This window comes from Equus asinus, chromosome 13 (assembly GCF_041296235.1).
Source record: "Equus asinus isolate D_3611 breed Donkey chromosome 13, EquAss-T2T_v2, whole genome shotgun sequence".
NCBI lineage: Eukaryota > Metazoa > Chordata > Mammalia > Perissodactyla > Equidae > Equus > Equus asinus.
Genome location: NC_091802.1, coordinates 40651187 through 40720993, shown reverse-complemented (window position 1 = coordinate 40720993; position 69807 = coordinate 40651187). Strand labels below are relative to the sequence as shown.

The window sequence follows — 69807 nt, the reverse complement described above, 5'->3', positions numbered from 1 at the left end:
CACAGATCCCCCATCATGCACAAGTAACCCCAATGGTGAGTCTTTCCCCCTGTTTCCTTCTCAGCGCTCCACCGGACAGCAGCAGGCATTTTTCTCCTTTGACATATAAAGAGATTTGGCCTTGTGATAACCACCCTCAAAATATTATCTAGAATCATGCAAAGAAAAGGAAAAGGTGACACATGTAAAATCTCTGTAATAGAATATCGTATGATATTCCCAACTTGGAAGACACATAGGCAGAGGAAGAAACATGAAAGTGGTGTCACCTGGCTTAACACGATCAATGAATCGCTGCAGAAGAAGGAAATGATGCTTTTCTTAGAAATTCTGGCATGTTTAACCTAATAAGCACAATTATTAACTCAGTAATATTAATTAACTCCCCAGCAGGAAAAACAACAAGGAAAGCCTGCTACTCATGGTAACATCAGCTACTCAGCGGAGTATAAAAGGGGAGCGGGATGGGAGACTCTCAAACTCAGGAAACCACTCTTGTGAAACCCACTCCTACCCACTTGTGGAACCCCAAGCCTTCCACTGACACCATGGTCAGCTCCTGTTGTGGCTCCGTCTGCTCTGACCAGGGCTGTGGCCAGGAGACCTGCTGCCGCCCCAGCTGTTGTCAGATCACGTGCTGCAGAACCACCTGCCTCCGCCCCAGCTGCAGTGTGTCCAGCTTCTGCAGGCCCCAGTGCTGCATCTCCAGCTGCTGCCAGCCCTCTTGCTCCAGTTCTAGCTGCTGCCGCCCCAGCTGCAGTGTGTCCAGCTGCTGCCGCCCCAGCTGTGATGTGTCCAGCTGCTGCCGGCCCCAGTGCTGCATCTCCAGCTGCTGCCGCCCCAGCTGTGATGTGTCCAGCTGCTGCCAGCCCCAGTGCTGCATCTCCAGCTGCTGCCAGCCCTCTTGCTCCAGTTCTAGCTGCTGCCGCCCCAGCTGCAGTGTGTCCAGCTGCTGCCGCCCCAGCTGTGATGTGTCCAGCTGCTGCCAGCCCCAGTGCTGCATCTCCAGCTGCTGCCAGCCCTCTTGCTCCAGTTCTAGCTGCTGCGGCTCCAGCTGCTGCCGCCCCTCCTGCTGTCTGCGCCCAGTCTGTGGCCGGGTCTCCTGCCACACCACTTGCTACCGCCCCACCTGTGTCATCTCCACCTGCCCCCGCCCTGTGTGCTGCCCCTCCTCTTGCTGCTGAATCTCTGCCCTGTGACCACCATCTGTCTACCTCTGTTCTCACAGATATAGACCCTACTGTTATGCTGACCTTTAGGAAACAGGGAGTGTGGTTGAGGTCACTTGACTGAACTGGGCCTCAGGATTCCATTGGGGAACCGGGTCACGCTGTTGCAGGAGACAGATGTGGTCCCGAGCACTTACGCTTAACAGAGTTTACCCTTCAACCTGACCAGTGGTGAAATCATTCTCCTGACTTCTTTTTTCTAGGGCTTTTCTGTACCCTGATATATTTCTGTAACAAAATAAAGTTACTTCTCCCTGCATTAAAAATTCAGCGTGATTGTGGCTCCCTTGAGATTTTGTCTTCACTTTCTAGAGAAGTGTACCTGTCCTGCTCCTGCAGGACACACCACATGGTCTTATCACTTCTCCGCAAATGGTTCATTATTCACTGCCTGATTTATTCCTAGATGCCTCCTTAGTTCATGAGCAAATCACCTAAGACTATGAATGTCTCCAAGGAAAAGAACAAAGAAGTGAAGCCGGGAGTTTGGCAGACTCCACGTAAATAAAAGTAAAAAGAACACAATACGTGCTTCGTGGTCACATCCGCTGTCGTAGCTGCAATGTGCTATTTGGCACAGTCTGCACGTTTGTCTTCAGACTCGCGCTCCATGATACGGGTGTCATCCACGCAGCAAAACAAGTGTGTGCTGATTCTGCCCCTATTTACAATAGGACCTTAGTCCTCACGCATTTTTTCTTTTGATAGGAGATTTCAAATCCATATACACTGCAAGGGCAGACAGGCAACCTAGAGGAGTGCAGCAGGTCCTTCATAAGACAAGGTGCTTGGTGGAAACCGTGGCATGACCACAGCAGAGAGCAGTATTGACCTCCTGTCAGGTGTTTCTATGTGGAAACGGGGGTCAAGCGCTTTTCCTGAAAAGTGAGTCTCCTTTCATTGATCCTTCCAAATGCCAAAATCTTCACTCATTCATTTAAAAAGTATTTATTCAGCATTTATTACGTGGCGACACTGTTAAAGGTGGTGGGGTAACAGCGGAGAGCAACACACACAAAACTCTCTGCACTAAGGGAGCCGCCACCCTAGTGGAGGTTCTCAACAAAATCACTGATGTGTTTACTTTTTAATATTTTTCTAGACATTTGTCCACTGGTTTGTACACTATATTTCTCCCTGTGCTTTATTTATAGGAACGAGACTGAGCTTTGGAGCTTTTCTTTAGGTGCAGGTATCTGTGATTCAAATGGGGACACGGTCCCCTAAAAGACAGTTCCTTACTCCACAATCTGAGAGCCCCACCAAAGCTGCCTAGTTTGGAGAGGGAGCTAGGGGGCTGGCTCACTGAAGAAAGAGAGCATGAAAATAAATCATCAGTTACTCACTTGAGGTGACAACTAGACAGAAATTTGGGCTCCTACACTCAAAACAACTCAAGAAACTAACAAGTGAATTTAACAGGGACGTGACATACAAGGTCAGTGTACTCAAATTAACTGTATTTGGTATACTAGCAACAAACTACGACATAATTAAGTTTAAATGAGAGCAATTCTATTTACAAAGGCATCAAGAACGCAAGATGCTCAGGGAAAAAATACAAAACTGTGGCAGAACTCTGCCTGCAAAGCTGCACCGTTGCAGAAGGACAAATCAGGGAAGATCTAAAGGAATGGAGACACACCCCTTCGTGGACCGGCGCGCTCAGTATCGCTAAGATGCCCATTCTCCGTCAATCAGTCTAAAGATTCAATGCAATCGCAATCAAAATCCCAGTACGCTGATTAGTGGATGCTTAGAAGCTGATTTTAACATTTGTATGGAATTTCCAAACCCATCTTGAAGACTGAAATGAAGAAAGATACAGAGGGATTTTGAAGGAAAAAGTGACAGAGAAAATACACAGAGAATATCTATAATAGATCTCCAAAGAAGAAAAACAAAGCTATGAAACACAATGAATACTAAGAATTGAAATTCAAATAAAAGCTCACTTGTACACACCTGGAAAAAGCAGCCCACAGCGCTCAAAATTGAGACACAATGTTATAAAACTATTGGATTTTTTAAAAAAGAGAAACTCAATGAAGATCTAGACAAAAAATCCATGTCAGTTATAAGGAAAGGGGAAGTGGATTGTGTTCACACTTTTTGATGGCAATACTTTATGCTAGAAGGTAATGGACTAACTTTTAAAGACACTTAAGAAAGGAAATATGAGCCAAGGATTTTCTATCTAGCCCAACTGAACTCCAGCTATAAAGGCCACAAAAAACTCCTGTGAACACGAAGGACCTCAGTGAATGTTCTCCCCGTGGGCCTGTCCTGAGGAATTTACTCGTGAACGAGCTCCAACCAACCAAAATGACTGAAGATACTGGAGGGACATCTACACGAGGACTAGCAGAGGGCGTTCTATATACACACATGCACATGTATGGATGCACATCTAATATGCATCCATATTATTCATAGAACTAACATTGAGTGTGGAACATGAGAGAGGCAATGTGATGTGTAATGGCCATGTACTGACCATGCAGATGTAGGACAATTACCAAAAAATGGAGGGAAAGGAGAGAGAGTACATAAAGTAGAAAATATTGCTGATTGCCTACGGGTATTAAATAGGAACTCAAATCTGATGCGGCAGGACAGGGAGGACTAAGAAGTAAGTAGGTAATTCTAATGTTTCTGAAAGAAGAGAATCAACTGACGATAGCCAAAAAATCAGACTCCTCGGGTATTATATAAAGACATTTCTACGAAGGTAGCTGTTAGTACAAGATACAAATCTTCCTGAGTACCAAAATACACATTGAGAGAGAGAGAGAGAAACAGAGAGGGAATAAAACAAATAGTGAAAGATTAGTTACAGAGATACGGAGATAGAGACATAACTGTTTAACATACATATTATATATAAAACATAATTCACTACATGTTATATATCACTATTATTATATATGACTATTTATTATATTACATAGGTATATCACTATATTTATAATAAAACGACACAACTGAAGCCAAACATATTGATCAATGGTTACACCAACACATGTAAGAGTCTCAACTCACAGGTAAAAAGAAAGAGATTTGCAGATTGACTGAAAAGTAAACACCCACTACTATGCCGTAGACACAAGATACAGCTAAAACAACCAGCCTCAGAGCGCTAAAAGTAAGGGAATAGAGGAGGTTATATCACAGAATATGCAAATAAAAGAAAGCAGGGGTCCCGATTTTGTTATCAAACAAGTTGGAGTCACACAAAAAGCGTCACAGGAGACAACGTGGGACGCTTTCTCATGGTAAAGGCTCAGTGAAAATATAACTACACAGCTGAACTTCAGAAACAGAGACCACAGGTGATGCGAGAATAGAAGAGAAAGAGACCAGCAACTGAAGACTTTAACACACTTTGCATTTAAGGTGAGAAGATGAGGAGAAAAATTAATAAGAATATGAAAGAACTAAACAAAATCAACAAGGTAGATCTTGTAGATACACATTGAACTCTCAATCCTCAGAATAACAAAAATACTTCTTGTTTTCAAGGCACAATATTATTTTAATAGTGAACGCCTGGAAACAACCCAAATGTCCATCTACAGGAGGCTGGCTAAATAAGCTGTATGATGTCCGCAGAATGGACTCCATTGTGGCTGAGAATGGAATGAAGGATATCTGAACATACCACTGTGAGCTGAGCTCTGGGATCAATTGTTAAGTGGAGAAAAGCCAGTTGGAACAAAGTGCGCAGTATACAACCATTTATCTAAGAAACAAAGGTGATACAAGTATGAAACCCAAATATATTTATATTTAAAATAGCAATGGGAAGGAAAATGTTAAATTATAAATATGGCCGTCTATGGGGGAGGGAGGGCCTACAAGGAAGGAACAGGAATAGGAGAATTCCTTAAACGTGGTCCCCTTCAGAGAATTTACTTTGGAAACAAAGATATTTGGCACAATTCCGAAATATAATTTAAAAAGAGATTTCTAGGAATAAAAAGGAAACACTGATGGCGTCCTCCGCTCCACGCATGATGATAACAACATGTGGTTCAAGTGTCCACTCAGGTGTTGACCATCCAGCTGGAGACGGACAGGCAAGCGGGTTTAGGTTAGAACCGGACGTGTGAAGTCTGAGACTTCCACAATGTGATAGCAAGCATAAAGGGGGAGGAGCGGAGGTTTAGCAAAATGTGTGTCGAGGAAAACATGGGAGAAGGAGACATCCGGGCTGGAACTTAAAGGAATGGTAAGAAACTGCTGAGAAGAAGTAGGAGAAGAAGCATTCTAACAGGATAAAACAGCGCAACCGAAGGTGTGGAACTGGTACTGCTTACCCTTCACAGACTGACAGGATCTAACAACTTAACGCACTTCTGTGTGACTCTAAGAGAATAATGAGCAACTCACTGTTCTTTGAGAGGAAAGACCAAGGCAATAACTACAGAGCATTCAGCAGAATGTCTGGCACGTGGCAGCACTCCCAAACAGTAGCTGTTTATATTATCTCACTTTTCACCGCAAGTACATACGACTCATACACATAACGCTCATTGTGGACCCTAATACTTTGACGCTTTGAATATTTGCCAAAATCGTGCCTCTTAATATATCTTATTTACGTGCCTACAGGACAAAGAGTGAGGCTTATCTGTTTATATCCTCTTTATCTAAGCAGAGTGACTTGAATTCAAATTACTGAAAGGGTAAAGAGAAAGGCTTTAAATGAAACCTTCCACATAATGCAGAAGGCATTGCATCTGTTGGCCCACCAGCAGGTACGTCAACGCACTCGCCTTTAGCCTACTGTGTGTGAAGATTCCTGGGGAGGAAGTTTGTCTTTGTAAGGAAAAGTCTGCCCATTGGAAGGAGTGATTAAAAACTAACTCTTGAGGAGCATCATTACAGTGAGATTGGGACGACTCTGTAACCTCCTGACCCCCCAGTCACCCAGGAAACACATCCGAGTCTCCCCTCATTGTACGAGAGTATAAAGGCCACCAGGCCCCCAGACCACAGATCCCCCATCATGCACAAGTAACCCCAATGGTGAGTCTTTCCCCCTGTTTCCTTCTCAGCGCTCCACCGGACAGCAGCAGGCATTTTTCTCCTTTGACATATAAAGAGATTTGGCCTTGTGATAACCACCCTCAAAATATTATCTAGAATCATGCAAAGAAAAGGAAAAGGTGACACATGTAAAATCTCTGTAATAGAATATCGTATGATATTCCCAACTTGGAAGACACATAGGCAGAGGAAGAAACATGAAAGTGGTGTCACCTGGCTTAACACGATCAATGAATCGCTGCAGAAGAAGGAAATGATGCTTTTCTTAGAAATTCTGGCATGTTTAACCTAATAAGCACAATTATTAACTCAGTAATATTAATTAACTCCCCAGCAGGAAAAACAACAAGGAAAGCCTGCTACTCATGGTAACATCAGCTACTCAGCGGAGTATAAAAGGGGAGCGGGATGGGAGACTCTCAAACTCAGGAAACCACTCTTGTGAAACCCACTCCTACCCACTTGTGGAACCCCAAGCCTTCCACTGACACCATGGTCAGCTCCTGTTGTGGCTCCGTCTGCTCTGACCAGGGCTGTGGCCAGGAGACCTGCTGCCGCCCCAGCTGTTGTCAGATCACGTGCTGCAGAACCACCTGCCTCCGCCCCAGCTGCAGTGTGTCCAGCTTCTGCAGGCCCCAGTGCTGCATCTCCAGCTGCTGCCAGCCCTCTTGCTCCAGTTCTAGCTGCTGCCGCCCCAGCTGCAGTGTGTCCAGCTGCTGCCGCCCCAGCTGTGATGTGTCCAGCTGCTGCCGGCCCCAGTGCTGCATCTCCAGCTGCTGCCGCCCCAGCTGTGATGTGTCCAGCTGCTGCCAGCCCCAGTGCTGCATCTCCAGCTGCTGCCAGCCCTCTTGCTCCAGTTCTAGCTGCTGCCGCCCCAGCTGCAGTGTGTCCAGCTGCTGCCGCCCCAGCTGTGATGTGTCCAGCTGCTGCCAGCCCCAGTGCTGCATCTCCAGCTGCTGCCAGCCCTCTTGCTCCAGTTCTAGCTGCTGCGGCTCCAGCTGCTGCCGCCCCTCCTGCTGTCTGCGCCCAGTCTGTGGCCGGGTCTCCTGCCACACCACTTGCTACCGCCCCACCTGTGTCATCTCCACCTGCCCCCGCCCTGTGTGCTGCCCCTCCTCTTGCTGCTGAATCTCTGCCCTGTGACCACCATCTGTCTACCTCTGTTCTCACAGATATAGACCCTACTGTTATGCTGACCTTTAGGAAACAGGGAGTGTGGTTGAGGTCACTTGACTGAACTGGGCCTCAGGATTCCATTGGGGAACCGGGTCACGCTGTTGCAGGAGACAGATGTGGTCCCGAGCACTTACGCTTAACAGAGTTTACCCTTCAACCTGACCAGTGGTGAAATCATTCTCCTGACTTCTTTTTTCTAGGGCTTTTCTGTACCCTGATATATTTCTGTAACAAAATAAAGTTACTTCTCCCTGCATTAAAAATTCAGCGTGATTGTGGCTCCCTTGAGATTTTGTCTTCACTTTCTAGAGAAGTGTACCTGTCCTGCTCCTGCAGGACACACCACATGGTCTTATCACTTCTCCGCAAATGGTTCATTATTCACTGCCTGATTTATTCCTAGATGCCTCCTTAGTTCATGAGCAAATCACCTAAGACTATGAATGTCTCCAAGGAAAAGAACAAAGAAGTGAAGCCGGGAGTTTGGCAGACTCCACGTAAATAAAAGTAAAAAGAACACAATACGTGCTTCGTGGTCACATCCGCTGTCGTAGCTGCAATGTGCTATTTGGCACAGTCTGCACGTTTGTCTTCAGACTCGCGCTCCATGATACGGGTGTCATCCACGCAGCAAAACAAGTGTGTGCTGATTCTGCCCCTATTTACAATAGGACCTTAGTCCTCACGCATTTTTTCTTTTGATAGGAGATTTCAAATCCATATACACTGCAAGGGCAGACAGGCAACCTAGAGGAGTGCAGCAGGTCCTTCATAAGACAAGGTGCTTGGTGGAAACCGTGGCATGACCACAGCAGAGAGCAGTATTGACCTCCTGTCAGGTGTTTCTATGTGGAAACGGGGGTCAAGCGCTTTTCCTGAAAAGTGAGTCTCCTTTCATTGATCCTTCCAAATGCCAAAATCTTCACTCATTCATTTAAAAAGTATTTATTCAGCATTTATTACGTGGCGACACTGTTAAAGGTGGTGGGGTAACAGCGGAGAGCAACACACACAAAACTCTCTGCACTAAGGGAGCCGCCACCCTAGTGGAGGTTCTCAACAAAATCACTGATGTGTTTACTTTTTAATATTTTTCTAGACATTTGTCCACTGGTTTGTACACTATATTTCTCCCTGTGCTTTATTTATAGGAACGAGACTGAGCTTTGGAGCTTTTCTTTAGGTGCAGGTATCTGTGATTCAAATGGGGACACGGTCCCCTAAAAGACAGTTCCTTACTCCACAATCTGAGAGCCCCACCAAAGCTGCCTAGTTTGGAGAGGGAGCTAGGGGGCTGGCTCACTGAAGAAAGAGAGCATGAAAATAAATCATCAGTTACTCACTTGAGGTGACAACTAGACAGAAATTTGGGCTCCTACACTCAAAACAACTCAAGAAACTAACAAGTGAATTTAACAGGGACGTGACATATAAGGTCAGTGTACTCAAATTAACTGTATTTGGTATACTAGCAACAAACTACGACATAATTAAGTTTAAATGAGAGCAATTCTATTTACAAAGGCATCAAGAACGCAAGATGCTCAGGGAAAAAATACAAAACTGTGGCAGAACTCTGCCTGCAAAGCTGCACCGTTGCAGAAGGACAAATCAGGGAAGATCTAAAGGAATGGAGACACACCCCTTCGTGGACCGGCGCGCTCAGTATCGCTAAGATGCCCATTCTCCGTCAATCAGTCTAAAGATTCAATGCAATCGCAATCAAAATCCCAGTACGCTGATTAGTGGATGCTTAGAAGCTGATTTTAACATTTGTATGGAATTTCCAAACCCATCTTGAAGACTGAAATGAAGAAAGATACAGAGGGATTTTGAAGGAAAAAGTGACAGAGAAAATACACAGAGAATATCTATAATAGATCTCCAAAGAAGAAAAACAAAGCTATGAAACACAATGAATACTAAGAATTGAAATTCAAATAAAAGCTCACTTGTACACACCTGGAAAAAGCAGCCCACAGCGCTCAAAATTGAGACACAATGTTATAAAACTATTGGATTTTTTAAAAAAGAGAAACTCAATGAAGATCTAGACAAAAAATCCATGTCAGTTATAAGGAAAGGGGAAGTGGATTGTGTTCACACTTTTTGATGGCAATACTTTATGCTAGAAGGTAATGGACTAACTTTTAAAGACACTTAAGAAAGGAAATATGAGCCAAGGATTTTCTATCTAGCCCAACTGAACTCCAGCTATAAAGGCCACAAAAAACTCCTGTGAACACGAAGGACCTCAGTGAATGTTCTCCCCGTGGGCCTGTCCTGAGGAATTTACTCGTGAACGAGCTCCAACCAACCAAAATGACTGAAGATACTGGAGGGACATCTACACGAGGACTAGCAGAGGGCGTTCTATATACACACATGCACATGTATGGATGCACATCTAATATGCATCCATATTATTCATAGAACTAACATTGAGTGTGGAACATGAGAGAGGCAATGTGATGTGTAATGGCCATGTACTGACCATGCAGATGTAGGACAATTACCAAAAAATGGAGGGAAAGGAGAGAGAATACATAATATAGAAAATATTGCTGATTGCCTACGGGTATTAAATAGGAACTCAAATCTGATGCGGCAGGACAGGGAGGACTAAGAAGTAAGTAGGTAATTCTAATGTTTCTGAAAGAAGAGAATCAACTGACGATAGCCAAAAAATCAGACTCCTCGGGTATTATATAAAGACATTTATACGAAGGTAGCTGTTAGTACAAGATACAAATCTTCCTGAGTACCAAAATACACATTGAGAGAGAGAGAGAGAAACAGAGAGGGAATAAAACAAATAGTGAAAGATTAGTTACAGAGATACGGAGATAGAGACATAACTGTTTAACATACATATTATATATAAAACATAATTCACTACATGTTATATATCACTATTATTATATATGACTATTTATTATATTACATAGGTATATCACTATATTTATAATAAAACGACACAACTGAAGCCAAACATATTGATCAATGGTTACACCAACACATGTAAGAGTCTCAACTCACAGGTAAAAAGAAAGAGATTTGCAGATTGACTGAAAAGTAAACACCCACTACTATGCCGTAGACACAAGATACAGCTAAAACAACCAGCCTCAGAGCGCTAAAAGTAAGGGAATAGAGGAGGTTATATCACAGAATATGCAAATAAAAGAAAGCAGGGGTCCCGATTTTGTTATCAAACAAGTTGGAGTCACACAAAAAGCGTCACAGGAGACAACGTGGGACGCTTTCTCATGGTAAAGGCTCAGTGAAAATATAACTACACAGCTGAACTTCAGAAACAGAGACCACAGGTGATGCGAGAATAGAAGAGAAAGAGACCAGCAACTGAAGACTTTAACACACTTTGCATTTAAGGTGAGAAGATGAGGAGAAAAATTAATAAGAATATGAAAGAACTAAACAAAATCAACAAGGTAGATCTTGTAGATACACATTGAACTCTCAATCCTCAGAATAACAAAAATACTTCTTGTTTTCAAGGCACAATATTATTTTAATAGTGAACGCCTGGAAACAACCCAAATGTCCATCTACAGGAGGCTGGCTAAATAAGCTGTATGATGTCCGCAGAATGGACTCCATTGTGGCTGAGAATGGAATGAAGGATATCTGAACATACCACTGTGAGCTGAGCTCTGGGATCAATTGTTAAGTGGAGAAAAGCCAGTTGGAACAAAGTGCGCAGTATACAACCATTTATCTAAGAAACAAAGGTGATACAAGTATGAAACCCAAATATATTTATATTTAAAATAGCAATGGGAAGGAAAATGTTAAATTATAAATATGGCCGTCTATGGGGGAGGGAGGGCCTACAAGGAAGGAACAGGAATAGGAGAATTCCTTAAACGTGGTCCCCTTCAGAGAATTTACTTTGGAAACAAAGATATTTGGCACAATTCCGAAATATAATTTAAAAAGAGATTTCTAGGAATAAAAAGGAAACACTGATGGCGTCCTCCGCTCCACGCATGATGATAACAACATGTGGTTCAAGTGTCCACTCAGGTGTTGACCATCCAGCTGGAGACGGACAGGCAAGCGGGTTTAGGTTAGAACCGGACGTGTGAAGTCTGAGACTTCCACAATGTGATAGCAAGCATAAAGGGGGAGGAGCGGAGGTTTAGCAAAATGTGTGTCGAGGAAAACATGGGAGAAGGAGACATCCGGGCTGGAACTTAAAGGAATGGTAAGAAACTGCTGAGAAGAAGTAGGAGAAGAAGCATTCTAACAGGATAAAACAGCGCAACCGAAGGTGTGGAACTGGTACTGCTTACCCTTCACAGACTGACAGGATCTAACAACTTAACGCACTTCTGTGTGACTCTAAGAGAATAATGAGCAACTCACTGTTCTTTGAGAGGAAAGACCAAGGCAATAACTACAGAGCATTCAGCAGAATGTCTGGCACGTGGCAGCACTCCCAAACAGTAGCTGTTTATATTATCTCACTTTTCACCGCAAGTACATACGACTCATACACATAACGCTCATTGTGGACCCTAATACTTTGACGCTTTGAATATTTGCCAAAATCGTGCCTCTTAATATATCTTATTTACGTGCCTACAGGACAAAGAGTGAGGCTTATCTGTTTATATCCTCTTTATCTAAGCAGAGTGACTTGAATTCAAATTACTGAAAGGGTAAAGAGAAAGGCTTTAAATGAAACCTTCCACATAATGCAGAAGGCATTGCATCTGTTGGCCCACCAGCAGGTACGTCAACGCACTCGCCTTTAGCCTACTGTGTGTGAAGATTCCTGGGGAGGAAGTTTGTCTTTGTAAGGAAAAGTCTGCCCATTGGAAGGAGTGATTAAAAACTAACTCTTGAGGAGCATCATTACAGTGAGATTGGGACGACTCTGTAACCTCCTGACCCCCCAGTCACCCAGGAAACACATCCGAGTCTCCCCTCATTGTACGAGAGTATAAAGGCCACCAGGCCCCCAGACCACAGATCCCCCATCATGCACAAGTAACCCCAATGGTGAGTCTTTCCCCCTGTTTCCTTCTCAGCGCTCCACCGGACAGCAGCAGGCATTTTTCTCCTTTGACATATAAAGAGATTTGGCCTTGTGATAACCACCCTCAAAATATTATCTAGAATCATGCAAAGAAAAGGAAAAGGTGACACATGTAAAATCTCTGTAATAGAATATCGTATGATATTCCCAACTTGGAAGACACATAGGCAGAGGAAGAAACATGAAAGTGGTGTCACCTGGCTTAACACGATCAATGAATCGCTGCAGAAGAAGGAAATGATGCTTTTCTTAGAAATTCTGGCATGTTTAACCTAATAAGCACAATTATTAACTCAGTAATATTAATTAACTCCCCAGCAGGAAAAACAACAAGGAAAGCCTGCTACTCATGGTAACATCAGCTACTCAGCGGAGTATAAAAGGGGAGCGGGATGGGAGACTCTCAAACTCAGGAAACCACTCTTGTGAAACCCACTCCTACCCACTTGTGGAACCCCAAGCCTTCCACTGACACCATGGTCAGCTCCTGTTGTGGCTCCGTCTGCTCTGACCAGGGCTGTGGCCAGGAGACCTGCTGCCGCCCCAGCTGTTGTCAGATCACGTGCTGCAGAACCACCTGCCTCCGCCCCAGCTGCAGTGTGTCCAGCTTCTGCAGGCCCCAGTGCTGCATCTCCAGCTGCTGCCAGCCCTCTTGCTCCAGTTCTAGCTGCTGCCGCCCCAGCTGCAGTGTGTCCAGCTGCTGCCGCCCCAGCTGTGATGTGTCCAGCTGCTGCCGGCCCCAGTGCTGCATCTCCAGCTGCTGCCGCCCCAGCTGTGATGTGTCCAGCTGCTGCCAGCCCCAGTGCTGCATCTCCAGCTGCTGCCAGCCCTCTTGCTCCAGTTCTAGCTGCTGCCGCCCCAGCTGCAGTGTGTCCAGCTGCTGCCGCCCCAGCTGTGATGTGTCCAGCTGCTGCCAGCCCCAGTGCTGCATCTCCAGCTGCTGCCAGCCCTCTTGCTCCAGTTCTAGCTGCTGCGGCTCCAGCTGCTGCCGCCCCTCCTGCTGTCTGCGCCCAGTCTGTGGCCGGGTCTCCTGCCACACCACTTGCTACCGCCCCACCTGTGTCATCTCCACCTGCCCCCGCCCTGTGTGCTGCCCCTCCTCTTGCTGCTGAATCTCTGCCCTGTGACCACCATCTGTCTACCTCTGTTCTCACAGATATAGACCCTACTGTTATGCTGACCTTTAGGAAACAGGGAGTGTGGTTGAGGTCACTTGACTGAACTGGGCCTCAGGATTCCATTGGGGAACCGGGTCACGCTGTTGCAGGAGACAGATGTGGTCCCGAGCACTTACGCTTAACAGAGTTTACCCTTCAACCTGACCAGTGGTGAAATCATTCTCCTGACTTCTTTTTTCTAGGGCTTTTCTGTACCCTGATATATTTCTGTAACAAAATAAAGTTACTTCTCCCTGCATTAAAAATTCAGCGTGATTGTGGCTCCCTTGAGATTTTGTCTTCACTTTCTAGAGAAGTGTACCTGTCCTGCTCCTGCAGGACACACCACATGGTCTTATCACTTCTCCGCAAATGGTTCATTATTCACTGCCTGATTTATTCCTAGATGCCTCCTTAGTTCATGAGCAAATCACCTAAGACTATGAATGTCTCCAAGGAAAAGAACAAAGAAGTGAAGCCGGGAGTTTGGCAGACTCCACGTAAATAAAAGTAAAAAGAACACAATACGTGCTTCGTGGTCACATCCGCTGTCGTAGCTGCAATGTGCTATTTGGCACAGTCTGCACGTTTGTCTTCAGACTCGCGCTCCATGATACGGGTGTCATCCACGCAGCAAAACAAGTGTGTGCTGATTCTGCCCCTATTTACAATAGGACCTTAGTCCTCACGCATTTTTTCTTTTGATAGGAGATTTCAAATCCATATACACTGCAAGGGCAGACAGGCAACCTAGAGGAGTGCAGCAGGTCCTTCATAAGACAAGGTGCTTGGTGGAAACCGTGGCATGACCACAGCAGAGAGCAGTATTGACCTCCTGTCAGGTGTTTCTATGTGGAAACGGGGGTCAAGCGTTTTTCCTGAAAAGTGAGTCTCCTTTCATTGATCCTTCCAAATGCCAAAATCTTCACTCATTCATTTAAAAAGTATTTATTCAGCATTTATTACGTGGCGACACTGTTAAAGGTGGTGGGGTAACAGCGGAGAGCAACACACACAAAACTCTCTGCACTAAGGGAGCCGCCACCCTAGTGGAGGTTCTCAACAAAATCACTGATGTGTTTACTTTTTAATATTTTTCTAGACATTTGTCCACTGGTTTGTACACTATATTTCTCCCTGTGCTTTATTTATAGGAACGAGACTGAGCTTTGGAGCTTTTCTTTAGGTGCAGGTATCTGTGATTCAAATGGGGACACGGTCCCCTAAAAGACAGTTCCTTACTCCACAATCTGAGAGCCCCACCAAAGCTGCCTAGTTTGGAGAGGGAGCTAGGGGGCTGGCTCACTGAAGAAAGAGAGCATGAAAATAAATCATCAGTTACTCACTTGAGGTGACAACTAGACAGAAATTTGGGCTCCTACACTCAAAACAACTCAAGAAACTAACAAGTGAATTTAACAGGGACGTGACATACAAGGTCAGTGTACTCAAATTAACTGTATTTGGTATACTAGCAACAAACTACGACATAATTAAGTTTAAATGAGAGCAATTCTATTTACAAAGGCATCAAGAACGCAAGATGCTCAGGGAAAAAATACAAAACTGTGGCAGAACTCTGCCTGCAAAGCTGCACCGTTGCAGAAGGACAAATCAGGGAAGATCTAAAGGAATGGAGACACACCCCTTCGTGGACCGGCGCGCTCAGTATCGCTAAGATGCCCATTCTCCGTCAATCAGTCTAAAGATTCAATGCAATCGCAATCAAAATCCCAGTACGCTGATTAGTGGATGCTTAGAAGCTGATTTTAACATTTGTATGGAATTTCCAAACCCATCTTGAAGACTGAAATGAAGAAAGATACAGAGGGATTTTGAAGGAAAAAGTGACAGAGAAAATACACAGAGAATATCTATAATAGATCTCCAAAGAAGAAAAACAAAGCTATGAAACACAATGAATACTAAGAATTGAAATTCAAATAAAAGCTCACTTGTACACACCTGGAAAAAGCAGCCCACAGCGCTCAAAATTGAGACACAATGTTATAAAACTATTGGATTTTTTAAAAAAGAGAAACTCAATGAAGATCTAGACAAAAAATCCATGTCAGTTATAAGGAAAGGGGAAGTGGATTGTGTTCACACTTTTTGATGGCAATACTTTATGCTAGAAGGTAATGGACTAACTTTTAAAGACACTTAAGAAAGGAAATATGAGCCAAGGATTTTCTATCTAGCCCAACTGAACTCCAGCTATAAAGGCCACAAAAAACTCCTGTGAACACGAAGGACCTCAGTGAATGTTCTCCCCGTGGGCCTGTCCTGAGGAATTTACTCGTGAACGAGCTCCAACCAACCAAAATGACTGAAGATACTGGAGGGACATCTACACGAGGACTAGCAGAGGGCGTTCTATATACACACATGCACATGTATGGATGCACATCTAATATGCATCCATATTATTCATAGAACTAACATTGAGTGTGGAACATGAGAGAGGCAATGTGATGTGTAATGGCCATGTACTGACCATGCAGATGTAGGACAATTACCAAAAAATGGAGGGAAAGGAGAGAGAGTACATAAAGTAGAAAATATTGCTGATTGCCTACGGGTATTAAATAGGAACTCAAATCTGATGCGGCAGGACAGGGAGGACTAAGAAGTAAGTAGGTAATTCTAATGTTTCTGAAAGAAGAGAATCAACTGACGATAGCCAAAAAATCAGACTCCTCGGGTATTATATAAAGACATTTCTACGAAGGTAGCTGTTAGTACAAGATACAAATCTTCCTGAGTACCAAAATACACATTGAGAGAGAGAGAGAGAAACAGAGAGGGAATAAAACAAATAGTGAAAGATTAGTTACAGAGATACGGAGATAGAGACATAACTGTTTAACATACATATTATATATAAAACATAATTCACTACATGTTATATATCACTATTATTATATATGACTATTTATTATATTACATAGGTATATCACTATATTTATAATAAAACGACACAACTGAAGCCAAACATATTGATCAATGGTTACACCAACACATGTAAGAGTCTCAACTCACAGGTAAAAAGAAAGAGATTTGCAGATTGACTGAAAAGTAAACACCCACTACTATGCCGTAGACACAAGATACAGCTAAAACAACCAGCCTCAGAGCGCTAAAAGTAAGGGAATAGAGGAGGTTATATCACAGAATATGCAAATAAAAGAAAGCAGGGGTCCCGATTTTGTTATCAAACAAGTTGGAGTCACACAAAAAGCGTCACAGGAGACAACGTGGGACGCTTTCTCATGGTAAAGGCTCAGTGAAAATATAACTACACAGCTGAACTTCAGAAACAGAGACCACAGGTGATGCGAGAATAGAAGAGAAAGAGACCAGCAACTGAAGACTTTAACACACTTTGCATTTAAGGTGAGAAGATGAGGAGAAAAATTAATAAGAATATGAAAGAACTAAACAAAATCAACAAGGTAGATCTTGTAGATACACATTGAACTCTCAATCCTCAGAATAACAAAAATACTTCTTGTTTTCAAGGCACAATATTATTTTAATAGTGAACGCCTGGAAACAACCCAAATGTCCATCTACAGGAGGCTGGCTAAATAAGCTGTATGATGTCCGCAGAATGGACTCCATTGTGGCTGAGAATGGAATGAAGGATATCTGAACATACCACTGTGAGCTGAGCTCTGGGATCAATTGTTAAGTGGAGAAAAGCCAGTTGGAACAAAGTGCGCAGTATACAACCATTTATCTAAGAAACAAAGGTGATACAAGTATGAAACCCAAATATATTTATATTTAAAATAGCAATGGGAAGGAAAATGTTAAATTATAAATATGGCCGTCTATGGGGGAGGGAGGGCCTACAAGGAAGGAACAGGAATAGGAGAATTCCTTAAACGTGGTCCCCTTCAGAGAATTTACTTTGGAAACAAAGATATTTGGCACAATTCCGAAATATAATTTAAAAAGAGATTTCTAGGAATAAAAAGGAAACACTGATGGCGTCCTCCGCTCCACGCATGATGATAACAACATGTGGTTCAAGTGTCCACTCAGGTGTTGACCATCCAGCTGGAGACGGACAGGCAAGCGGGTTTAGGTTAGAACCGGACGTGTGAAGTCTGAGACTTCCACAATGTGATAGCAAGCATAAAGGGGGAGGAGCGGAGGTTTAGCAAAATGTGTGTCGAGGAAAACATGGGAGAAGGAGACATCCGGGCTGGAACTTAAAGGAATGGTAAGAAACTGCTGAGAAGAAGTAGGAGAAGAAGCATTCTAACAGGATAAAACAGCGCAACCGAAGGTGTGGAACTGGTACTGCTTACCCTTCACAGACTGACAGGATCTAACAACTTAACGCACTTCTGTGTGACTCTAAGAGAATAATGAGCAACTCACTGTTCTTTGAGAGGAAAGACCAAGGCAATAACTACAGAGCATTCAGCAGAATGTCTGGCACGTGGCAGCACTCCCAAACAGTAGCTGTTTATATTATCTCACTTTTCACCGCAAGTACATACGACTCATACACATAACGCTCATTGTGGACCCTAATACTTTGACGCTTTGAATATTTGCCAAAATCGTGCCTCTTAATATATCTTATTTACGTGCCTACAGGACAAAGAGTGAGGCTTATCTGTTTATATCCTCTTTATCTAAGCAGAGTGACTTGAATTCAAATTACTGAAAGGGTAAAGAGAAAGGCTTTAAATGAAACCTTCCACATAATGCAGAAGGCATTGCATCTGTTGGCCCACCAGCAGGTACGTCAACGCACTCGCCTTTAGCCTACTGTGTGTGAAGATTCCTGGGGAGGAAGTTTGTCTTTGTAAGGAAAAGTCTGCCCATTGGAAGGAGTGATTAAAAACTAACTCTTGAGGAGCATCATTACAGTGAGATTGGGACGACTCTGTAACCTCCTGACCCCCCAGTCACCCAGGAAACACATCCGAGTCTCCCCTCATTGTACGAGAGTATAAAGGCCACCAGGCCCCCAGACCACAGATCCCCCATCATGCACAAGTAACCCCAATGGTGAGTCTTTCCCCCTGTTTCCTTCTCAGCGCTCCACCGGACAGCAGCAGGCATTTTTCTCCTTTGACATATAAAGAGATTTGGCCTTGTGATAACCACCCTCAAAATATTATCTAGAATCATGCAAAGAAAAGGAAAAGGTGACACATGTAAAATCTCTGTAATAGAATATCGTATGATATTCCCAACTTGGAAGACACATAGGCAGAGGAAGAAACATGAAAGTGGTGTCACCTGGCTTAACACGATCAATGAATCGCTGCAGAAGAAGGAAATGATGCTTTTCTTAGAAATTCTGGCATGTTTAACCTAATAAGCACAATTATTAACTCAGTAATATTAATTAACTCCCCAGCAGGAAAAACAACAAGGAAAGCCTGCTACTCATGGTAACATCAGCTACTCAGCGGAGTATAAAAGGGGAGCGGGATGGGAGACTCTCAAACTCAGGAAACCACTCTTGTGAAACCCACTCCTACCCACTTGTGGAACCCCAAGCCTTCCACTGACACCATGGTCAGCTCCTGTTGTGGCTCCGTCTGCTCTGACCAGGGCTGTGGCCAGGAGACCTGCTGCCGCCCCAGCTGTTGTCAGATCACGTGCTGCAGAACCACCTGCCTCCGCCCCAGCTGCAGTGTGTCCAGCTTCTGCAGGCCCCAGTGCTGCATCTCCAGCTGCTGCCAGCCCTCTTGCTCCAGTTCTAGCTGCTGCCGCCCCAGCTGCAGTGTGTCCAGCTGCTGCCGCCCCAGCTGTGATGTGTCCAGCTGCTGCCGGCCCCAGTGCTGCATCTCCAGCTGCTGCCGCCCCAGCTGTGATGTGTCCAGCTGCTGCCAGCCCCAGTGCTGCATCTCCAGCTGCTGCCAGCCCTCTTGCTCCAGTTCTAGCTGCTGCCGCCCCAGCTGCAGTGTGTCCAGCTGCTGCCGCCCCAGCTGTGATGTGTCCAGCTGCTGCAGGCCCCAGTGCTGCATCTCCAGCTGCTGCCGCCCCAGCTGTGATGTGTCCAGCTGCTGCCAGCCCCAGTGCTGCATCTCCAGCTGCTGCCAGCCCTCTTGCTCCAGTTCTAGCTGCTGCGGCTCCAGCTGCTGCCGCCCCTCCTGCTGTCTGCGCCCAGTCTGTGGCCGGGTCTCCTGCCACACCACTTGCTACCGCCCCACCTGTGTCATCTCCACCTGCCCCCGCCCTGTGTGCTGCCCCTCCTCTTGCTGCTGAATCTCTGCCCTGTGACCACCATCTGTCTACCTCTGTTCTCACAGATATAGACCCTACTGTTATGCTGACCTTTAGGAAACAGGGAGTGTGGTTGAGGTCACTTGACTGAACTGGGCCTCAGGATTCCATTGGGGAACCGGGTCACGCTGTTGCAGGAGACAGATGTGGTCCCGAGCACTTACGCTTAACAGAGTTTACCCTTCAACCTGACCAGTGGTGAAATCATTCTCCTGACTTCTTTTTTCTAGGGCTTTTCTGTACCCTGATATATTTCTGTAACAAAATAAAGTTACTTCTCCCTGCATTAAAAATTCAGCGTGATTGTGGCTCCCTTGAGATTTTGTCTTCACTTTCTAGAGAAGTGTACCTGTCCTGCTCCTGCAGGACACACCACATGGTCTTATCACTTCTCCGCAAATGGTTCATTATTCACTGCCTGATTTATTCCTAGATGCCTCCTTAGTTCATGAGCAAATCACCTAAGACTATGAATGTCTCCAAGGAAAAGAACAAAGAAGTGAAGCCGGGAGTTTGGCGGACTCCACGTAAATAAAAGTAAAAAGAACACAATACGTGCTTCGTGGTCACATCCGCTGTCGTAGCTGCAATGTGCTATTTGGCACAGTCTGCACGTTTGTCTTCAGACTCGCGCTCCATGATACGGGTGTCATCCACGCAGCAAAACAAGTGTGTGCTGATTCTGCCCCTATTTACAATAGGACCTTAGTCCTCACGCATTTTTTCTTTTGATAGGAGATTTCAAATCCATATACACTGCAAGGGCAGACAGGCAACCTAGAGGAGTGCAGCAGGTCCTTCATAAGACAAGGTGCTTGGTGGAAACCGTGGCATGACCACAGCAGAGAGCAGTATTGACCTCCTGTCAGGTGTTTCTATGTGGAAACGGGGGTCAAGCGCTTTTCCTGAAAAGTGAGTCTCCTTTCATTGATCCTTCCAAATGCCAAAATCTTCACTCATTCATTTAAAAAGTATTTATTCAGCATTTATTACGTGGCGACACTGTTAAAGGTGGTGGGGTAACAGCGGAGAGCAACACACACAAAACTCTCTGCACTAAGGGAGCCGCCACCCTAGTGGAGGTTCTCAACAAAATCACTGATGTGTTTACTTTTTAATATTTTTCTAGACATTTGTCCACTGGTTTGTACACTATATTTCTCCCTGTGCTTTATTTATAGGAACGAGACTGAGCTTTGGAGCTTTTCTTTAGGTGCAGGTATCTGTGATTCAAATGGGGACACGGTCCCCTAAAAGACAGTTCCTTACTCCACAATCTGAGAGCCCCACCAAAGCTGCCTAGTTTGGAGAGGGAGCTAGGGGGCTGGCTCACTGAAGAAAGAGAGCATGAAAATAAATCATCAGTTACTCACTTGAGGTGACAACTAGACAGAAATTTGGGCTCCTACACTCAAAACAACTCAAGAAACTAACAAGTGAATTTAACAGGGACGTGACATATAAGGTCAGTGTACTCAAATTAACTGTATTTGGTATACTAGCAACAAACTACGACATAATTAAGTTTAAATGAGAGCAATTCTATTTACAAAGGCATCAAGAACGCAAGATGCTCAGGGAAAAAATACAAAACTGTGGCAGAACTCTGCCTGCAAAGCTGCACCGTTGCAGAAGGACAAATCAGGGAAGATCTAAAGGAATGGAGACACACCCCTTCGTGGACCGGCGCGCTCAGTATCGCTAAGATGCCCATTCTCCGTCAATCAGTCTAAAGATTCAATGCAATCGCAATCAAAATCCCAGTACGCTGATTAGTGGATGCTTAGAAGCTGATTTTAACATTTGTATGGAATTTCCAAACCCATCTTGAAGACTGAAATGAAGAAAGATACAGAGGGATTTTGAAGGAAAAAGTGACAGAGAAAATACACAGAGAATATCTATAATAGATCTCCAAAGAAGAAAAACAAAGCTATGAAACACAATGAATACTAAGAATTGAAATTCAAATAAAAGCTCACTTGTACACACCTGGAAAAAGCAGCCCACAGCGCTCAAAATTGAGACACAATGTTATAAAACTATTGGATTTTTTAAAAAAGAGAAACTCAATGAAGATCTAGACAAAAAATCCATGTCAGTTATAAGGAAAGGGGAAGTGGATTGTGTTCACACTTTTTGATGGCAATACTTTATGCTAGAAGGTAATGGACTAACTTTTAAAGACACTTAAGAAAGGAAATATGAGCCAAGGATTTTCTATCTAGCCCAACTGAACTCCAGCTATAAAGGCCACAAAAAACTCCTGTGAACACGAAGGACCTCAGTGAATGTTCTCCCCGTGGGCCTGTCCTGAGGAATTTACTCGTGAACGAGCTCCAACCAACCAAAATGACTGAAGATACTGGAGGGACATCTACACGAGGACTAGCAGAGGGCGTTCTATATACACACATGCACATGTATGGATGCACATCTAATATGCATCCATATTATTCATAGAACTAACATTGAGTGTGGAACATGAGAGAGGCAATGTGATGTGTAATGGCCATGTACTGACCATGCAGATGTAGGACAATTACCAAAAAATGGAGGGAAAGGAGAGAGAGTACATAAAGTAGAAAATATTGCTGATTGCCTACGGGTATTAAATAGGAACTCAAATCTGATGCGGCAGGACAGGGAGGACTAAGAAGTAAGTAGGTAATTCTAATGTTTCTGAAAGAAGAGAATCAACTGACGATAGCCAAAAAATCAGACTCCTCGGGTATTATATAAAGACATTTATACGAAGGTAGCTGTTAGTACAAGATACAAATCTTCCTGAGTACCAAAATACACATTGAGAGAGAGAGAGAGAAACAGAGAGGGAATAAAACAAATAGTGAAAGATTAGTTACAGAGATACGGAGATAGAGACATAACTGTTTAACATACATATTATATATAAAACATAATTCACTACATGTTATATATCACTATTATTATATATGACTATTTATTATATTACATAGGTATATCACTATATTTATAATAAAACGACACAACTGAAGCCAAACATATTGATCAATGGTTACACCAACACATGTAAGAGTCTCAACTCACAGGTAAAAAGAAAGAGATTTGCAGATTGACTGAAAAGTAAACACCCACTACTATGCCGTAGACACAAGATACAGCTAAAACAACCAGCCTCAGAGCGCTAAAAGTAAGGGAATAGAGGAGGTTATATCACAGAATATGCAAATAAAAGAAAGCAGGGGTCCCGATTTTGTTATCAAACAAGTTGGAGTCACACAAAAAGCGTCACAGGAGACAACGTGGGACGCTTTCTCATGGTAAAGGCTCAGTGAAAATATAACTACACAGCTGAACTTCAGAAACAGAGACCACAGGTGATGCGAGAATAGAAGAGAAAGAGACCAGCAACTGAAGACTTTAACACACTTTGCATTTAAGGTGAGAAGATGAGGAGAAAAATTAATAAGAATATGAAAGAACTAAACAAAATCAACAAGGTAGATCTTGTAGATACACATTGAACTCTCAATCCTCAGAATAACAAAAATACTTCTTGTTTTCAAGGCACAATATTATTTTAATAGTGAACGCCTGGAAACAACCCAAATGTCCATCTACAGGAGGCTGGCTAAATAAGCTGTATGATGTCCGCAGAATGGACTCCATTGTGGCTGAGAATGGAATGAAGGATATCTGAACATACCACTGTGAGCTGAGCTCTGGGATCAATTGTTAAGTGGAGAAAAGCCAGTTGGAACAAAGTGCGCAGTATACAACCATTTATCTAAGAAACAAAGGTGATACAAGTATGAAACCCAAATATATTTATATTTAAAATAGCAATGGGAAGGAAAATGTTAAATTATAAATATGGCCGTCTATGGGGGAGGGAGGGCCTACAAGGAAGGAACAGGAATAGGAGAATTCCTTAAACGTGGTCCCCTTCAGAGAATTTACTTTGGAAACAAAGATATTTGGCACAATTCCGAAATATAATTTAAAAAGAGATTTCTAGGAATAAAAAGGAAACACTGATGGCGTCCTCCGCTCCACGCATGATGATAACAACATGTGGTTCAAGTGTCCACTCAGGTGTTGACCATCCAGCTGGAGACGGACAGGCAAGCGGGTTTAGGTTAGAACCGGACGTGTGAAGTCTGAGACTTCCACAATGTGATAGCAAGCATAAAGGGGGAGGAGCGGAGGTTTAGCAAAATGTGTGTCGAGGAAAACATGGGAGAAGGAGACATCCGGGCTGGAACTTAAAGGAATGGTAAGAAACTGCTGAGAAGAAGTAGGAGAAGAAGCATTCTAACAGGATAAAACAGCGCAACCGAAGGTGTGGAACTGGTACTGCTTACCCTTCACAGACTGACAGGATCTAACAACTTAACGCACTTCTGTGTGACTCTAAGAGAATAATGAGCAACTCACTGTTCTTTGAGAGGAAAGACCAAGGCAATAACTACAGAGCATTCAGCAGAATGTCTGGCACGTGGCAGCACTCCCAAACAGTAGCTGTTTATATTATCTCACTTTTCACCGCAAGTACATACGACTCATACACATAACGCTCATTGTGGACCCTAATACTTTGACGCTTTGAATATTTGCCAAAATCGTGCCTCTTAATATATCTTATTTACGTGCCTACAGGACAAAGAGTGAGGCTTATCTGTTTATATCCTCTTTATCTAAGCAGAGTGACTTGAATTCAAATTACTGAAAGGGTAAAGAGAAAGGCTTTAAATGAAACCTTCCACATAATGCAGAAGGCATTGCATCTGTTGGCCCACCAGCAGGTACGTCAACGCACTCGCCTTTAGCCTACTGTGTGTGAAGATTCCTGGGGAGGAAGTTTGTCTTTGTAAGGAAAAGTCTGCCCATTGGAAGGAGTGATTAAAAACTAACTCTTGAGGAGCATCATTACAGTGAGATTGGGACGACTCTGTAACCTCCTGACCCCCCAGTCACCCAGGAAACACATCCGAGTCTCCCCTCATTGTACGAGAGTATAAAGGCCACCAGGCCCCCAGACCACAGATCCCCCATCATGCACAAGTAACCCCAATGGTGAGTCTTTCCCCCTGTTTCCTTCTCAGCGCTCCACCGGACAGCAGCAGGCATTTTTCTCCTTTGACATATAAAGAGATTTGGCCTTGTGATAACCACCCTCAAAATATTATCTAGAATCATGCAAAGAAAAGGAAAAGGTGACACATGTAAAATCTCTGTAATAGAATATCGTATGATATTCCCAACTTGGAAGACACATAGGCAGAGGAAGAAACATGAAAGTGGTGTCACCTGGCTTAACACGATCAATGAATCGCTGCAGAAGAAGGAAATGATGCTTTTCTTAGAAATTCTGGCATGTTTAACCTAATAAGCACAATTATTAACTCAGTAATATTAATTAACTCCCCAGCAGGAAAAACAACAAGGAAAGCCTGCTACTCATGGTAACATCAGCTACTCAGCGGAGTATAAAAGGGGAGCGGGATGGGAGACTCTCAAACTCAGGAAACCACTCTTGTGAAACCCACTCCTACCCACTTGTGGAACCCCAAGCCTTCCACTGACACCATGGTCAGCTCCTGTTGTGGCTCCGTCTGCTCTGACCAGGGCTGTGGCCAGGAGACCTGCTGCCGCCCCAGCTGTTGTCAGATCACGTGCTGCAGAACCACCTGCCTCCGCCCCAGCTGCAGTGTGTCCAGCTTCTGCAGGCCCCAGTGCTGCATCTCCAGCTGCTGCCAGCCCTCTTGCTCCAGTTCTAGCTGCTGCCGCCCCAGCTGCAGTGTGTCCAGCTGCTGCCGCCCCAGCTGTGATGTGTCCAGCTGCTGCCGGCCCCAGTGCTGCATCTCCAGCTGCTGCCGCCCCAGCTGTGATGTGTCCAGCTGCTGCCAGCCCCAGTGCTGCATCTCCAGCTGCTGCCAGCCCTCTTGCTCCAGTTCTAGCTGCTGCCGCCCCAGCTGCAGTGTGTCCAGCTGCTGCCGCCCCAGCTGTGATGTGTCCAGCTGCTGCAGGCCCCAGTGCTGCATCTCCAGCTGCTGCCGCCCCAGCTGTGATGTGTCCAGCTGCTGCCAGCCCCAGTGCTGCATCTCCAGCTGCTGCCAGCCCTCTTGCTCCAGTTCTAGCTGCTGCGGCTCCAGCTGCTGCCGCCCCTCCTGCTGTCTGCGCCCAGTCTGTGGCCGGGTCTCCTGCCACACCACTTGCTACCGCCCCACCTGTGTCATCTCCACCTGCCCCCGCCCTGTGTGCTGCCCCTCCTCTTGCTGCTGAATCTCTGCCCTGTGACCACCATCTGTCTACCTCTGTTCTCACAGATATAGACCCTACTGTTATGCTGACCTTTAGGAAACAGGGAGTGTGGTTGAGGTCACTTGACTGAACTGGGCCTCAGGATTCCATTGGGGAACCGGGTCACGCTGTTGCAGGAGACAGATGTGGTCCCGAGCACTTACGCTTAACAGAGTTTACCCTTCAACCTGACCAGTGGTGAAATCATTCTCCTGACTTCTTTTTTCTAGGGCTTTTCTGTACCCTGATATATTTCTGTAACAAAATAAAGTTACTTCTCCCTGCATTAAAAATTCAGCGTGATTGTGGCTCCCTTGAGATTTTGTCTTCACTTTCTAGAGAAGTGTACCTGTCCTGCTCCTGCAGGACACACCACATGGTCTTATCACTTCTCCGCAAATGGTTCATTATTCACTGCCTGATTTATTCCTAGATGCCTCCTTAGTTCATGAGCAAATCACCTAAGACTATGAATGTCTCCAAGGAAAAGAACAAAGAAGTGAAGCCGGGAGTTTGGCGGACTCCACGTAAATAAAAGTAAAAAGAACACAATACGTGCTTCGTGGTCACATCCGCTGTCGTAGCTGCAATGTGCTATTTGGCACAGTCTGCACGTTTGTCTTCAGACTCGCGCTCCATGATACGGGTGTCATCCACGCAGCAAAACAAGTGTGTGCTGATTCTGCCCCTATTTACAATAGGACCTTAGTCCTCACGCATTTTTTCTTTTGATAGGAGATTTCAAATCCATATACACTGCAAGGGCAGACAGGCAACCTAGAGGAGTGCAGCAGGTCCTTCATAAGACAAGGTGCTTGGTGGAAACCGTGGCATGACCACAGCAGAGAGCAGTATTGACCTCCTGTCAGGTGTTTCTATGTGGAAACGGGGGTCAAGCGTTTTTCCTGAAAAGTGAGTCTCCTTTCATTGATCCTTCCAAATGCCAAAATCTTCACTCATTCATTTAAAAAGTATTTATTCAGCATTTATTACGTGGCGACACTGTTAAAGGTGGTGGGGTAACAGCGGAGAGCAACACACACAAAACTCTCTGCACTAAGGGAGCCGCCACCCTAGTGGAGGTTCTCAACAAAATCACTGATGTGTTTACTTTTTAATATTTTTCTAGACATTTGTCCACTGGTTTGTACACTATATTTCTCCCTGTGCTTTATTTATAGGAACGAGACTGAGCTTTGGAGCTTTTCTTTAGGTGCAGGTATCTGTGATTCAAATGGGGACACGGTCCCCTAAAAGACAGTTCCTTACTCCACAATCTGAGAGCCCCACCAAAGCTGCCTAGTTTGGAGAGGGAGCTAGGGGGCTGGCTCACTGAAGAAAGAGAGCATGAAAATAAATCATCAGTTACTCACTTGAGGTGACAACTAGACAGAAATTTGGGCTCCTACACTCAAAACAACTCAAGAAACTAACAAGTGAATTTAACAGGGACGTGACATACAAGGTCAGTGTACTCAAATTAACTGTATTTGGTATACTAGCAACAAACTACGACATAATTAAGTTTAAATGAGAGCAATTCTATTTACAAAGGCATCAAGAACGCAAGATGCTCAGGGAAAAAATACAAAACTGTGGCAGAACTCTGCCTGCAAAGCTGCACCGTTGCAGAAGGACAAATCAGGGAAGATCTAAAGGAATGGAGACACACCCCTTTGTGGACCGGCGCGCTCAGTATCGCTAAGATGCCCATTCTCCGTCAATCAGTCTAAAGATTCAATGCAATCGCAATCAAAATCCCAGTACGCTGATTAGTGGATGCTTAGAAGCTGATTTTAACATTTGTATGGAATTTCCAAACCCATCTTGAAGACTGAAATGAAGAAAGATACAGAGGGATTTTGAAGGAAAAAGTGACAGAGAAAATACACAGAGAATATCTATAATAGATCTCCAAAGAAGAAAAACAAAGCTATGAAACACAATGAATACTAAGAATTGAAATTCAAATAAAAGCTCACTTGTACACACCTGGAAAAAGCAGCCCACAGCGCTCAAAATTGAGACACAATGTTATAAAACTATTGGATTTTTTAAAAAAGAGAAACTCAATGAAGATCTAGACAAAAAATCCATGTCAGTTATAAGGAAAGGGGAAGTGGATTGTGTTCACACTTTTTGATGGCAATACTTTATGCTAGAAGGTAATGGACTAACTTTTAAAGACACTTAAGAAAGGAAATATGAGCCAAGGATTTTCTATCTAGCCCAACTGAACTCCAGCTATAAAGGCCACAAAAAACTCCTGTGAACACGAAGGACCTCAGTGAATGTTCTCCCCGTGGGCCTGTCCTGAGGAATTTACTCGTGAACGAGCTCCAACCAACCAAAATGACTGAAGATACTGGAGGGACATCTACACGAGGACTAGCAGAGGGCGTTCTATATACACACATGCACATGTATGGATGCACATCTAATATGCATCCATATTATTCATAGAACTAACATTGAGTGTGGAACATGAGAGAGGCAATGTGATGTGTAATGGCCATGTACTGACCATGCAGATGTAGGACAATTACCAAAAAATGGAGGGAAAGGAGAGAGAGTACATAAAGTAGAAAATATTGCTGATTGCCTACGGGTATTAAATAGGAACTCAAATCTGATGCGGCAGGACAGGGAGGACTAAGAAGTAAGTAGGTAATTCTAATGTTTCTGAAAGAAGAGAATCAACTGACGATAGCCAAAAAATCAGACTCCTCGGGTATTATATAAAGACATTTCTACGAAGGTAGCTGTTAGTACAAGATACAAATCTTCCTGAGTACCAAAATACACATTGAGAGAGAGAGAGAGAAACAGAGAGGGAATAAAACAAATAGTGAAAGATTAGTTACAGAGATACGGAGATAGAGACATAACTGTTTAACATACATATTATATATAAAACATAATTCACTACATGTTATATATCACTATTATTATATATGACTATTTATTATATTACATAGGTATATCACTATATTTATAATAAAACGACACAACTGAAGCCAAACATATTGATCAATGGTTACACCAACACATGTAAGAGTCTCAACTCACAGGTAAAAAGAAAGAGATTTGCAGATTGACTGAAAAGTAAACACCCACTACTATGCCGTAGACACAAGATACAGCTAAAACAACCAGCCTCAGAGCGCTAAAAGTAAGGGAATAGAGGAGGTTATATCACAGAATATGCAAATAAAAGAAAGCAGGGGTCCCGATTTTGTTATCAAACAAGTTGGAGTCACACAAAAAGCGTCACAGGAGACAACGTGGGACGCTTTCTCATGGTAAAGGCTCAGTGAAAATATAACTACACAGCTGAACTTCAGAAACAGAGACCACAGGTGATGCGAGAATAGAAGAGAAAGAGACCAGCAACTGAAGACTTTAACACACTTTGCATTTAAGGTGAGAAGATGAGGAGAAAAATTAATAAGAATATGAAAGAACTAAACAAAATCAACAAGGTAGATCTTGTAGATACACATTGAACTCTCAATCCTCAGAATAACAAAAATACTTCTTGTTTTCAAGGCACAATATTATTTTAATAGTGAACGCCTGGAAACAACCCAAATGTCCATCTACAGGAGGCTGGCTAAATAAGCTGTATGATGTCCGCAGAATGGACTCCATTGTGGCTGAGAATGGAATGAAGGATATCTGAACATACCACTGTGAGCTGAGCTCTGGGATCAATTGTTAAGTGGAGAAAAGCCAGTTGGAACAAAGTGCGCAGTATACAACCATTTATCTAAGAAACAAAGGTGATACAAGTATGAAACCCAAATATATTTATATTTAAAATAGCAACGGGAAGGAAAATGTTAAATTATAAATATGGCCGTCTATGGGGGAGGGAGGGCCTACAAGGAAGGAACAGGAATAGGAGAATTCCTTAAACGTGGTCCCCTTCAGAGAATTTACTTTGGAAACAAAGATATTTGGCACAATTCCGAAATATAATTTAAAAAGAGATTTCTAGGAATAAAAAGGAAACACTGATGGCGTCCTCCGCTCCACGCATGATGATAACAACATGTGGTTCAAGTGTCCACTCAGGTGTTGACCATCCAGCTGGAGACGGACAGGCAAGCGGGTTTAGGTTAGAACCGGACGTGTGAAGTCTGAGACTTCCACAATGTGATAGCAAGCATAAAGGGGGAGGAGCGGAGGTTTAGCAAAATGTGTGTCGAGGAAAACATGGGAGAAGGAGACATCCGGGCTGGAACTTAAAGGAATGGTAAGAAACTGCTGAGAAGAAGTAGGAGAAGAAGCATTCTAACAGGATAAAACAGCGCAACCGAAGGTGTGGAACTGGTACTGCTTACCCTTCACAGACTGACAGGATCTAACAACTTAACGCACTTCTGTGTGACTCTAAGAGAATAATGAGCAACTCACTGTTCTTTGAGAGGAAAGACCAAGGCAATAACTACAGAGCATTCAGCAGAATGTCTGGCACGTGGCAGCACTCCCAAACAGTAGCTGTTTATATTATCTCACTTTTCACCGCAAGTACATACGACTCATACACATAACGCTCATTGTGGACCCTAATACTTTGACGCTTTGAATATTTGCCAAAATCGTGCCTCTTAATATATCTTATTTACGTGCCTACAGGACAAAGAGTGAGGCTTATCTGTTTATATCCTCTTTATCTAAGCAGAGTGACTTGAATTCAAATTACTGAAAGGGTAAAGAGAAAGGCTTTAAATGAAACCTTCCACATAATGCAGAAGGCATTGCATCTGTTGGCCCACCAGCAGGTACGTCAACGCACTCGCCTTTAGCCTACTGTGTGTGAAGATTCCTGGGGAGGAAGTTTGTCTTTGTAAGGAAAAGTCTGCCCATTGGAAGGAGTGATTAAAAACTAACTCTTGAGGAGCATCATTACAGTGAGATTGGGACGACTCTGTAACCTCCTGACCCCCCAGTCACCCAGGAAACACATCCGAGTCTCCCCTCATTGTACGAGAGTATAAAGGCCACCAGGCCCCCAGACCACAGATCCCCCATCATGCACAAGTAACCCCAATGGTGAGTCTTTCCCCCTGTTTCCTTCTCAGCGCTCCACCGGACAGCAGCAGGCATTTTTCTCCTTTGACATATAAAGAGATTTGGCCTTGTGATAACCACCCTCAAAATATTATCTAGAATCATGCAAAGAAAAGGAAAAGGTGACACATGTAAAATCTCTGTAATAGAATATCGTATGATATTCCCAACTTGGAAGACACATAGGCAGAGGAAGAAACATGAAAGTGGTGTCACCTGGCTTAACACGATCAATGAATCGCTGCAGAAGAAGGAAATGATGCTTTTCTTAGAAATTCTGGCATGTTTAACCTAATAAGCACAATTATTAACTCAGTAATATTAATTAACTCCCCAGCAGGAAAAACAACAAGGAAAGCCTGCTACTCATGGTAACATCAGCTACTCAGCGGAGTATAAAAGGGGAGCGGGATGGGAGACTCTCAAACTCAGGAAACCACTCTTGTGAAACCCACTCCTACCCACTTGTGGAACCCCAAGCCTTCCACTGACACCATGGTCAGCTCCTGTTGTGGCTCCGTCTGCTCTGACCAGGGCTGTGGCCAGGAGACCTGCTGCCGCCCCAGCTGTTGTCAGATCACGTGCTGCAGAACCACCTGCCTCCGCCCCAGCTGCAGTGTGTCCAGCTTCTGCAGGCCCCAGTGCTGCATCTCCAGCTGCTGCCAGCCCTCTTGCTCCAGTTCTAGCTGCTGCCGCCCCAGCTGCAGTGTGTCCAGCTGCTGCCGCCCCAGCTGTGATGTGTCCAGCTGCTGCCGGCCCCAGTGCTGCATCTCCAGCTGCTGCCGCCCCAGCTGTGATGTGTCCAGCTGCTGCCAGCCCCAGTGCTGCATCTCCAGCTGCTGCCAGCCCTCTTGCTCCAGTTCTAGCTGCTGCCGCCCCAGCTGCAGTGTGTCCAGCTGCTGCCGCCCCAGCTGTGATGTGTCCAGCTGCTGCAGGCCCCAGTGCTGCATCTCCAGCTGCTGCCGCCCCAGCTGTGATGTGTCCAGCTGCTGCCAGCCCCAGTGCTGCATCTCCAGCTGCTGCCAGCCCTCTTGCTCCAGTTCTAGCTGCTGCGGCTCCAGCTGCTGCCGCCCCTCCTGCTGTCTGCGCCCAGTCTGTGGCCGGGTCTCCTGCCACACCACTTGCTACCGCCCCACCTGTGTCATCTCCACCTGCCCCCGCCCTGTGTGCTGCCCCTCCTCTTGCTGCTGAATCTCTGCCCTGTGACCACCATCTGTCTACCTCTGTTCTCACAGATATAGACCCTACTGTTATGCTGACCTTTAGGAAACAGGGAGTGTGGTTGAGGTCACTTGACTGAACTGGGCCTCAGGATTCCATTGGGGAACCGGGTCACGCTGTTGCAGGAGACAGATGTGGTCCCGAGCACTTACGCTTAACAGAGTTTACCCTTCAACCTGACCAGTGGTGAAATCATTCTCCTGACTTCTTTTTTCTAGGGCTTTTCTGTACCCTGATATATTTCTGTAACAAAATAAAGTTACTTCTCCCTGCATTAAAAATTCAGCGTGATTGTGGCTCCCTTGAGATTTTGTCTTCACTTTCTAGAGAAGTGTACCTGTCCTGCTCCTGCAGGACACACCACATGGTCTTATCACTTCTCCGCAAATGGTTCATTATTCACTGCCTGATTTATTCCTAGATGCCTCCTTAGTTCATGAGCAAATCACCTAAGACTATGAATGTCTCCAAGGAAAAGAACAAAGAAGTGAAGCCGGGAGTTTGGCGGACTCCACGTAAATAAAAGTAAAAAGAACACAATACGTGCTTCGTGGTCACATCCGCTGTCGTAGCTGCAATGTGCTATTTGGCACAGTCTGCACGTTTGTCTTCAGACTCGCGCTCCATGATACGGGTGTCATCCACGCAGCAAAACAAGTGTGTGCTGATTCTGCCCCTATTTACAATAGGACCTTAGTCCTCACGCATTTTTTCTTTTGATAGGAGATTTCAAATCCATATACACTGCAAGGGCAGACAGGCAACCTAGAGGAGTGCAGCAGGTCCTTCATAAGACAAGGTGCTTGGTGGAAACCGTGGCATGACCACAGCAGAGAGCAGTATTGACCTCCTGTCAGGTGTTTCTATGTGGAAACGGGGGTCAAGCGTTTTTCCTGAAAAGTGAGTCTCCTTTCATTGATCCTTCCAAATGCCAAAATCTTCACTCATTCATTTAAAAAGTATTTATTCAGCATTTATTACGTGGCGACACTGTTAAAGGTGGTGGGGTAACAGCGGAGAGCAACACACACAAAACTCTCTGCACTAAGGGAGCCGCCACCCTAGTGGAGGTTCTCAACAAAATCACTGATGTGTTTACTTTTTAATATTTTTCTAGACATTTGTCCACTGGTTTGTACACTATATTTCTCCCTGTGCTTTATTTATAGGAACGAGACTGAGCTTTGGAGCTTTTCTTTAGGTGCAGGTATCTGTGATTCAAATGGGGACACGGTCCCCTAAAAGACAGTTCCTTACTCCACAATCTGAGAGCCCCACCAAAGCTGCCTAGTTTGGAGAGGGAGCTAGGGGGCTGGCTCACTGAAGAAAGAGAGCATGAAAATAAATCATCAGTTACTCACTTGAGGTGACAACTAGACAGAAATTTGGGCTCCTACACTCAAAACAACTCAAGAAACTAACAAGTGAATTTAACAGGGACGTGACATACAAGGTCAGTGTACTCAAATTAACTGTATTTGGTATACTAGCAACAAACTACGACATAATTAAGTTTAAATGAGAGCAATTCTATTTACAAAGGCATCAAGAACGCAAGATGCTCAGGGAAAAAATACAAAACTGTGGCAGAACTCTGCCTGCAAAGCTGCACCGTTGCAGAAGGACAAATCAGGGAAGATCTAAAGGAATGGAGACACACCCCTTTGTGGACCGGCGCGCTCAGTATCGCTAAGATGCCCATTCTCCGTCAATCAGTCTAAAGATTCAATGCAATCGCAATCAAAATCCCAGTACGCTGATTAGTGGATGCTTAGAAGCTGATTTTAACATTTGTATGGAATTTCCAAACCCATCTTGAAGACTGAAATGAAGAAAGATACAGAGGGATTTTGAAGGAAAAAGTGACAGAGAAAATACACAGAGAATATCTATAATAGATCTCCAAAGAAGAAAAACAAAGCTATGAAACACAATGAATACTAAGAATTGAAATTCAAATAAAAGCTCACTTGTACACACCTGGAAAAAGCAGCCCACAGCGCTCAAAATTGAGACACAATGTTATAAAACTATTGGATTTTTTAAAAAAGAGAAACTCAATGAAGATCTAGACAAAAAATCCATGTCAGTTATAAGGAAAGGGGAAGTGGATTGTGTTCACACTTTTTGATGGCAATACTTTATGCTAGAAGGTAATGGACTAACTTTTAAAGACACTTAAGAAAGGAAATATGAGCCAAGGATTTTCTATCTAGCCCAACTGAACTCCAGCTATAAAGGCCACAAAAAACTCCTGTGAACACGAAGGACCTCAGTGAATGTTCTCCCCGTGGGCCTGTCCTGAGGAATTTACTCGTGAACGAGCTCCAACCAACCAAAATGACTGAAGATACTGGAGGGACATCTACACGAGGACTAGCAGAGGGCGTTCTATATACACACATGCACATGTATGGATGCACATCTAATATGCATCCATATTATTCATAGAACTAACATTGAGTGTGGAACATGAGAGAGGCAATGTGATGTGTAATGGCCATGTACTGACCATGCAGATGTAGGACAATTACCAAAAAATGGAGGGAAAGGAGAGAGAGTACATAAAGTAGAAAATATTGCTGATTGCCTACGGGTATTAAATAGGAACTCAAATCTGATGCGGCAGGACAGGGAGGACTAAGAAGTAAGTAGGTAATTCTAATGTTTCTGAAAGAAGAGAATCAACTGACGATAGCCAAAAAATCAGACTCCTCGGGTATTATATAAAGACATTTCTACGAAGGTAGCTGTTAGTACAAGATACAAATCTTCCTGAGTACCAAAATACACATTGAGAGAGAGAGAGAGAAACAGAGAGGGAATAAAACAAATAGTGAAAGATTAGTTACAGAGATACGGAGATAGAGACATAACTGTTTAACATACATATTATATATAAAACATAATTCACTACATGTTATATATCACTATTATTATATATGACTATTTATTATATTACATAGGTATATCACTATATTTATAATAAAACGACACAACTGAAGCCAAACATATTGATCAATGGTTACACCAACACATGTAAGAGTCTCAACTCACAGGTAAAAAGAAAGAGATTTGCAGATTGACTGAAAAGTAAACACCCACTACTATGCCGTAGACACAAGATACAGCTAAAACAACCAGCCTCAGAGCGCTAAAAGTAAGGGAATAGAGGAGGTTATATCACAGAATATGCAAATAAAAGAAAGCAGGGGTCCCGATTTTGTTATCAAACAAGTTGGAGTCACACAAAAAGCGTCACAGGAGACAACGTGGGACGCTTTCTCATGGTAAAGGCTCAGTGAAAATATAACTACACAGCTGAACTTCAGAAACAGAGACCACAGGTGATGCGAGAATAGAAGAGAAAGAGACCAGCAACTGAAGACTTTAACACACTTTGCATTTAAGGTGAGAAGATGAGGAGAAAAATTAATAAGAATATGAAAGAACTAAACAAAATCAACAAGGTAGATCTTGTAGATACACATTGAACTCTCAATCCTCAGAATAACAAAAATACTTCTTGTTTTCAAGGCACAATATTATTTTAATAGTGAACGCCTGGAAACAACCCAAATGTCCATCTACAGGAGGCTGGCTAAATAAGCTGTATGATGTCCGCAGAATGGACTCCATTGTGGCTGAGAATGGAATGAAGGATATCTGAACATACCACTGTGAGCTGAGCTCTGGGATCAATTGTTAAGTGGAGAAAAGCCAGTTGGAACAAAGTGCGCAGTATACAACCATTTATCTAAGAAACAAAGGTGATACAAGTATGAAACCCAAATATATTTATATTTAAAATAGCAATGGGAAGGAAAATGTTAAATTATAAATATGGCCGTCTATGGGGGAGGGAGGGCCTACAAGGAAGGAACAGGAATAGGAGAATTCCTTAAACGTGGTCCCCTTCAGAGAATTTACTTTGGAAACAAAGATATTTGGCACAATTCCGAAATATAATTTAAAAAGAGATTTCTAGGAATAAAAAGGAAACACTGATGGCGTCCTCCGCTCCACGCATGATGATAACAACATGTGGTTCAAGTGTCCACTCAGGTGTTGACCATCCAGCTGGAGACGGACAGGCAAGCGGGTTTAGGTTAGAACCGGACGTGTGAAGTCTGAGACTTCCACAATGTGATAGCAAGCATAAAGGGGGAGGAGCGGAGGTTTAGCAAAATGTGTGTCGAGGAAAACATGGGAGAAGGAGACATCCGGGCTGGAACTTAAAGGAATGGTAAGAAACTGCTGAGAAGAAGTAGGAGAAGAAGCATTCTAACAGGATAAAACAGCGCAACCGAAGGTGTGGAACTGGTACTGCTTACCCTTCACAGACTGACAGGATCTAACAACTTAACGCACTTCTGTGTGACTCTAAGAGAATAATGAGCAACTCACTGTTCTTTGAGAGGAAAGACCAAGGCAATAACTACAGAGCATTCAGCAGAATGTCTGGCACGTGGCAGCACTCCCAAACAGTAGCTGTTTATATTATCTCACTTTTCACCGCAAGTACATACGACTCATACACATAACGCTCATTGTGGACCCTAATACTTTGACGCTTTGAATATTTGCCAAAATCGTGCCTCTTAATATATCTTATTTACGTGCCTACAGGACAAAGAGTGAGGCTTATCTGTTTATATCCTCTTTATCTAAGCAGAGTGACTTGAATTCAAATTACTGAAAGGGTAAAGAGAAAGGCTTTAAATGAAACCTTCCACATAATGCAGAAGGCATTGCATCTGTTGGCCCACCAGCAGGTACGTCAACGCACTCGCCTTTAGCCTACTGTGTGTGAAGATTCCTGGGGAGGAAGTTTGTCTTTGTAAGGAAAAGTCTGCCCATTGGAAGGAGTGATTAAAAACTAACTCTTGAGGAGCATCATTACAGTGAGATTGGGACGACTCTGTAACCTCCTGACCCCCCAGTCACCCAGGAAACACATCCGAGTCTCCCCTCATTGTACGAGAGTATAAAGGCCACCAGGCCCCCAGACCACAGATCCCCCATCATGCACAAGTAACCCCAATGGTGAGTCTTTCCCCCTGTTTCCTTCTCAGCGCTCCACCGGACAGCAGCAGGCATTTTTCTCCTTTGACATATAAAGAGATTTGGCCTTGTGATAACCACCCTCAAAATATTATCTAGAATCATGCAAAGAAAAGGAAAAGGTGACACATGTAAAATCTCTGTAATAGAATATCGTATGATATTCCCAACTTGGAAGACACATAGGCAGAGGAAGAAACATGAAAGTGGTGTCACCTGGCTTAACACGATCAATGAATCGCTGCAGAAGAAGGAAATGATGCTTTTCTTAGAAATTCTGGCATGTTTAACCTAATAAGCACAATTATTAACTCAGTAATATTAATTAACTCCCCAGCAGGAAAAACAACAAGGAAAGCCTGCTACTCATGGTAACATCAGCTACTCAGCGGAGTATAAAAGGGGAGCGGGATGGGAGACTCTCAAACTCAGGAAACCACTCTTGTGAAACCCACTCCTACCCACTTGTGGAACCCCAAGCCTTCCACTGACACCATGGTCAGCTCCTGTTGTGGCTCCGTCTGCTCTGACCAGGGCTGTGGCCAGGAGACCTGCTGCCGCCCCAGCTGTTGTCAGATCACGTGCTGCAGAACCACCTGCCTCCGCCCCAGCTGCAGTGTGTCCAGCTTCTGCAGGCCCCAGTGCTGCATCTCCAGCTGCTGCAGGCCCCAGTGCCAGCAGTCTGTGTGCTGCCAGCCCACCTTCCTCCGCCCCAGCTGCAGTGTGTCCAGCTGCTGCCGCCCCAGCTGTGATGTGTCCAGCTGCTGCAGGCCCCAGTGCTGCATCTCCAGCTGCTGCCGCCCCAGCTGTGATGTGTCCAGCTGCTGCCAGCCCCAGTGCTGCATCTCCAGCTGCTGCCAGCCCTCTTGCTCCAGTTCTAGCTGCTGCGGCTCCAGCTGCTGCCGCCCCTCCTGCTGTCTGCGCCCAGTCTGTGGCCGGGTCTCCTGCCACACCACTTGCTACCGCCCCACCTGTGTCATCTCCACCTGCCCCCGCCCTGTGTGCTGCCCCTCCTCTTGCTGCTGAATCTCTGCCCTGTGACCACCATCTGTCTACCTCTGTTCTCACAGATATAGACCCTACTGTTATGCTGACCTTTAGGAAACAGGGAGTGTGGTTGAGGTCACTTGACTGAACTGGGCCTCAGGATTCCATTGGGGAACCGGGTCACGCTGTTGCAGGAGACAGATGTGGTCCCGAGCACTTACGCTTAACAGAGTTTACCCTTCAACCTGACCAGTGGTGAAATCATTCTCCTGACTTCTTTTTTCTAGGGCTTTTCTGTACCCTGATATATTTCTGTAACAAAATAAAGTTACTTCTCCCTGCATTAAAAATTCAGCGTGATTGTGGCTCCCTTGAGATTTTGTCTTCACTTTCTAGAGAAGTGTACCTGTCCTGCTCCTGCAGGACACACCACATGGTCTTATCACTTCTCCGCAAATGGTTCATTATTCACTGCCTGATTTATTCCTAGATGCCTCCTTAGTTCATGAGCAAATCACCTAAGACTATGAATGTCTCCAAGGAAAAGAACAAAGAAGTGAAGCCGGGAGTTTGGCGGACTCCACGTAAATAAAAGTAAAAAGAACACAATACGTGCTTCGTGGTCACATCCGCTGTCGTAGCTGCAATGTGCTATTTGGCACAGTCTGCACGTTTGTCTTCAGACTCGCGCTCCATGATACGGGTGTCATCCACGCAGCAAAACAAGTGTGTGCTGATTCTGCCCCTATTTACAATAGGACCTTAGTCCTCACGCATTTTTTCTTTTGATAGGAGATTTCAAATCCATATACACTGCAAGGGCAGACAGGCAACCTAGAGGAGTGCAGCAGGTCCTTCATAAGACAAGGTGCTTGGTGGAAACCGTGGCATGACCACAGCAGAGAGCAGTATTGACCTCCTGTCAGGTGTTTCTATGTGGAAACGGGGGTCAAGCGTTTTTCCTGAAAAGTGAGTCTCCTTTCATTGATCCTTCCAAATGCCAAAATCTTCACTCATTCATTTAAAAAGTATTTATTCAGCATTTATTACGTGGCGACACTGTTAAAGGTGGTGGGGTAACAGCGGAGAGCAACACACACAAAACTCTCTGCACTAAGGGAGCCGCCACCCTAGTGGAGGTTCTCAACAAAATCACTGATGTGTTTACTTTTTAATATTTTTCTAGACATTTGTCCACTGGTTTGTACACTATATTTCTCCCTGTGCTTTATTTATAGGAACGAGACTGAGCTTTGGAGCTTTTCTTTAGGTGCAGGTATCTGTGATTCAAATGGGGACACGGTCCCCTAAAAGACAGTTCCTTACTCCACAATCTGAGAGCCCCACCAAAGCTGCCTAGTTTGGAGAGGGAGCTAGGGGGCTGGCTCACTGAAGAAAGAGAGCATGAAAATAAATCATCAGTTACTCACTTGAGGTGACAACTAGACAGAAATTTGGGCTCCTACACTCAAAACAACTCAAGAAACTAACAAGTGAATTTAACAGGGACGTGACATACAAGGTCAGTGTACTCAAATTAACTGTATTTGGTATACTAGCAACAAACTACGACATAATTAAGTTTAAATGAGAGCAATTCTATTTACAAAGGCATCAAGAACGCAAGATGCTCAGGGAAAAAATACAAAACTGTGGCAGAACTCTGCCTGCAAAGCTGCACCGTTGCAGAAGGACAAATCAGGGAAGATCTAAAGGAATGGAGACACACCCCTTCGTGGACCGGCGCGCTCAGTATCGCTAAGATGCCCATTCTCCGTCAATCAGTCTAAAGATTCAATGCAATCGCAATCAAAATCCCAGTACGCTGATTAGTGGATGCTTAGAAGCTGATTTTAACATTTGTATGGAATTTCCAAACCCATCTTGAAGACTGAAATGAAGAAAGATACAGAGGGATTTTGAAGGAAAAAGTGACAGAGAAAATACACAGAGAATATCTATAATAGATCTCCAAAGAAGAAAAACAAAGCTATGAAACACAATGAATACTAAGAATTGAAATTCAAATAAAAGCTCACTTGTACACACCTGGAAAAAGCAGCCCACAGCGCTCAAAATTGAGACACAATGTTATAAAACTATTGGATTTTTTAAAAAAGAGAAACTCAATGAAGATCTAGACAAAAAATCCATGTCAGTTATAAGGAAAGGGGAAGTGGATTGTGTTCACACTTTTTGATGGCAATACTTTATGCTAGAAGGTAATGGACTAACTTTTAAAGACACTTAAGAAAGGAAATATGAGCCAAGGATTTTCTATCTAGCCCAACTGAACTCCAGCTATAAAGGCCACAAAAAACTCCTGTGAACACGAAGGACCTCAGTGAATGTTCTCCCCGTGGGCCTGTCCTGAGGAATTTACTCGTGAACGAGCTCCAACCAACCAAAATGACTGAAGATACTGGAGGGACATCTACACGAGGACTAGCAGAGGGCGTTCTATATACACACATGCACATGTATGGATGCACATCTAATATGCATCCATATTATTCATAGAACTAACATTGAGTGTGGAACATGAGAGAGGCAATGTGATGTGTAATGGCCATGTACTGACCATGCAGATGTAGGACAATTACCAAAAAATGGAGGGAAAGGAGAGAGAGTACATAAAGTAGAAAATATTGCTGATTGCCTACGGGTATTAAATAGGAACTCAAATCTGATGCGGCAGGACAGGGAGGACTAAGAAGTAAGTAGGTAATTCTAATGTTTCTGAAAGAAGAGAATCAACTGACGATAGCCAAAAAATCAGACTCCTCGGGTATTATATAAAGACATTTCTACGAAGGTAGCTGTTAGTACAAGATACAAATCTTCCTGAGTACCAAAATACACATTGAGAGAGAGAGAGAGAAACAGAGAGGGAATAAAACAAATAGTGAAAGATTAGTTACAGAGATACGGAGATAGAGACATAACTGTTTAACATACATATTATATATAAAACATAATTCACTACATGTTATATATCACTATTATTATATATGACTATTTATTATATTACATAGGTATATCACTATATTTATAATAAAACGACACAACTGAAGCCAAACATATTGATCAATGGTTACACCAACACATGTAAGAGTCTCAACTCACAGGTAAAAAGAAAGAGATTTGCAGATTGACTGAAAAGTAAACACCCACTACTATGCCGTAGACACAAGATACAGCTAAAACAACCAGCCTCAGAGCGCTAAAAGTAAGGGAATAGAGGAGGTTATATCACAGAATATGCAAATAAAAGAAAGCAGGGGTCCCGATTTTGTTATCAAACAAGTTGGAGTCACACAAAAAGCGTCACAGGAGACAACGTGGGACGCTTTCTCATGGTAAAGGCTCAGTGAAAATATAACTACACAGCTGAACTTCAGAAACAGAGACCACAGGTGATGCGAGAATAGAAGAGAAAGAGACCAGCAACTGAAGACTTTAACACACTTTGCATTTAAGGTGAGAAGATGAGGAGAAAAATTAATAAGAATATGAAAGAACTAAACAAAATCAACAAGGTAGATCTTGTAGATACACATTGAACTCTCAATCCTCAGAATAACAAAAATACTTCTTGTTTTCAAGGCACAATATTATTTTAATAGTGAACGCCTGGAAACAACCCAAATGTCCATCTACAGGAGGCTGGCTAAATAAGCTGTATGATGTCCGCAGAATGGACTCCATTGTGGCTGAGAATGGAATGAAGGATATCTGAACATACCACTGTGAGCTGAGCTCTGGGATCAATTGTTAAGTGGAGAAAAGCCAGTTGGAACAAAGTGCGCAGTATACAACCATTTATCTAAGAAACAAAGGTGATACAAGTATGAAACCCAAATATATTTATATTTAAAATAGCAACGGGAAGGAAAATGTTAAATTATAAATATGGCCGTCTATGGGGGAGGGAGGGCCTACAAGGAAGGAACAGGAATAGGAGAATTCCTTAAACGTGGTCCCCTTCAGAGAATTTACTTTGGAAACAAAGATATTTGGCACAATTCCGAAATATAATTTAAAAAGAGATTTCTAGGAATAAAAAGGAAACACTGATGGCGTCCTCCGCTCCACGCATGATGATAACAACATGTGGTTCAAGTGTCCACTCAGGTGTTGACCATCCAGCTGGAGACGGACAGGCAAGCGGGTTTAGGTTAGAACCGGACGTGTGAAGTCTGAGACTTCCACAATGTGATAGCAAGCATAAAGGGGGAGGAGCGGAGGTTTAGCAAAATGTGTGTCGAGGAAAACATGGGAGAAGGAGACATCCGGGCTGGAACTTAAAGGAATGGTAAGAAACTGCTGAGAAGAAGTAGGAGAAGAAGCATTCTAACAGGATAAAACAGCGCAACCGAAGGTGTGGAACTGGTACTGCTTACCCTTCACAGACTGACAGGATCTAACAACTTAACGCACTTCTGTGTGACTCTAAGAGAATAATGAGCAACTCACTGTTCTTTGAGAGGAAAGACCAAGGCAATAACTACAGAGCATTCAGCAGAATGTCTGGCACGTGGCAGCACTCCCAAACAGTAGCTGTTTATATTATCTCACTTTTCACCGCAAGTACATACGACTCATACACATAACGCTCATTGTGGACCCTAATACTTTGACGCTTTGAATATTTGCCAAAATCGTGCCTCTTAATATATCTTATTTACGTGCCTACAGGACAAAGAGTGAGGCTTATCTGTTTATATCCTCTTTATCTAAGCAGAGTGACTTGAATTCAAATTACTGAAAGGGTAAAGAGAAAGGCTTTAAATGAAACCTTCCACATAATGCAGAAGGCATTGCATCTGTTGGCCCACCAGCAGGTACGTCAACGCACTCGCCTTTAGCCTACTGTGTGTGAAGATTCCTGGGGAGGAAGTTTGTCTTTGTAAGGAAAAGTCTGCCCATTGGAAGGAGTGATTAAAAACTAACTCTTGAGGAGCATCATTACAGTGAGATTGGGACGACTCTGTAACCTCCTGACCCCCCAGTCACCCAGGAAACACATCCGAGTCTCCCCTCATTGTACGAGAGTATAAAGGCCACCAGGCCCCCAGACCACAGATCCCCCATCATGCACAAGTAACCCCAATGGTGAGTCTTTCCCCCTGTTTCCTTCTCAGCGCTCCACCGGACAGCAGCAGGCATTTTTCTCCTTTGACATATAAAGAGATTTGGCCTTGTGATAACCACCCTCAAAATATTATCTAGAATCATGCAAAGAAAAGGAAAAGGTGACACATGTAAAATCTCTGTAATAGAATATCGTATGATATTCCCAACTTGGAAGACACATAGGCAGAGGAAGAAACATGAAAGTGGTGTCACCTGGCTTAACACGATCAATGAATCGCTGCAGAAGAAGGAAATGATGCTTTTCTTAGAAATTCTGGCATGTTTAACCTAATAAGCACAATTATTAACTCAGTAATATTAATTAACTCCCCAGCAGGAAAAACAACAAGGAAAGCCTGCTACTCATGGTAACATCAGCTACTCAGCGGAGTATAAAAGGGGAGCGGGATGGGAGACTCTCAAACTCAGGAAACCACTCTTGTGAAACCCACTCCTACCCACTTGTGGAACCCCAAGCCTTCCACTGACACCATGGTCAGCTCCTGTTGTGGCTCCGTCTGCTCTGACCAGGGCTGTGGCCAGGAGACCTGCTGCCGCCCCAGCTGTTGTCAGATCACGTGCTGCAGAACCACCTGCCTCCGCCCCAGCTGCAGTGTGTCCAGCTTCTGCAGGCCCCAGTGCTGCATCTCCAGCTGCTGCAGGCCCCAGTGCCAGCAGTCTGTGTGCTGCCAGCCCACCTTCCTCCGCCCCAGCTGCAGTGTGTCCAGCTGCTGCCGCCCCAGCTGTGATGTGTCCAGCTGCTGCAGGCCCCAGTGCTGCATCTCCAGCTGCTGCCGCCCCAGCTGTGATGTGTCCAGCTGCTGCCAGCCCCAGTGCTGCATCTCCAGCTGCTGCCAGCCCTCTTGCTCCAGTTCTAGCTGCTGCGGCTCCAGCTGCTGCCGCCCCTCCTGCTGTCTGCGCCCAGTCTGTGGCCGGGTCTCCTGCCACACCACTTGCTACCGCCCCACCTGTGTCATCTCCACCTGCCCCCGCCCTGTGTGCTGCCCCTCCTCTTGCTGCTGAATCTCTGCCCTGTGACCACCATCTGTCTACCTCTGTTCTCACAGATATAGACCCTACTGTTATGCTGACCTTTAGGAAACAGGGAGTGTGGTTGAGGTCACTTGACTGAACTGGGCCTCAGGATTCCATTGGGGAACCGGGTCACGCTGTTGCAGGAGACAGATGTGGTCCCGAGCACTTACGCTTAACAGAGTTTACCCTTCAACCTGACCAGTGGTGAAATCATTCTCCTGACTTCTTTTTTCTAGGGCTTTTCTGTACCCTGATATATTTCTGTAACAAAATAAAGTTACTTCTCCCTGCATTAAAAATTCAGCGTGATTGTGGCTCCCTTGAGATTTTGTCTTCACTTTCTAGAGAAGTGTACCTGTCCTGCTCCTGCAGGACACACCACATGGTCTTATCACTTCTCCGCAAATGGTTCATTATTCACTGCCTGATTTATTCCTAGATGCCTCCTTAGTTCATGAGCAAATCACCTAAGACTATGAATGTCTCCAAGGAAAAGAACAAAGAAGTGAAGCCGGGAGTTTGGCGGACTCCACGTAAATAAAAGTAAAAAGAACACAATACGTGCTTCGTGGTCACATCCGCTGTCGTAGCTGCAATGTGCTATTTGGCACAGTCTGCACGTTTGTCTTCAGACTCGCGCTCCATGATACGGGTGTCATCCACGCAGCAAAACAAGTGTGTGCTGATTCTGCCCCTATTTACAATAGGACCTTAGTCCTCACGCATTTTTTCTTTTGATAGGAGATTTCAAATCCATATACACTGCAAGGGCAGACAGGCAACCTAGAGGAGTGCAGCAGGTCCTTCATAAGACAAGGTGCTTGGTGGAAACCGTGGCATGACCACAGCAGAGAGCAGTATTGACCTCCTGTCAGGTGTTTCTATGTGGAAACGGGGGTCAAGCGCTTTTCCTGAAAAGTGAGTCTCCTTTCATTGATCCTTCCAAATGCCAAAATCTTCACTCATTCATTTAAAAAGTATTTATTCAGCATTTATTACGTGGCGACACTGTTAAAGGTGGTGGGGTAACAGCGGAGAGCAACACACACAAAACTCTCTGCACTAAGGGAGCCGCCACCCTAGTGGAGGTTCTCAACAAAATCACTGATGTGTTTACTTTTTAATATTTTTCTAGACATTTGTCCACTGGTTTGTACACTATATTTCTCCCTGTGCTTTATTTATAGGAACGAGACTGAGCTTTGGAGCTTTTCTTTAGGTGCAGGTATCTGTGATTCAAATGGGGACACGGTCCCCTAAAAGACAGTTCCTTACTCCACAATCTGAGAGCCCCACCAAAGCTGCCTAGTTTGGAGAGGGAGCTAGGGGGCTGGCTCACTGAAGAAAGAGAGCATGAAAATAAATCATCAGTTACTCACTTGAGGTGACAACTAGACAGAAATTTGGGCTCCTACACTCAAAACAACTCAAGAAACTAACAAGTGAATTTAACAGGGACGTGACATATAAGGTCAGTGTACTCAAATTAACTGTATTTGGTATACTAGCAACAAACTACGACATAATTAAGTTTAAATGAGAGCAATTCTATTTACAAAGGCATCAAGAACGCAAGATGCTCAGGGAAAAAATACAAAACTGTGGCAGAACTCTGCCTGCAAAGCTGCACCGTTGCAGAAGGACAAATCAGGGAAGATCTAAAGGAATGGAGACACACCCCTTCGTGGACCGGCGCGCTCAGTATCGCTAAGATGCCCATTCTCCGTCAATCAGTCTAAAGATTCAATGCAATCGCAATCAAAATCCCAGTACGCTGATTAGTGGATGCTTAGAAGCTGATTTTAACATTTGTATGGAATTTCCAAACCCATCTTGAAGACTGAAATGAAGAAAGATACAGAGGGATTTTGAAGGAAAAAGTGACAGAGAAAATACACAGAGAATATCTATAATAGATCTCCAAAGAAGAAAAACAAAGCTATGAAACACAATGAATACTAAGAATTGAAATTCAAATAAAAGCTCACTTGTACACACCTGGAAAAAGCAGCCCACAGCGCTCAAAATTGAGACACAATGTTATAAAACTATTGGATTTTTTAAAAAAGAGAAACTCAATGAAGATCTAGACAAAAAATCCATGTCAGTTATAAGGAAAGGGGAAGTGGATTGTGTTCACACTTTTTGATGGCAATACTTTATGCTAGAAGGTAATGGACTAACTTTTAAAGACACTTAAGAAAGGAAATATGAGCCAAGGATTTTCTATCTAGCCCAACTGAACTCCAGCTATAAAGGCCACAAAAAACTCCTGTGAACACGAAGGACCTCAGTGAATGTTCTCCCCGTGGGCCTGTCCTGAGGAATTTACTCGTGAACGAGCTCCAACCAACCAAAATGACTGAAGATACTGGAGGGACATCTACACGAGGACTAGCAGAGGGCGTTCTATATACACACATGCACATGTATGGATGCACATCTAATATGCATCCATATTATTCATAGAACTAACATTGAGTGTGGAACATGAGAGAGGCAATGTGATGTGTAATGGCCATGTACTGACCATGCAGATGTAGGACAATTACCAAAAAATGGAGGGAAAGGAGAGAGAGTACATAAAGTAGAAAATATTGCTGATTGCCTACGGGTATTAAATAGGAACTCAAATCTGATGCGGCAGGACAGGGAGGACTAAGAAGTAAGTAGGTAATTCTAATGTTTCTGAAAGAAGAGAATCAACTGACGATAGCCAAAAAATCAGACTCCTCGGGTATTATATAAAGACATTTCTACGAAGGTAGCTGTTAGTACAAGATACAAATCTTCCTGAGTACCAAAATACACATTGAGAGAGAGAGAGAGAAACAGAGAGGGAATAAAACAAATAGTGAAAGATTAGTTACAGAGATACGGAGATAGAGACATAACTGTTTAACATACATATTATATATAAAACATAATTCACTACATGTTATATATCACTATTATTATATATGACTATTTATTATATTACATAGGTATATCACTATATTTATAATAAAACGACACAACTGAAGCCAAACATATTGATCAATGGTTACACCAACACATGTAAGAGTCTCAACTCACAGGTAAAAAGAAAGAGATTTGCAGATTGACTGAAAAGTAAACACCCACTACTATGCCGTAGACACAAGATACAGCTAAAACAACCAGCCTCAGAGCGCTAAAAGTAAGGGAATAGAGGAGGTTATATCACAGAATATGCAAATAAAAGAAAGCAGGGGTCCCGATTTTGTTATCAAACAAGTTGGAGTCACACAAAAAGCGTCACAGGAGACAACGTGGGACGCTTTCTCATGGTAAAGGCTCAGTGAAAATATAACTACACAGCTGAACTTCAGAAACAGAGACCACAGGTGATGCGAGAATAGAAGAGAAAGAGACCAGCAACTGAAGACTTTAACACACTTTGCATTTAAGGTGAGAAGATGAGGAGAAAAATTAATAAGAATATGAAAGAACTAAACAAAATCAACAAGGTAGATCTTGTAGATACACATTGAACTCTCAATCCTCAGAATAACAAAAATACTTCTTGTTTTCAAGGCACAATATTATTTTAATAGTGAACGCCTGGAAACAACCCAAATGTCCATCTACAGGAGGCTGGCTAAATAAGCTGTATGATGTCCGCAGAATGGACTCCATTGTGGCTGAGAATGGAATGAAGGATATCTGAACATACCACTGTGAGCTGAGCTCTGGGATCAATTGTTAAGTGGAGAAAAGCCAGTTGGAACAAAGTGCGCAGTATACAACCATTTATCTAAGAAACAAAGGTGATACAAGTATGAAACCCAAATATATTTATATTTAAAATAGCAACGGGAAGGAAAATGTTAAATTATAAATATGGCCGTCTATGGGGGAGGGAGGGCCTACAAGGAAGGAACAGGAATAGGAGAATTCCTTAAACGTGGTCCCCTTCAGAGAATTTACTTTGGAAACAAAGATATTTGGCACAATTCCGAAATATAATTTAAAAAGAGATTTCTAGGAATAAAAAGGAAACACTGATGGCGTCCTCCGCTCCACGCATGATGATAACAACATGTGGTTCAAGTGTCCACTCAGGTGTTGACCATCCAGCTGGAGACGGACAGGCAAGCGGGTTTAGGTTAGAACCGGACGTGTGAAGTCTGAGACTTCCACAATGTGATAGCAAGCATAAAGGGGGAGGAGCGGAGGTTTAGCAAAATGTGTGTCGAGGAAAACATGGGAGAAGGAGACATCCGGGCTGGAACTTAAAGGAATGGTAAGAAACTGCTGAGAAGAAGTAGGAGAAGAAGCATTCTAACAGGATAAAACAGCGCAACCGAAGGTGTGGAACTGGTACTGCTTACCCTTCACAGACTGACAGGATCTAACAACTTAACGCACTTCTGTGTGACTCTAAGAGAATAATGAGCAACTCACTGTTCTTTGAGAGGAAAGACCAAGGCAATAACTACAGAGCATTCAGCAGAATGTCTGGCACGTGGCAGCACTCCCAAACAGTAGCTGTTTATATTATCTCACTTTTCACCGCAAGTACATACGACTCATACACATAACGCTCATTGTGGACCCTAATACTTTGACGCTTTGAATATTTGCCAAAATCGTGCCTCTTAATATATCTTATTTACGTGCCTACAGGACAAAGAGTGAGGCTTATCTGTTTATATCCTCTTTATCTAAGCAGAGTGACTTGAATTCAAATTACTGAAAGGGTAAAGAGAAAGGCTTTAAATGAAACCTTCCACATAATGCAGAAGGCATTGCATCTGTTGGCCCACCAGCAGGTACGTCAACGCACTCGCCTTTAGCCTACTGTGTGTGAAGATTCCTGGGGAAGAAGTTTGTCTTTGTAAGGAAAAGTCTGCCCATTGGAAGGAGTGATTAAAAACTAACTCTTGAGGAGCATCATTACAGTGAGATTGGGACGACTCTGTAACCTCCTGACCCCCCAGTCACCCAGGAAACACATCCGAGTCTCCCCTCATTGTACGAGAGTATAAAGGCCACCAGGCCCCCAGACCACAGATCCCCCATCATGCACAAGTAACCCCAATGGTGAGTCTTTCCCCCTGTTTCCTTCTCAGCGCTCCACCGGACAGCAGCAGGCATTTTTCTCCTTTGACATATAAAGAGATTTGGCCTTGTGATAACCACCCTCAAAATATTATCTAGAATCATGCAAAGAAAAGGAAAAGGTGACACATGTAAAATCTCTGTAATAGAATATCGTATGATATTCCCAACTTGGAAGACACATAGGCAGAGGAAGAAACATGAAAGTGGTGTCACCTGGCTTAACACGATCAATGAATCGCTGCAGAAGAAGGAAATGATGCTTTTCTTAGAAATTCTGGCATGTTTAACCTAATAAGCACAATTATTAACTCAGTAATAGTAATTAACTCCCCAGCAGGAAAAACAACAAGGAAAGCCTGCTACTCATGGTAACATCAGCTACTCAGCGGAGTATAAAAGGGGAGCGGGATGGGAGACTCTCAAACTCAGGAAACCACTCTTGTGAAACCCACTCCTACCCACTTGTGGAACCCCAAGCCTTCCACTGACACCATGGTCAGCTCCTGTTGTGGCTCCGTCTGCTCTGACCAGGGCTGTGGCCAGGAGACCTGCTGCCGCCCCAGCTGTTGTCAGATCACGTGCTGCAGAACCACCTGCCTCCGCCCCAGCTGCAGTGTGTCCAGCTTCTGCAGGCCCCAGTGCTGCATCTCCAGCTGCTGCAGGCCCCAGTGCCAGCAGTCTGTGTGCTGCCAGCCCACCTTCCTCCGCCCCAGCTGCAGTGTGTCCAGCTGCTGCCGCCCCAACTGTGATGTGTCCAGCTGCTGCAGGCCCCAGTGCTGCATCTCCAGCTGCTGCCGCCCCAGCTGTGATGTGTCCAGCTGCTGCCAGCCCCAGTGCTGCATCTCCAGCTGCTGCCAGCCCTCTTGCTCCAGTTCTAGCTGCTGCGGCTCCAGCTGCTGCCGCCCCTCCTGCTGTCTGCGCCCAGTCTGTGGCCGGGTCTCCTGCCACACCACTTGCTACCGCCCCACCTGTGTCATCTCCACCTGCCCCCGCCCTGTGTGCTGCCCCTCCTCTTGCTGCTGAATCTCTGCCCTGTGACCACCATCTGTCTACCTCTGTTCTCACAGATATAGACCCTACTGTTATGCTGACCTTTAGGAAACAGGGAGTGTGGTTGAGGTCACTTGACTGAACTGGGCCTCAGGATTCCATTGGGGAACCGGGTCACGCTGTTGCAGGAGACAGATGTGGTCCCGAGCACTTACGCTTAACAGAGTTTACCCTTCAACCTGACCAGTGGTGAAATCATTCTCCTGACTTCTTTTTTCTAGGGCTTTTCTGTACCCTGATATATTTCTGTAACAAAATAAAGTTACTTCTCCCTGCATTAAAAATTCAGCGTGATTGTGGCTCCCTTGAGATTTTGTCTTCACTTTCTAGAGAAGTGTACCTGTCCTGCTCCTGCAGGACACACCACATGGTCTTATCACTTCTCCGCAAATGGTTCATTATTCACTGCCTGATTTATTCCTAGATGCCTCCTTAGTTCATGAGCAAATCACCTAAGACTATGAATGTCTCCAAGGAAAAGAACAAAGAAGTGAAGCCGGGAGTTTGGCGGACTCCACGTAAATAAAAGTAAAAAGAACACAATACGTGCTTCGTGGTCACATCCGCTGTCGTAGCTGCAATGTGCTATTTGGCACAGTCTGCACGTTTGTCTTCAGACTCGCGCTCCATGATACGGGTGTCATCCACGCAGCAAAACAAGTGTGTGCTGATTCTGCCCCTATTTACAATAGGACCTTAGTCCTCACGCATTTTTTCTTTTGATAGGAGATTTCAAATCCATATACACTGCAAGGGCAGACAGGCAACCTAGAGGAGTGCAGCAGGTCCTTCATAAGACAAGGTGCTTGGTGGAAACCGTGGCATGACCACAGCAGAGAGCAGTATTGACCTCCTGTCAGGTGTTTCTATGTGGAAACGGGGGTCAAGCGCTTTTCCTGAAAAGTGAGTCTCCTTTCATTGATCCTTCCAAATGCCAAAATCTTCACTCATTCATTTAAAAAGTATTTATTCAGCATTTATTACGTGGCGACACTGTTAAAGGTGGTGGGGTAACAGCGGAGAGCAACACACACAAAACTCTCTGCACTAAGGGAGCCGCCACCCTAGTGGAGGTTCTCAACAAAATCACTGATGTGTTTACTTTTTAATATTTTTCTAGACATTTGTCCACTGGTTTGTACACTATATTTCTCCCTGTGCTTTATTTATAGGAACGAGACTGAGCTTTGGAGCTTTTCTTTAGGTGCAGGTATCTGTGATTCAAATGGGGACACGGTCCCCTAAAAGACAGTTCCTTACTCCACAATCTGAGAGCCCCACCAAAGCTGCCTAGTTTGGAGAGGGAGCTAGGGGGCTGGCTCACTGAAGAAAGAGAGCATGAAAATAAATCATCAGTTACTCACTTGAGGTGACAACTAGACAGAAATTTGGACTCCTACACTCAAAACAACTCAAGAAACTAACAAGTGAATTTAACAGGGACGTGACATATAAGGTCAGTGTACTCAAATTAACTGTATTTGGTATACTAGCAACAAACTACGACATAATTAAGTTTAAATGAGAGCAATTCTATTTACAAAGGCATCAAGAACGCAAGATGCTCAGGGAAAAAATACAAAACTGTGGCAGAACTCTGCCTGCAAAGCTGCACCGTTGCAGAAGGACAAATCAGGGAAGATCTAAAGGAATGGAGACACACCCCTTCGTGGACCGGCGCGCTCAGTATCGCTAAGATGCCCATTCTCCGTCAATCAGTCTAAAGATTCAATGCAATCGCAATCAAAATCCCAGTACGCTGATTAGTGGATGCTTAGAAGCTGATTTTAACATTTGTATGGAATTTCCAAACCCATCTTGAAGACTGAAATGAAGAAAGATACAGAGGGATTTTGAAGGAAAAAGTGACAGAGAAAATACACAGAGAATATCTATAATAGATCTCCAAAGAAGAAAAACAAAGCTATGAAACACAATGAATACTAAGAATTGAAATTCAAATAAAAGCTCACTTGTACACACCTGGAAAAAGCAGCCCACAGCGCTCAAAATTGAGACACAATGTTATAAAACTATTGGATTTTTTAAAAAAGAGAAACTCAATGAAGATCTAGACAAAAAATCCATGTCAGTTATAAGGAAAGGGGAAGTGGATTGTGTTCACACTTTTTGATGGCAATACTTTATGCTAGAAGGTAATGGACTAACTTTTAAAGACACTTAAGAAAGGAAATATGAGCCAAGGATTTTCTATCTAGCCCAACTGAACTCCAGCTATAAAGGCCACAAAAAACTCCTGTGAACACGAAGGACCTCAGTGAATGTTCTCCCCGTGGGCCTGTCCTGAGGAATTTACTCGTGAACGAGCTCCAACCAACCAAAATGACTGAAGATACTGGAGGGACATCTACACGAGGACTAGCAGAGGGCGTTCTATATACACACATGCACATGTATGGATGCACATCTAATATGCATCCATATTATTCATAGAACTAACATTGAGTGTGGAACATGAGAGAGGCAATGTGATGTGTAATGGCCATGTACTGACCATGCAGATGTAGGACAATTACCAAAAAATGGAGGGAAAGGAGAGAGAGTACATAAAGTAGAAAATATTGCTGATTGCCTACGGGTATTAAATAGGAACTCAAATCTGATGCGGCAGGACAGGGAGGACTAAGAAGTAAGTAGGTAATTCTAATGTTTCTGAAAGAAGAGAATCAACTGACGATAGCCAAAAAATCAGACTCCTCGGGTATTATATAAAGACATTTCTACGAAGGTAGCTGTTAGTACAAGATACAAATCTTCCTGAGTACCAAAATACACATTGAGAGAGAGAGAGAGAAACAGAGAGGGAATAAAACAAATAGTGAAAGATTAGTTACAGAGATACGGAGATAGAGACATAACTGTTTAACATACATATTATATATAAAACATAATTCACTACATGTTATATATCACTATTATTATATATGACTATTTATTATATTACATAGGTATATCACTATATTTATAATAAAACGACACAACTGAAGCCAAACATATTGATCAATGGTTACACCAACACATGTAAGAGTCTCAACTCACAGGTAAAAAGAAAGAGATTTGCAGATTGACTGAAAAGTAAACACCCACTACTATGCCGTAGACACAAGATACAGCTAAAACAACCAGCCTCAGAGCGCTAAAAGTAAGGGAATAGAGGAGGTTATATCACAGAATATGCAAATAAAAGAAAGCAGGGGTCCCGATTTTGTTATCAAACAAGTTGGAGTCACACAAAAAGCGTCACAGGAGACAACGTGGGACGCTTTCTCATGGTAAAGGCTCAGTGAAAATATAACTACACAGCTGAACTTCAGAAACAGAGACCACAGGTGATGCGAGAATAGAAGAGAAAGAGACCAGCAACTGAAGACTTTAACACACTTTGCATTTAAGGTGAGAAGATGAGGAGAAAAATTAATAAGAATATGAAAGAACTAAACAAAATCAACAAGGTAGATCTTGTAGATACACATTGAACTCTCAATCCTCAGAATAACAAAAATACTTCTTGTTTTCAAGGCACAATATTATTTTAATAGTGAACGCCTGGAAACAACCCAAATGTCCATCTACAGGAGGCTGGCTAAATAAGCTGTATGATGTCCGCAGAATGGACTCCATTGTGGCTGAGAATGGAATGAAGGATATCTGAACATACCACTGTGAGCTGAGCTCTGGGATCAATTGTTAAGTGGAGAAAAGCCAGTTGGAACAAAGTGCGCAGTATACAACCATTTATCTAAGAAACAAAGGTGATACAAGTATGAAACCCAAATATATTTATATTTAAAATAGCAACGGGAAGGAAAATGTTAAATTATAAATATGGCCGTCTATGGGGGAGGGAGGGCCTACAAGGAAGGAACAGGAATAGGAGAATTCCTTAAACGTGGTCCCCTTCAGAGAATTTACTTTGGAAACAAAGATATTTGGCACAATTCCGAAATATAATTTAAAAAGAGATTTCTAGGAATAAAAAGGAAACACTGATGGCGTCCTCCGCTCCACGCATGATGATAACAACATGTGGTTCAAGTGTCCACTCAGGTGTTGACCATCCAGCTGGAGACGGACAGGCAAGCGGGTTTAGGTTAGAACCGGACGTGTGAAGTCTGAGACTTCCACAATGTGATAGCAAGCATAAAGGGGGAGGAGCGGAGGTTTAGCAAAATGTGTGTCGAGGAAAACATGGGAGAAGGAGACATCCGGGCTGGAACTTAAAGGAATGGTAAGAAACTGCTGAGAAGAAGTAGGAGAAGAAGCATTCTAACAGGATAAAACAGCGCAACCGAAGGTGTGGAACTGGTACTGCTTACCCTTCACAGACTGACAGGATCTAACAACTTAACGCACTTCTGTGTGACTCTAAGAGAATAATGAGCAACTCACTGTTCTTTGAGAGGAAAGACCAAGGCAATAACTACAGAGCATTCAGCAGAATGTCTGGCACGTGGCAGCACTCCCAAACAGTAGCTGTTTATATTATCTCACTTTTCACCGCAAGTACATACGACTCATACACATAACGCTCATTGTGGACCCTAATACTTTGACGCTTTGAATATTTGCCAAAATCGTGCCTCTTAATATATCTTATTTACGTGCCTACAGGACAAAGAGTGAGGCTTATCTGTTTATATCCTCTTTATCTAAGCAGAGTGACTTGAATTCAAATTACTGAAAGGGTAAAGAGAAAGGCTTTAAATGAAACCTTCCACATAATGCAGAAGGCATTGCATCTGTTGGCCCACCAGCAGGTACGTCAACGCACTCGCCTTTAGCCTACTGTGTGTGAAGATTCCTGGGGAAGAAGTTTGTCTTTGTAAGGAAAAGTCTGCCCATTGGAAGGAGTGATTAAAAACTAACTCTTGAGGAGCATCATTACAGTGAGATTGGGACGACTCTGTAACCTCCTGACCCCCCAGTCACCCAGGAAACACATCCGAGTCTCCCCTCATTGTACGAGAGTATAAAGGCCACCAGGCCCCCAGACCACAGATCCCCCATCATGCACAAGTAACCCCAATGGTGAGTCTTTCCCCCTGTTTCCTTCTCAGCGCTCCACCGGACAGCAGCAGGCATTTTTCTCCTTTGACATATAAAGAGATTTGGCCTTGTGATAACCACCCTCAAAATATTATCTAGAATCATGCAAAGAAAAGGAAAAGGTGACACATGTAAAATCTCTGTAATAGAATATCGTATGATATTCCCAACTTGGAAGACACATAGGCAGAGGAAGAAACATGAAAGTGGTGTCACCTGGCTTAACACGATCAATGAATCGCTGCAGAAGAAGGAAATGATGCTTTTCTTAGAAATTCTGGCATGTTTAACCTAATAAGCACAATTATTAACTCAGTAATAGTAATTAACTCCCCAGCAGGAAAAACAACAAGGAAAGCCTGCTACTCATGGTAACATCAGCTACTCAGCGGAGTATAAAAGGGGAGCGGGATGGGAGACTCTCAAACTCAGGAAACCACTCTTGTGAAACCCACTCCTACCCACTTGTGGAACCCCAAGCCTTCCACTGACACCATGGTCAGCTCCTGTTGTGGCTCCGTCTGCTCTGACCAGGGCTGTGGCCAGGAGACCTGCTGCCGCCCCAGCTGTTGTCAGATCACGTGCTGCAGAACCACCTGCCTCCGCCCCAGCTGCAGTGTGTCCAGCTTCTGCAGGCCCCAGTGCTGCATCTCCAGCTGCTGCAGGCCCCAGTGCCAGCAGTCTGTGTGCTGCCAGCCCACCTTCCTCCGCCCCAGCTGCAGTGTGTCCAGCTGCTGCCGCCCCAGCTGTGATGTGTCCAGCTGCTGCAGGCCCCAGTGCTGCATCTCCAGCTGCTGCCGCCCCAGCTGTGATGTGTCCAGCTGCTGCCAGCCCCAGTGCTGCATCTCCAGCTGCTGCCAGCCCTCTTGCTCCAGTTCTAGCTGCTGCGGCTCCAGCTGCTGCCGCCCCTCCTGCTGTCTGCGCCCAGTCTGTGGCCGGGTCTCCTGCCACACCACTTGCTACCGCCCCACCTGTGTCATCTCCACCTGCCCCCGCCCTGTGTGCTGCCCCTCCTCTTGCTGCTGAATCTCTGCCCTGTGACCACCATCTGTCTACCTCTGTTCTCACAGATATAGACCCTACTGTTATGCTGACCTTTAGGAAACAGGGAGTGTGGTTGAGGTCACTTGACTGAACTGGGCCTCAGGATTCCATTGGGGAACCGGGTCACGCTGTTGCAGGAGACAGATGTGGTCCCGAGCACTTACGCTTAACAGAGTTTACCCTTCAACCTGACCAGTGGTGAAATCATTCTCCTGACTTCTTTTTTCTAGGGCTTTTCTGTACCCTGATATATTTCTGTAACAAAATAAAGTTACTTCTCCCTGCATTAAAAATTCAGCGTGATTGTGGCTCCCTTGAGATTTTGTCTTCACTTTCTAGAGAAGTGTACCTGTCCTGCTCCTGCAGGACACACCACATGGTCTTATCACTTCTCCGCAAATGGTTCATTATTCACTGCCTGATTTATTCCTAGATGCCTCCTTAGTTCATGAGCAAATCACCTAAGACTATGAATGTCTCCAAGGAAAAGAACAAAGAAGTGAAGCCGGGAGTTTGGCGGACTCCACGTAAATAAAAGTAAAAAGAACACAATACGTGCTTCGTGGTCACATCCGCTGTCGTAGCTGCAATGTGCTATTTGGCACAGTCTGCACGTTTGTCTTCAGACTCGCGCTCCATGATACGGGTGTCATCCACGCAGCAAAACAAGTGTGTGCTGATTCTGCCCCTATTTACAATAGGACCTTAGTCCTCACGCATTTTTTCTTTTGATAGGAGATTTCAAATCCATATACACTGCAAGGGCAGACAGGCAACCTAGAGGAGTGCAGCAGGTCCTTCATAAGACAAGGTGCTTGGTGGAAACCGTGGCATGACCACAGCAGAGAGCAGTATTGACCTCCTGTCAGGTGTTTCTATGTGGAAACGGGGGTCAAGCGCTTTTCCTGAAAAGTGAGTCTCCTTTCATTGATCCTTCCAAATGCCAAAATCTTCACTCATTCATTTAAAAAGTATTTATTCAGCATTTATTACGTGGCGACACTGTTAAAGGTGGTGGGGTAACAGCGGAGAGCAACACACACAAAACTCTCTGCACTAAGGGAGCCGCCACCCTAGTGGAGGTTCTCAACAAAATCACTGATGTGTTTACTTTTTAATATTTTTCTAGACATTTGTCCACTGGTTTGTACACTATATTTCTCCCTGTGCTTTATTTATAGGAACGAGACTGAGCTTTGGAGCTTTTCTTTAGGTGCAGGTATCTGTGATTCAAATGGGGACACGGTCCCCTAAAAGACAGTTCCTTACTCCACAATCTGAGAGCCCCACCAAAGCTGCCTAGTTTGGAGAGGGAGCTAGGGGGCTGGCTCACTGAAGAAAGAGAGCATGAAAATAAATCATCAGTTACTCACTTGAGGTGACAACTAGACAGAAATTTGGACTCCTACACTCAAAACAACTCAAGAAACTAACAAGTGAATTTAACAGGGACGTGACATATAAGGTCAGTGTACTCAAATTAACTGTATTTGGTATACTAGCAACAAACTACGACATAATTAAGTTTAAATGAGAGCAATTCTATTTACAAAGGCATCAAGAACGCAAGATGCTCAGGGAAAAAATACAAAACTGTGGCAGAACTCTGCCTGCAAAGCTGCACCGTTGCAGAAGGACAAATCAGGGAAGATCTAAAGGAATGGAGACACACCCCTTCGTGGACCGGCGCGCTCAGTATCGCTAAGATGCCCATTCTCCGTCAATCAGTCTAAAGATTCAATGCAATCGCAATCAAAATCCCAGTACGCTGATTAGTGGATGCTTAGAAGCTGATTTTAACATTTGTATGGAATTTCCAAACCCATCTTGAAGACTGAAATGAAGAAAGATACAGAGGGATTTTGAAGGAAAAAGTGACAGAGAAAATACACAGAGAATATCTATAATAGATCTCCAAAGAAGAAAAACAAAGCTATGAAACACAATGAATACTAAGAATTGAAATTCAAATAAAAGCTCACTTGTACACACCTGGAAAAAGCAGCCCACAGCGCTCAAAATTGAGACACAATGTTATAAAACTATTGGATTTTTTAAAAAAGAGAAACTCAATGAAGATCTAGACAAAAAATCCATGTCAGTTATAAGGAAAGGGGAAGTGGATTGTGTTCACACTTTTTGATGGCAATACTTTATGCTAGAAGGTAATGGACTAACTTTTAAAGACACTTAAGAAAGGAAATATGAGCCAAGGATTTTCTATCTAGCCCAACTGAACTCCAGCTATAAAGGCCACAAAAAACTCCTGTGAACACGAAGGACCTCAGTGAATGTTCTCCCCGTGGGCCTGTCCTGAGGAATTTACTCGTGAACGAGCTCCAACCAACCAAAATGACTGAAGATACTGGAGGGACATCTACACGAGGACTAGCAGAGGGCGTTCTATATACACACATGCACATGTATGGATGCACATCTAATATGCATCCATATTATTCATAGAACTAACATTGAGTGTGGAACATGAGAGAGGCAATGTGATGTGTAATGGCCATGTACTGACCATGCAGATGTAGGACAATTACCAAAAAATGGAGGGAAAGGAGAGAGAGTACATAAAGTAGAAAATATTGCTGATTGCCTACGGGTATTAAATAGGAACTCAAATCTGATGCGGCAGGACAGGGAGGACTAAGAAGTAAGTAGGTAATTCTAATGTTTCTGAAAGAAGAGAATCAACTGACGATAGCCAAAAAATCAGACTCCTCGGGTATTATATAAAGACATTTCTACGAAGGTAGCTGTTAGTACAAGATACAAATCTTCCTGAGTACCAAAATACACATTGAGAGAGAGAGAGAGAAACAGAGAGGGAATAAAACAAATAGTGAAAGATTAGTTACAGAGATACGGAGATAGAGACATAACTGTTTAACATACATATTATATATAAAACATAATTCACTACATGTTATATATCACTATTATTATATATGACTATTTATTATATTACATAGGTATATCACTATATTTATAATAAAACGACACAACTGAAGCCAAACATATTGATCAATGGTTACACCAACACATGTAAGAGTCTCAACTCACAGGTAAAAAGAAAGAGATTTGCAGATTGACTGAAAAGTAAACACCCACTACTATGCCGTAGACACAAGATACAGCTAAAACAACCAGCCTCAGAGCGCTAAAAGTAAGGGAATAGAGGAGGTTATATCACAGAATATGCAAATAAAAGAAAGCAGGGGTCCCGATTTTGTTATCAAACAAGTTGGAGTCACACAAAAAGCGTCACAGGAGACAACGTGGGACGCTTTCTCATGGTAAAGGCTCAGTGAAAATATAACTACACAGCTGAACTTCAGAAACAGAGACCACAGGTGATGCGAGAATAGAAGAGAAAGAGACCAGCAACTGAAGACTTTAACACACTTTGCATTTAAGGTGAGAAGATGAGGAGAAAAATTAATAAGAATATGAAAGAACTAAACAAAATCAACAAGGTAGATCTTGTAGATACACATTGAACTCTCAATCCTCAGAATAACAAAAATACTTCTTGTTTTCAAGGCACAATATTATTTTAATAGTGAACGCCTGGAAACAACCCAAATGTCCATCTACAGGAGGCTGGCTAAATAAGCTGTATGATGTCCGCAGAATGGACTCCATTGTGGCTGAGAATGGAATGAAGGATATCTGAACATACCACTGTGAGCTGAGCTCTGGGATCAATTGTTAAGTGGAGAAAAGCCAGTTGGAACAAAGTGCGCAGTATACAACCATTTATCTAAGAAACAAAGGTGATACAAGTATGAAACCCAAATATATTTATATTTAAAATAGCAATGGGAAGGAAAATGTTAAATTATAAATATGGCCGTCTATGGGGGAGGGAGGGCCTACAAGGAAGGAACAGGAATAGGAGAATTCCTTAAACGTGGTCCCCTTCAGAGAATTTACTTTGGAAACAAAGATATTTGGCACAATTCCGAAATATAATTTAAAAAGAGATTTCTAGGAATAAAAAGGAAACACTGATGGCGTCCTCCGCTCCACGCATGATGATAACAACATGTGGTTCAAGTGTCCACTCAGGTGTTGACCATCCAGCTGGAGACGGACAGGCAAGCGGGTTTAGGTTAGAACCGGACGTGTGAAGTCTGAGACTTCCACAATGTGATAGCAAGCATAAAGGGGGAGGAGCGGAGGTTTAGCAAAATGTGTGTCGAGGAAAACATGGGAGAAGGAGACATCCGGGCTGGAACTTAAAGGAATGGTAAGAAACTGCTGAGAAGAAGTAGGAGAAGAAGCATTCTAACAGGATAAAACAGCGCAACCGAAGGTGTGGAACTGGTACTGCTTACCCTTCACAGACTGACAGGATCTAACAACTTAACGCACTTCTGTGTGACTCTAAGAGAATAATGAGCAACTCACTGTTCTTTGAGAGGAAAGACCAAGGCAATAACTACAGAGCATTCAGCAGAATGTCTGGCACGTGGCAGCACTCCCAAACAGTAGCTGTTTATATTATCTCACTTTTCACCGCAAGTACATACGACTCATACACATAACGCTCATTGTGGACCCTAATACTTTGACGCTTTGAATATTTGCCAAAATCGTGCCTCTTAATATATCTTATTTACGTGCCTACAGGACAAAGAGTGAGGCTTATCTGTTTATATCCTCTTTATCTAAGCAGAGTGACTTGAATTCAAATTACTGAAAGGGTAAAGAGAAAGGCTTTAAATGAAACCTTCCACATAATGCAGAAGGCATTGCATCTGTTGGCCCACCAGCAGGTACGTCAACGCACTCGCCTTTAGCCTACTGTGTGTGAAGATTCCTGGGGAGGAAGTTTGTCTTTGTAAGGAAAAGTCTGCCCATTGGAAGGAGTGATTAAAAACTAACTCTTGAGGAGCATCATTACAGTGAGATTGGGACGACTCTGTAACCTCCTGACCCCCCAGTCACCCAGGAAACACATCCGAGTCTCCCCTCATTGTACGAGAGTATAAAGGCCACCAGGCCCCCAGACCACAGATCCCCCATCATGCACAAGTAACCCCAATGGTGAGTCTTTCCCCCTGTTTCCTTCTCAGCGCTCCACCGGACAGCAGCAGGCATTTTTCTCCTTTGACATATAAAGAGATTTGGCCTTGTGATAACCACCCTCAAAATATTATCTAGAATCATGCAAAGAAAAGGAAAAGGTGACACATGTAAAATCTCTGTAATAGAATATCGTATGATATTCCCAACTTGGAAGACACATAGGCAGAGGAAGAAACATGAAAGTGGTGTCACCTGGCTTAACACGATCAATGAATCGCTGCAGAAGAAGGAAATGATGCTTTTCTTAGAAATTCTGGCATGTTTAACCTAATAAGCACAATTATTAACTCAGTAATATTAATTAACTCCCCAGCAGGAAAAACAACAAGGAAAGCCTGCTACTCATGGTAACATCAGCTACTCAGCGGAGTATAAAAGGGGAGCGGGATGGGAGACTCTCAAACTCAGGAAACCACTCTTGTGAAACCCACTCCTACCCACTTGTGGAACCCCAAGCCTTCCACTGACACCATGGTCAGCTCCTGTTGTGGCTCCGTCTGCTCTGACCAGGGCTGTGGCCAGGAGACCTGCTGCCGCCCCAGCTGTTGTCAGATCACGTGCTGCAGAACCACCTGCCTCCGCCCCAGCTGCAGTGTGTCCAGCTTCTGCAGGCCCCAGTGCTGCATCTCCAGCTGCTGCAGGCCCCAGTGCCAGCAGTCTGTGTGCTGCCAGCCCACCTTCCTCCGCCCCAGCTGCAGTGTGTCCAGCTGCTGCCGCCCCAGCTGTGATGTGTCCAGCTGCTGCAGGCCCCAGTGCTGCATCTCCAGCTGCTGCCGCCCCAGCTGTGATGTGTCCAGCTGCTGCCAGCCCCAGTGCTGCATCTCCAGCTGCTGCCAGCCCTCTTGCTCCAGTTCTAGCTGCTGCGGCTCCAGCTGCTGCCGCCCCTCCTGCTGTCTGCGCCCAGTCTGTGGCCGGGTCTCCTGCCACACCACTTGCTACCGCCCCACCTGTGTCATCTCCACCTGCCCCCGCCCTGTGTGCTGCCCCTCCTCTTGCTGCTGAATCTCTGCCCTGTGACCACCATCTGTCTACCTCTGTTCTCACAGATATAGACCCTACTGTTATGCTGACCTTTAGGAAACAGGGAGTGTGGTTGAGGTCACTTGACTGAACTGGGCCTCAGGATTCCATTGGGGAACCGGGTCACGCTGTTGCAGGAGACAGATGTGGTCCCGAGCACTTACGCTTAACAGAGTTTACCCTTCAACCTGACCAGTGGTGAAATCATTCTCCTGACTTCTTTTTTCTAGGGCTTTTCTGTACCCTGATATATTTCTGTAACAAAATAAAGTTACTTCTCCCTGCATTAAAAATTCAGCGTGATTGTGGCTCCCTTGAGATTTTGTCTTCACTTTCTAGAGAAGTGTACCTGTCCTGCTCCTGCAGGACACACCACATGGTCTTATCACTTCTCCGCAAATGGTTCATTATTCACTGCCTGATTTATTCCTAGATGCCTCCTTAGTTCATGAGCAAATCACCTAAGACTATGAATGTCTCCAAGGAAAAGAACAAAGAAGTGAAGCCGGGAGTTTGGCGGACTCCACGTAAATAAAAGTAAAAAGAACACAATACGTGCTTCGTGGTCACATCCGCTGTCGTAGCTGCAATGTGCTATTTGGCACAGTCTGCACGTTTGTCTTCAGACTCGCGCTCCATGATACGGGTGTCATCCACGCAGCAAAACAAGTGTGTGCTGATTCTGCCCCTATTTACAATAGGACCTTAGTCCTCACGCATTTTTTCTTTTGATAGGAGATTTCAAATCCATATACACTGCAAGGGCAGACAGGCAACCTAGAGGAGTGCAGCAGGTCCTTCATAAGACAAGGTGCTTGGTGGAAACCGTGGCATGACCACAGCAGAGAGCAGTATTGACCTCCTGTCAGGTGTTTCTATGTGGAAACGGGGGTCAAGCGCTTTTCCTGAAAAGTGAGTCTCCTTTCATTGATCCTTCCAAATGCCAAAATCTTCACTCATTCATTTAAAAAGTATTTATTCAGCATTTATTACGTGGCGACACTGTTAAAGGTGGTGGGGTAACAGCGGAGAGCAACACACACAAAACTCTCTGCACTAAGGGAGCCGCCACCCTAGTGGAGGTTCTCAACAAAATCACTGATGTGTTTACTTTTTAATATTTTTCTAGACATTTGTCCACTGGTTTGTACACTATATTTCTCCCTGTGCTTTATTTATAGGAACGAGACTGAGCTTTGGAGCTTTTCTTTAGGTGCAGGTATCTGTGATTCAAATGGGGACACGGTCCCCTAAAAGACAGTTCCTTACTCCACAATCTGAGAGCCCCACCAAAGCTGCCTAGTTTGGAGAGGGAGCTAGGGGGCTGGCTCACTGAAGAAAGAGAGCATGAAAATAAATCATCAGTTACTCACTTGAGGTGACAACTAGACAGAAATTTGGACTCCTACACTCAAAACAACTCAAGAAACTAACAAGTGAATTTAACAGGGACGTGACATATAAGGTCAGTGTACTCAAATTAACTGTATTTGGTATACTAGCAACAAACTACGACATAATTAAGTTTAAATGAGAGCAATTCTATTTACAAAGGCATCAAGAACGCAAGATGCTCAGGGAAAAAATACAAAACTGTGGCAGAACTCTGCCTGCAAAGCTGCACCGTTGCAGAAGGACAAATCAGGGAAGATCTAAAGGAATGGAGACACACCCCTTCGTGGACCGGCGCGCTCAGTATCGCTAAGATGCCCATTCTCCGTCAATCAGTCTAAAGATTCAATGCAATCGCAATCAAAATCCCAGTACGCTGATTAGTGGATGCTTAGAAGCTGATTTTAACATTTGTATGGAATTTCCAAACCCATCTTGAAGACTGAAATGAAGAAAGATACAGAGGGATTTTGAAGGAAAAAGTGACAGAGAAAATACACAGAGAATATCTATAATAGATCTCCAAAGAAGAAAAACAAAGCTATGAAACACAATGAATACTAAGAATTGAAATTCAAATAAAAGCTCACTTGTACACACCTGGAAAAAGCAGCCCACAGCGCTCAAAATTGAGACACAATGTTATAAAACTATTGGATTTTTTAAAAAAGAGAAACTCAATGAAGATCTAGACAAAAAATCCATGTCAGTTATAAGGAAAGGGGAAGTGGATTGTGTTCACACTTTTTGATGGCAATACTTTATGCTAGAAGGTAATGGACTAACTTTTAAAGACACTTAAGAAAGGAAATATGAGCCAAGGATTTTCTATCTAGCCCAACTGAACTCCAGCTATAAAGGCCACAAAAAACTCCTGTGAACACGAAGGACCTCAGTGAATGTTCTCCCCGTGGGCCTGTCCTGAGGAATTTACTCGTGAACGAGCTCCAACCAACCAAAATGACTGAAGATACTGGAGGGACATCTACACGAGGACTAGCAGAGGGCGTTCTATATACACACATGCACATGTATGGATGCACATCTAATATGCATCCATATTATTCATAGAACTAACATTGAGTGTGGAACATGAGAGAGGCAATGTGATGTGTAATGGCCATGTACTGACCATGCAGATGTAGGACAATTACCAAAAAATGGAGGGAAAGGAGAGAGAGTACATAAAGTAGAAAATATTGCTGATTGCCTACGGGTATTAAATAGGAACTCAAATCTGATGCGGCAGGACAGGGAGGACTAAGAAGTAAGTAGGTAATTCTAATGTTTCTGAAAGAAGAGAATCAACTGACGATAGCCAAAAAATCAGACTCCTCGGGTATTATATAAAGACATTTCTACGAAGGTAGCTGTTAGTACAAGATACAAATCTTCCTGAGTACCAAAATACACATTGAGAGAGAGAGAGAGAAACAGAGAGGGAATAAAACAAATAGTGAAAGATTAGTTACAGAGATACGGAGATAGAGACATAACTGTTTAACATACATATTATATATAAAACATAATTCACTACATGTTATATATCACTATTATTATATATGACTATTTATTATATTACATAGGTATATCACTATATTTATAATAAAACGACACAACTGAAGCCAAACATATTGATCAATGGTTACACCAACACATGTAAGAGTCTCAACTCACAGGTAAAAAGAAAGAGATTTGCAGATTGACTGAAAAGTAAACACCCACTACTATGCCGTAGACACAAGATACAGCTAAAACAACCAGCCTCAGAGCGCTAAAAGTAAGGGAATAGAGGAGGTTATATCACAGAATATGCAAATAAAAGAAAGCAGGGGTCCCGATTTTGTTATCAAACAAGTTGGAGTCACACAAAAAGCGTCACAGGAGACAACGTGGGACGCTTTCTCATGGTAAAGGCTCAGTGAAAATATAACTACACAGCTGAACTTCAGAAACAGAGACCACAGGTGATGCGAGAATAGAAGAGAAAGAGACCAGCAACTGAAGACTTTAACACACTTTGCATTTAAGGTGAGAAGATGAGGAGAAAAATTAATAAGAATATGAAAGAACTAAACAAAATCAACAAGGTAGATCTTGTAGATACACATTGAACTCTCAATCCTCAGAATAACAAAAATACTTCTTGTTTTCAAGGCACAATATTATTTTAATAGTGAACGCCTGGAAACAACCCAAATGTCCATCTACAGGAGGCTGGCTAAATAAGCTGTATGATGTCCGCAGAATGGACTCCATTGTGGCTGAGAATGGAATGAAGGATATCTGAACATACCACTGTGAGCTGAGCTCTGGGATCAATTGTTAAGTGGAGAAAAGCCAGTTGGAACAAAGTGCGCAGTATACAACCATTTATCTAAGAAACAAAGGTGATACAAGTATGAAACCCAAATATATTTATATTTAAAATAGCAACGGGAAGGAAAATGTTAAATTATAAATATGGCCGTCTATGGGGGAGGGAGGGCCTACAAGGAAGGAACAGGAATAGGAGAATTCCTTAAACGTGGTCCCCTTCAGAGAATTTACTTTGGAAACAAAGATATTTGGCACAATTCCGAAATATAATTTAAAAAGAGATTTCTAGGAATAAAAAGGAAACACTGATGGCGTCCTCCGCTCCACGCATGATGATAACAACATGTGGTTCAAGTGTCCACTCAGGTGTTGACCATCCAGCTGGAGACGGACAGGCAAGCGGGTTTAGGTTAGAACCGGACGTGTGAAGTCTGAGACTTCCACAATGTGATAGCAAGCATAAAGGGGGAGGAGCGGAGGTTTAGCAAAATGTGTGTCGAGGAAAACATGGGAGAAGGAGACATCCGGGCTGGAACTTAAAGGAATGGTAAGAAACTGCTGAGAAGAAGTAGGAGAAGAAGCATTCTAACAGGATAAAACAGCGCAACCGAAGGTGTGGAACTGGTACTGCTTACCCTTCACAGACTGACAGGATCTAACAACTTAACGCACTTCTGTGTGACTCTAAGAGAATAATGAGCAACTCACTGTTCTTTGAGAGGAAAGACCAAGGCAATAACTACAGAGCATTCAGCAGAATGTCTGGCACGTGGCAGCACTCCCAAACAGTAGCTGTTTATATTATCTCACTTTTCACCGCAAGTACATACGACTCATACACATAACGCTCATTGTGGACCCTAATACTTTGACGCTTTGAATATTTGCCAAAATCGTGCCTCTTAATATATCTTATTTACGTGCCTACAGGACAAAGAGTGAGGCTTATCTGTTTATATCCTCTTTATCTAAGCAGAGTGACTTGAATTCAAATTACTGAAAGGGTAAAGAGAAAGGCTTTAAATGAAACCTTCCACATAATGCAGAAGGCATTGCATCTGTTGGCCCACCAGCAGGTACGTCAACGCACTCGCCTTTAGCCTACTGTGTGTGAAGATTCCTGGGGAGGAAGTTTGTCTTTGTAAGGAAAAGTCTGCCCATTGGAAGGAGTGATTAAAAACTAACTCTTGAGGAGCATCATTACAGTGAGATTGGGACGACTCTGTAACCTCCTGACCCCCCAGTCACCCAGGAAACACATCCGAGTCTCCCCTCATTGTACGAGAGTATAAAGGCCACCAGGCCCCCAGACCACAGATCCCCCATCATGCACAAGTAACCCCAATGGTGAGTCTTTCCCCCTGTTTCCTTCTCAGCGCTCCACCGGACAGCAGCAGGCATTTTTCTCCTTTGACATATAAAGAGATTTGGCCTTGTGATAACCACCCTCAAAATATTATCTAGAATCATGCAAAGAAAAGGAAAAGGTGACACATGTAAAATCTCTGTAATAGAATATCGTATGATATTCCCAACTTGGAAGACACATAGGCAGAGGAAGAAACATGAAAGTGGTGTCACCTGGCTTAACACGATCAATGAATCGCTGCAGAAGAAGGAAATGATGCTTTTCTTAGAAATTCTGGCATGTTTAACCTAATAAGCACAATTATTAACTCAGTAATAGTAATTAACTCCCCAGCAGGAAAAACAACAAGGAAAGCCTGCTACTCATGGTAACATCAGCTACTCAGCGGAGTATAAAAGGGGAGCGGGATGGGAGACTCTCAAACTCAGGAAACCACTCTTGTGAAACCCACTCCTACCCACTTGTGGAACCCCAAGCCTTCCACTGACACCATGGTCAGCTCCTGTTGTGGCTCCGTCTGCTCTGACCAGGGCTGTGGCCAGGAGACCTGCTGCCGCCCCAGCTGTTGTCAGATCACGTGCTGCAGAACCACCTGCCTCCGCCCCAGCTGCAGTGTGTCCAGCTTCTGCAGGCCCCAGTGCTGCATCTCCAGCTGCTGCAGGCCCCAGTGCCAGCAGTCTGTGTGCTGCCAGCCCACCTTCCTCCGCCCCAGCTGCAGTGTGTCCAGCTGCTGCCGCCCCAGCTGTGATGTGTCCAGCTGCTGCAGGCCCCAGTGCTGCATCTCCAGCTGCTGCCGCCCCAGCTGTGATGTGTCCAGCTGCTGCCAGCCCCAGTGCTGCATCTCCAGCTGCTGCCAGCCCTCTTGCTCCAGTTCTAGCTGCTGCGGCTCCAGCTGCTGCCGCCCCTCCTGCTGTCTGCGCCCAGTCTGTGGCCGGGTCTCCTGCCACACCACTTGCTACCGCCCCACCTGTGTCATCTCCACCTGCCCCCGCCCTGTGTGCTGCCCCTCCTCTTGCTGCTGAATCTCTGCCCTGTGACCACCATCTGTCTACCTCTGTTCTCACAGATATAGACCCTACTGTTATGCTGACCTTTAGGAAACAGGGAGTGTGGTTGAGGTCACTTGACTGAACTGGGCCTCAGGATTCCATTGGGGAACCGGGTCACGCTGTTGCAGGAGACAGATGTGGTCCCGAGCACTTACGCTTAACAGAGTTTACCCTTCAACCTGACCAGTGGTGAAATCATTCTCCTGACTTCTTTTTTCTAGGGCTTTTCTGTACCCTGATATATTTCTGTAACAAAATAAAGTTACTTCTCCCTGCATTAAAAATTCAGCGTGATTGTGGCTCCCTTGAGATTTTGTCTTCACTTTCTAGAGAAGTGTACCTGTCCTGCTCCTGCAGGACACACCACATGGTCTTATCACTTCTCCGCAAATGGTTCATTATTCACTGCCTGATTTATTCCTAGATGCCTCCTTAGTTCATGAGCAAATCACCTAAGACTATGAATGTCTCCAAGGAAAAGAACAAAGAAGTGAAGCCGGGAGTTTGGCGGACTCCACGTAAATAAAAGTAAAAAGAACACAATACGTGCTTCGTGGTCACATCCGCTGTC

The 69807-nt window shown here is 43.9% G+C and overlaps 12 protein-coding genes across 12 annotated transcripts; all 12 read left to right on the top strand.

Annotated features, from left to right (window-relative positions):
• Nucleotides 1-492: 492 nt before the first annotated feature.
• Nucleotides 493-1495, top strand: LOC139039986 (keratin-associated protein 4-6-like). The gene has a single exon (XM_070482169.1). The coding sequence runs from the start codon at nucleotides 549-551 to the stop codon at nucleotides 1182-1184; it is 636 nt and encodes a 211-aa protein (XP_070338270.1). The 5' UTR covers nucleotides 493-548; the 3' UTR covers nucleotides 1185-1495.
• Nucleotides 1496-6717: 5222 nt separating this feature from the next.
• On the top strand, nucleotides 6718-7720 carry LOC139039985 (keratin-associated protein 4-6-like). Its single transcript, XM_070482168.1, has one exon. It carries the CDS (start codon nucleotides 6774-6776, stop codon nucleotides 7407-7409), a length of 636 nt encoding a protein of 211 aa, XP_070338269.1. The 5' UTR covers nucleotides 6718-6773; the 3' UTR covers nucleotides 7410-7720.
• A 5222-nt stretch (nucleotides 7721-12942) lies between these two features.
• On the top strand, nucleotides 12943-13945 carry LOC123276037 (keratin-associated protein 4-6-like). The gene has a single exon (XM_044744832.2). The coding sequence runs from the start codon at nucleotides 12999-13001 to the stop codon at nucleotides 13632-13634; it is 636 nt and encodes a 211-aa protein (XP_044600767.2). The 5' UTR covers nucleotides 12943-12998; the 3' UTR covers nucleotides 13635-13945.
• A 5222-nt stretch (nucleotides 13946-19167) lies between these two features.
• LOC123276305 (keratin-associated protein 4-6-like) lies at nucleotides 19168-20230 on the top strand. The gene has a single exon (XM_044745755.2). It carries the CDS (start codon nucleotides 19224-19226, stop codon nucleotides 19917-19919), a length of 696 nt encoding a protein of 231 aa, XP_044601690.2. The 5' UTR covers nucleotides 19168-19223; the 3' UTR covers nucleotides 19920-20230.
• Nucleotides 20231-25452: 5222 nt separating this feature from the next.
• On the top strand, nucleotides 25453-26515 carry LOC123276039 (keratin-associated protein 4-6-like). The gene has a single exon (XM_044744836.2). It carries the CDS (start codon nucleotides 25509-25511, stop codon nucleotides 26202-26204), a length of 696 nt encoding a protein of 231 aa, XP_044600771.2. The 5' UTR covers nucleotides 25453-25508; the 3' UTR covers nucleotides 26205-26515.
• A 5222-nt stretch (nucleotides 26516-31737) lies between these two features.
• LOC139039984 (keratin-associated protein 4-6-like) lies at nucleotides 31738-32800 on the top strand. Its single transcript, XM_070482166.1, has one exon. It carries the CDS (start codon nucleotides 31794-31796, stop codon nucleotides 32487-32489), a length of 696 nt encoding a protein of 231 aa, XP_070338267.1. The 5' UTR covers nucleotides 31738-31793; the 3' UTR covers nucleotides 32490-32800.
• Nucleotides 32801-38022: 5222 nt separating this feature from the next.
• On the top strand, nucleotides 38023-38920 carry LOC139039983 (keratin-associated protein 4-6-like). Its single transcript, XM_070482165.1, has one exon. The coding sequence runs from the start codon at nucleotides 38079-38081 to the stop codon at nucleotides 38607-38609; it is 531 nt and encodes a 176-aa protein (XP_070338266.1). The 5' UTR covers nucleotides 38023-38078; the 3' UTR covers nucleotides 38610-38920.
• A 5222-nt stretch (nucleotides 38921-44142) lies between these two features.
• Nucleotides 44143-45040, top strand: LOC139039982 (keratin-associated protein 4-6-like). The gene has a single exon (XM_070482164.1). The coding sequence runs from the start codon at nucleotides 44199-44201 to the stop codon at nucleotides 44727-44729; it is 531 nt and encodes a 176-aa protein (XP_070338265.1). The 5' UTR covers nucleotides 44143-44198; the 3' UTR covers nucleotides 44730-45040.
• A 5222-nt stretch (nucleotides 45041-50262) lies between these two features.
• Nucleotides 50263-51160, top strand: LOC139039981 (keratin-associated protein 4-6-like). Its single transcript, XM_070482163.1, has one exon. The coding sequence runs from the start codon at nucleotides 50319-50321 to the stop codon at nucleotides 50847-50849; it is 531 nt and encodes a 176-aa protein (XP_070338264.1). The 5' UTR covers nucleotides 50263-50318; the 3' UTR covers nucleotides 50850-51160.
• A 5222-nt stretch (nucleotides 51161-56382) lies between these two features.
• On the top strand, nucleotides 56383-57280 carry LOC139039980 (keratin-associated protein 4-6-like). Its single transcript, XM_070482162.1, has one exon. The coding sequence runs from the start codon at nucleotides 56439-56441 to the stop codon at nucleotides 56967-56969; it is 531 nt and encodes a 176-aa protein (XP_070338263.1). The 5' UTR covers nucleotides 56383-56438; the 3' UTR covers nucleotides 56970-57280.
• A 5222-nt stretch (nucleotides 57281-62502) lies between these two features.
• LOC139039979 (keratin-associated protein 4-6-like) lies at nucleotides 62503-63400 on the top strand. The gene has a single exon (XM_070482161.1). It carries the CDS (start codon nucleotides 62559-62561, stop codon nucleotides 63087-63089), a length of 531 nt encoding a protein of 176 aa, XP_070338262.1. The 5' UTR covers nucleotides 62503-62558; the 3' UTR covers nucleotides 63090-63400.
• A 5222-nt stretch (nucleotides 63401-68622) lies between these two features.
• On the top strand, nucleotides 68623-69520 carry LOC139039978 (keratin-associated protein 4-6-like). Its single transcript, XM_070482159.1, has one exon. It carries the CDS (start codon nucleotides 68679-68681, stop codon nucleotides 69207-69209), a length of 531 nt encoding a protein of 176 aa, XP_070338260.1. The 5' UTR covers nucleotides 68623-68678; the 3' UTR covers nucleotides 69210-69520.
• Nucleotides 69521-69807: the final 287 nt, after the last annotated feature.

What these genes read in the sequence shown, in the direction of transcription:
- LOC139039982 (XM_070482164.1), top strand. Translation starts at nt 44,199, where the DNA reads ATGGTCAGCTCCTGTTGTGGCTCCGTCTGCTCTGACCAGGGCTGTGGC.
- LOC139039979 (XM_070482161.1), top strand. Translation starts at nt 62,559, where the DNA reads ATGGTCAGCTCCTGTTGTGGCTCCGTCTGCTCTGACCAGGGCTGTGGC.
- LOC123276037 (XM_044744832.2), top strand. Translation starts at nt 12,999, where the DNA reads ATGGTCAGCTCCTGTTGTGGCTCCGTCTGCTCTGACCAGGGCTGTGGC.
- LOC123276039 (XM_044744836.2), top strand. Translation starts at nt 25,509, where the DNA reads ATGGTCAGCTCCTGTTGTGGCTCCGTCTGCTCTGACCAGGGCTGTGGC.
- LOC139039986 (XM_070482169.1), top strand. Translation starts at nt 549, where the DNA reads ATGGTCAGCTCCTGTTGTGGCTCCGTCTGCTCTGACCAGGGCTGTGGC.
- LOC139039981 (XM_070482163.1), top strand. Translation starts at nt 50,319, where the DNA reads ATGGTCAGCTCCTGTTGTGGCTCCGTCTGCTCTGACCAGGGCTGTGGC.
- LOC139039985 (XM_070482168.1), top strand. Translation starts at nt 6,774, where the DNA reads ATGGTCAGCTCCTGTTGTGGCTCCGTCTGCTCTGACCAGGGCTGTGGC.
- LOC139039978 (XM_070482159.1), top strand. Translation starts at nt 68,679, where the DNA reads ATGGTCAGCTCCTGTTGTGGCTCCGTCTGCTCTGACCAGGGCTGTGGC.
- LOC139039984 (XM_070482166.1), top strand. Translation starts at nt 31,794, where the DNA reads ATGGTCAGCTCCTGTTGTGGCTCCGTCTGCTCTGACCAGGGCTGTGGC.
- LOC139039980 (XM_070482162.1), top strand. Translation starts at nt 56,439, where the DNA reads ATGGTCAGCTCCTGTTGTGGCTCCGTCTGCTCTGACCAGGGCTGTGGC.
- LOC139039983 (XM_070482165.1), top strand. Translation starts at nt 38,079, where the DNA reads ATGGTCAGCTCCTGTTGTGGCTCCGTCTGCTCTGACCAGGGCTGTGGC.
- LOC123276305 (XM_044745755.2), top strand. Translation starts at nt 19,224, where the DNA reads ATGGTCAGCTCCTGTTGTGGCTCCGTCTGCTCTGACCAGGGCTGTGGC.